The 69,859-nt window shown below is 47.3% G+C and overlaps 5 protein-coding genes and 1 pseudogene across 10 annotated transcripts in view; 3 read left to right on the forward strand and 3 right to left on the reverse strand.

The window, feature by feature from the left end:
- The first annotated feature begins 517 nt into the window (after positions 1-517).
- SEPHS2 (selenophosphate synthetase 2) lies at positions 518-2,618 on the forward strand. Its single transcript, XM_054714482.1, has one exon. The coding sequence runs from the start codon at positions 598-600 to the stop codon at positions 1,948-1,950; it is 1,353 nt and encodes a 450-aa protein (XP_054570457.1). The 5' UTR covers positions 518-597; the 3' UTR covers positions 1,951-2,618.
- A 13,482-nt stretch (positions 2,619-16,100) lies between these two features.
- Positions 16,101-20,216, forward strand: DCTPP1 (dCTP pyrophosphatase 1). Its single transcript, XM_008152824.3, has 3 exons — positions 16,101-16,269; positions 16,953-17,063; positions 19,726-20,216. Exons 1-3 carry the CDS (start codon positions 16,169-16,171, stop codon positions 20,024-20,026), a joined length of 513 nt encoding a protein of 170 aa, XP_008151046.1. The 5' UTR covers positions 16,101-16,168; the 3' UTR covers positions 20,027-20,216.
- A 2,939-nt stretch (positions 20,217-23,155) lies between these two features.
- Positions 23,156-38,057, reverse strand: LOC129148783 (zinc finger protein 771). 3 transcript variants are annotated; one of them, XM_054714484.1, is made up of 3 exons: positions 37,923-38,057; positions 37,133-37,288; positions 23,156-24,223 (listed from the first exon to the last, which is right to left on the reverse strand). In XM_054714484.1, exons 2-3 carry the CDS (start codon positions 37,277-37,279, stop codon positions 23,411-23,413), a joined length of 960 nt encoding a protein of 319 aa, XP_054570459.1. In that variant the 5' UTR covers positions 37,280-37,288; positions 37,923-38,057; the 3' UTR covers positions 23,156-23,410. The 3 variants fall into 3 exon arrangements, with proteins under 3 accessions (XP_054570459.1, XP_054570460.1, XP_054570458.1); XM_054714485.1 differs by lacking the exon at positions 37,923-38,057 and adding an exon at positions 37,644-37,902; XM_054714483.1 differs by lacking the exon at positions 37,923-38,057 and adding an exon at positions 37,446-37,608.
- A 5,204-nt stretch (positions 38,058-43,261) lies between these two features.
- On the reverse strand, positions 43,262-59,947 carry LOC103304692 (pyruvate dehydrogenase E1 component subunit alpha, somatic form, mitochondrial-like; annotated as a pseudogene).
- Positions 48,893-51,271, forward strand: LOC103305093 (selenide, water dikinase 2). The gene has a single exon (XM_008161788.3). It carries the CDS (start codon positions 49,245-49,247, stop codon positions 50,601-50,603), a length of 1,359 nt encoding a protein of 452 aa, XP_008160010.3. The 5' UTR covers positions 48,893-49,244; the 3' UTR covers positions 50,604-51,271.
- A 2,119-nt stretch (positions 59,948-62,066) lies between the features above and the next one.
- LOC103296326 (zinc finger protein 771) overlaps positions 62,067-69,859 on the reverse strand; it is a 9,316-nt gene continuing 1,523 nt past the window's right edge. For 2 of the 4 annotated variants that reach the window (XM_054714489.1, XM_054714487.1), the window contains one exon: positions 62,067-63,218. In XM_054714489.1, the coding sequence (XP_054570464.1) occupies positions 62,322-63,218 (897 nt within the window). In that variant the 3' untranslated portion in view covers positions 62,067-62,321. Of the gene's footprint in view, positions 63,222-66,779; positions 67,527-69,859 lie in introns of those variants that run through there. The other 2 variants (XM_054714486.1, XR_008555747.1) reach the window with 2 other exon arrangements.

Consider the following 69,859-nt stretch of genomic DNA (forward strand, 5'->3'; position numbering starts at 1 on the left):
CGGTGTCTGGAGTCCTCAAATTCGTTAAAGTCCTTTGAAACCTTGCATTATTCTTATGCAGCAGTTTGCCTGTCCGATTTCTTATCATTCTTTCCGATTTTTTCCACGGGTTATTTTTCCTACCCTGGATTGATCGTGTGCGCTGTCAAGCGACCCTTGGACCCTGAGTTTGCCAAGCTAGCGGCCTTCCCGGCGTCCACAGGCTGTACTTGGTACACCGCCTCCAGGGGGGCGAGTTCCGCCAGCCACGGGCGAGAGTTCATTCAAATCGCAGCGAGGGCAGCGAAGCAGGCTCCGCTCCGGAAAGCAGCCGCCACCAAGTTCGCAAGTTGGAGGTCGGTTTGTAATACGTCCGTCTTTCGGACCTAGGAGGCCCGCCGCTGGGTGCCACGGTGGTTATTGGAGGAAAGAGCTGTCAATCAGCAGAGCCCCGCCCGCAGGGAGGCGGACCGCGCGGCGGCGTGCTTGCAGTTCCGCGGCGCGAGTCGTGCCGGTTACAGTCGCCGCGGTCACAGCCGGCTGTTCGTCCACCGTCGCTGGAGTAGGAAATAAAGGCGACCTCTCCTGCTCCTCTCCGCTCCCGGCCGGGTAGGCGAGATGGCAGACCCCGCGGCGACGGGTGCCAGTGGGGAGGCGATGGCGGCGGCGGCGGCGGCAGGTTCGGCGGGTCTGGCGGGCTTGTCTCTGGGTCACGGCTTCCCGGGCTACCGGCCCTTCGAGCCCCAGGCGTTGGGGCTCAGCCCGAGCTGGCGGCTGACGGGCTTCTCCGGCATGAAGGGCTGAGGCTGCAAGGTCCCCCAGGAGACGCTGCTCAAACTCCTGGCGGGACTGACGCGGCCCGACGAGCGGCCCCCGCTGGGCCGGGGCCTGGGCGGAGGCCATGAAGAGGTGGCCCAGGAAGCCGGCCTGCAGGTCCTGGCGGAGCCCAGCCCAGCCTTCCCAGCCCTGGGCATTGGGATGGACTCCTGCGTCATCCCCCTGAGGCACGGAGGCCTGTCACTGGTGCAGACCACGGACTTCTTTTACCCCTTGGTGGAAGATCCCTACATGATGGGGCGCATAGCTTGTGCCAACGTGCTGAGCGACCTCTATGCCATGGGCATCACCGAATGCGACAACATGTTGATGTTACTCAGCGTCAGCCAGAGTATGACTGAGGAGGAACGAGAGAAGATAACCCCGCTCCTGGTCAAAGGCTTTCGGGATGCTGCCGAGGAAGGAGGGACTGCAGTGACTGGCGGACAGACCGTGGTAAACCCTTGGATAATCGTGGGTGGGGTTGCCACTGTGGTATGTCAGCCCAATGAATTCATCATGCCCGACAGTGCAGTGGTTGGCGATGTGCTGGTGCTAACCAAACCCTTAGGAACCCAAGTGGCTGTCAATGCCCACCAATGGCTGGACAACCCTGAGAGATGGAATAAGATCAAGATGGTGGTCTCCAAAGAAGAGGTAGAGCTGGCCTATCAGGAAGCCATGTTCAATATGGCTACCCTGAACAGAACTGCTGCTGGGCTAATGCACACATTTAATGCCCATGCGGCCACAGATATCACGGGCTTTGGCATCCTGGGGCACTCTCAGAATCTTGCCAAACAACAGAGAAATGAGGTGTCCTTTGTCATCCATAATCTGCCAATCATTGCCAAGATGGCCGCCATCAGCAAGGCCAGTGGGCGCTTTGGGCTCCTTCAAGGAACCTCAGCAGAAACTTCTGGGGGGTTACTGATCTGTTTGCCAAGAGAACAGGCTGCTCGCTTTTGTTCTGAAATAAAATCTTCCAAGTATGGAGAGGGTCACCAGGCATGGATCGTTGGCATTGTGGAAAAGGGGAACCGGACGGCCCGCATCATCGACAAGCCTCGGGTTATTGAGGTCCTACCTCGTGGGACCACTGCTACAGCTGTCCCTCCAGACCATTCCAATGCCTCTTCTGAACCTAGCTCTTGAGATGGAATAGCGGACGTTGTTTGGACCTTACAGCCTGTGGACACAATCATGGATGATTCTCAAGAGTTGACTTTAAGAACAGATTTCCAAAGAAGGCTGCCTGCATAGTAGTCCCACAGTTGCCCTTTCTAGGTGATTTGAATCAGCCCATCATAAGCTGCACACCCAAGGCCAGAAGTATCATTTTGGACTTTGGGGGAAGGTGGTTTTATTTTGGCTTGGAAGGGGAGCACAAAAACCTGTTTCCTCTTTCCAAGAGCAAAGTGAGCAAATTCCCATCTGAGAATTGGGGGGAAATGCATATACATATGCAACTAAATTTGGACCAATATGGTTGGTAAATATAAATTGTTAAGAAAGATCTTATAATGCAATGACAGGTTCTTTATTAGACTTTTCTGAAATACTGTCTCTTTCCTGCTCTGGACAAGAATTGAGCAGCTTGTCCAATGACTGGGAAAGGAAGACCTGCAACCATCTGACCTGGTCTCTGTTAATGATGTCTCTTCCTCTAAACCCCTTTAAGGACTGGGAGAGGCAGAGCAAGCCCCAGAGCCCAGGCCGTGGTGGTCATTAAGATGTTAAATTTTGTGCTGAAAATTTCTGATGGTTTCATCAGTAAAGTGATTTCTAGTGAATTAAATAAAAAGCATTTTGTTGAAAAGTCACTTGACTAATGTTTGAATCCTTGAAGTTCTGAATCTTTTACAGTGTTATCAAATGAATCAGTTAATACATTTAGAATCTGATCAAGTAGAGAGTTTTCTTATGTTTCCCTGATCCTGGACAGGGGATTTAACCCCCAGATTTAGGTTTGCATCGTCCCCCTGAGTTGACAGCAAAGGACAAAGCAGACATAAACCTCAAGGACTAGAAGGTGGGAGAGGAAATAGCAAAAGTGCCAACAGTCCTTGGAAAATGAAAAGTAGGTGGAAGAGGGGTAACTGACTTAGCAGAATAGAGGCAGCCAAAGTGAATGCCTTCCGAGTTGGGGAGTACTAACAGGAAGTGAGGAGATGTGCTCCAGAGGTCCTAAGGGACCTGGGGTCAAGGGTGGGGATAAAAACAGATTCTGGCCCTGGCTGCTTTGGCTCAGTGGATCAAGTGTCAGACTGTGGACTGAAGGGTCCCAGGTTCGATGCAGGTCAAGGGCACATGCCCGGGTTGCAGGCTTGGCCACATAGGGGGCCTGAGGTCGGCAGCCAATCAATGCTTCTCATCATGGATGTTTCTATTTCTCCCTCTCTGGAATCAATAAAAATGTCCTATATAGTAAAAGAGTAATATGCAAATCGACCAAACTATGGAACAACCCGTCACTCTGAGGCTCACTGACCACCAGGGGACAGATGCTCAACCACAGGGGGAGTGCTGCTGGGCTGGAAGGTGGTGGTGGGAGCCTCTCAGTGGGACATCCCCAGAGGGTTCCCGGACTGCGATAGGGTGCAGGCCTGGATGAGGGACCCCCGTGCCCCCCGAGTGCACCAATGCTGTGCACTGGGCCTCTAGTATTTAAAATAAAACAGATTAGGTGCTCTCCCCTCCCTCCTGGGAGCACACCCATGCCTTTGCCTTCCCCCTCTTCTTCCCCACAGGTGCATTACCTTCGCCTTTCTCTCTCCTAAGTTCCAAGGGCCTCTCTTTTGCTTCTATAACTTGTTTCCTGGACCTACGCAGCACAGCTGGCTCACTTCTTCTACCTCTGTAACTTTCTAAATCAACTTTCATAATTTGAAAAAAAAAAAAAGTATTCTTTAAAATATATCTACTTTATTTAGCAATCAATTTGGTAAATAAAAACAAAAAGTGTGTTTAATCACAAAAAAATTAATAAAAAAATAAAATAAAATAAAACAAGTTGAAAGTTTATTCAGGGTAATTAGATTTTTTTAATTCTCAAACTTCTCCCTGGTTCCCACAGCCAGAAGACTGCTCCTCAGCTTGGCAGATAAAGGGAAGTTTATTTCCTGGAAAATGCGAATTAAAAAATACTGCAAAATCAGGGACACCAGACACAGCACAGGACAGGGGACTTGACCAAAAACAGAAGAATAAAAAGTGCAAAATGAGGGCCCAAACCTCTTTCTCGGCTATTAGAAACACTGCGCAGGAAGCTTATATCGCTGCTCATGGAGAAAATGAATGTGCCCAGAAAAAAGATAATAGAATCATTTGAGGAGCCGCCAATTACAATCCCTGTATGGGCAAGTCTCCCAGTTGAACATCTTCACTCAGGCACATTCTTTTTTTTTTTTTTTTAATATAGTTTATTGATTTTTTTACAGAGAGGAAGAGAGAGGATAGAGAGTTAGAAACATCGATGAGAGAGAAACATCGATCAGCTGCCTCCTGCACACCCCCCTACTGGGGATGTGCCCGCAACCAAGGTACATGCCCTTGACCGGAATCGAACCTGGGACCCTTGAGTCCACAGGCCCACGCTCTATCCACTGAGCCAAACCGGTTTCGGCAGGCACATTCTTTTTAATGCTAAGTCTTAAATAGGAGCAGTCCACTGGAGGCAAGCCTCCAACTTTAAAGAAGTCAAAGCTAACAAATTCAGGAAAGGGACAATACAGGGAGTGGAAGAAAAAAAAATGGAGGCAAAGATAAAAGATAAAGTGTCCATGAAAAGATAAGAACAAAGCATGTAGAATATAAAAATATAGCTAAATTTTAAAATTCAGTAGAAGACTTGGAAGATAAACTTGAGCCCTGGCTGGGCTGCTCAGTCGGTTGGAGCATCGTCCACACACTGAGAGGTGGTGGGTCTGATTTCCAGCCCAGGCACATACCTAGGCTGGGGGCTGAGTGCCTGGTTGGAGCACAAACAAGAGGCAACCAATGAATGCTCTGTCCCTCCTTTCCGCCCTCCCTCCCGCTCTCCAAAATCAATAAACATAACCTTGGGTGAAGTTGTGTGGTTGTTTTTTTTTTTTTGTGTGTGTGTGTGTGTTTTAAAGAAAATACAGTTCAGGAAATTTTCCAGAAAGTAGAACAACAACAAAAAAAGATATACAATAGAAGGGGAAAAAAATGAAAATCAGAGGTGAGCCATGAGGTTCAACATCTAAGAGGAATTCCAGGACGAGGCAATAAAGCATATGGAAGAAAGAAAATTATCAAAGAGTAATACAAAAAAATTTTTTAACTTAAAAGTTGTGTCACATACCTCTTAATTCCCAGCATAGTGAATGAGAAAAGACATTAACTTTATTACGACCCTAACAATAATAATAATCACAAATGTTTATATAGTGCATACTCTTTGTCAGGCACTGTTCTAAGTGTTTTATCTGTATTAACTCATTTAAAATTCCAACAACCCCATTTGTTAATAAGGAAGCTGGGGCACCAAGAGATTAAGAAATTTGCCCAAGCCCGGCTGGCTTGGCTCAGTGGTTGAGCATCGACTAATGAACCAGGAGGTCACAGTTTCATTCCCAGGCAGGGCATATGCCTGGGTTTCAGGTTCGATCCTCAGTGTGGGGCATGCAGGAGGCAGCTGATCAATGATTCTCTCTCATCATTGATGTTTCTCTCCCTCCCTCCCTCTTTGAAATCAATAAAAATATATTAAAAAAATAAATTTGCCCAAGGTGACTCTGGAGTCCAAGCTTGAATTCACTATGCTCTCCTATAATCTTCTGGGGAGAGGGGAAGATCATGTACAAAGGTTCTGGGATAAGAATGGTATCAGGCCAGCCAGTGTGGCTCAAATGGTTGAGCATCAACCTATGAACCAGGAGGTCATGGGTTCAATTCCCGGTCAGGGCACATGCCGGGGTTGTAGGCTGGGTCCCCAGTAGGGGTCGTGCAGGAGGCAACCAACCAATGATTCTCTCTCATTGATGTTTCTCTCTCTCTCTCTTCCTCTCCCTTTCTCTCTGAAATCAATAAAAAATATTTTTTAAAAAAGAATGGTATTAGAGTTCTCAATAGCAAATTGGAAGCTAAAAGCCAATGAACGAATGCCTTCAAAATTCCAAGGGTAAATGATTTTCTAAAATGTATAATTTTACTTCTAGCCACATTTTTCAAAAATGTAGGATAAAGGTATTTTTAGACATGTTTAAGTATGAAAGGGGTTTCATCCCATGCACTCTTTCTCAAGAAACTACTGGAAGATGTGCTCCAGCAAAAGAGGGAGCAAACCAAGAAAGAAAAAAACATGGGGTTCAGGAAATCTAACCCAGCCAGGGAGAGAGGTGAAAGGGGCTATCAAGGTAGATGCCTGGAGAGCAAGTCCATGCTGGAACAGGAGCCTGGGAGGCTTTCAGAAAAAGGAGAGTGGAACAGATACGGTATTGATGCGTTTAATTTTGTGAAAAGTTGTATTGGAAGGATAATGGAAGATGTAAAAAGAATTAGTGATAATTATATATATTTAAAAAAACATACACACAAGTGGGTCCTAGAGCAAATTAGGCCTGAAACATTGCTGAAGATAAAAATGAAAAAATTGCAGGAGAAACCAAGATGGCGGCATAGGTAAACACCTAAATTGCTGCCTCGCACAACAATTTCAAAACTAAAACTAAAAGACAAAACGGACATCATCCAGAACCACAGGAAGGCTGGCTGAGTGGAAATTCTTCAACTAGAAGGGAAGAGAAAAGCACACTGAGACTCACAGGAGCTGCGGAAGGCAGAGGTACGGAGGCGCACGCGGGTGCGGAGAGGGCTGGCAACTGAGTACGCGGCTGGCTTTTTCAATGCGGCTGGCTTTTTCAATCCGCAGGGAGACACAAGCTCCCGACTGCTCTGAACTCCAGTTCCGGGCGAGACTCTGGGGACCCAGACTCATACGGGGAGAAACTGGACTGTCTGGCAGCAGGTGAAACTCAAGGGCGGCTTTCTCTCAGAGGTGCTTGCAGCGATTACCACGGGACACTGAGACTCGGGGAGTCTCTTAGGGCAGGGCTGACGGGAAGCCATTGCTGGTTGCTCCGCCCTGAGATCCCGCCCCATCCCTGAGTGCAGAGGCTTTTGCATAAGAATGGCCGGGTCCTTTGAATTCTAAACTTACCTATCAAACTGCAGCTGAGTCAGTGAGGCCCAGGACATCCAAAAGAAGGCCCAAGGCCCCACAGCAGCTTGCATTGCTTCACAGCTGGGCCTCATTTGGGCACCTCCAAAACCCAAACAAAGAAGAGGAATCTGCAGATCTCTCCGTAGCTCCTGCTGGGTGGCCTCAGGCAGAGGCTAAATTAGCACCTCCTTGGAGATCCAAGAGCCAGTGTACCCAGGGGTCAGAATAGGACCATCCAGATTACAACTCCTCAGATCCATAAGGGATACACTCAGGGGGCAGACTCAGTGAGCACCAAAGCCCCACTGAAGCAAGTCTTGCCTCATAAGGGTGTCTCAAGCACAGAAGTTCTCCCATCGTAGACACAGATGATCCTCACAGCCAATTGGCCTGGAGGTCAATTCCTCCCAGTGATACCAACAACAATCAAGGCTTAACAACAACAAGACTGTGCACACAGCCCACAAAGGGGTGCACCAAGAGTGTCTACCTCAGGTAACTGGGCAGGCTGAGCCACTGGGCCCTATAGGACACCTAGCACACAAAGCCACTCTATCAACTCAGGGAAGCAGCCAAAATGCAGAGACAAAGAAACAGGTCACAAATGAAATGAATGGAGGAAAGCAAATGACTGGATATAGAGTTCAAAACCACGGTTATAAGGTTTTCCAAGAATTTTCTAGAAAAGGCTGATAAATTTAGTTAGACCCTCGAGGATATGAAAAAGGACCAACTAGAAATTAAGCATACACTGACTGAAATAAAAAATAATATACAGAGATCCAACAGCAGACTAGAGGATCACAAGAATCAAGTCAAAGATTTGAAATACGAAGAGGCAAAAAACACCCAACTGGAAAAGCAAAAAGAATCCAAAAATAAAAAGATAGTGTAAGGAGCCTCTGGGACAACTTCAAGCATACCAACATCAGAATTATGGGGGTGACAGAAGAAGAGAGAGAGCAAGATACTGAAAACCTATTTGAAGAAATAATGACAGAAAACTTCCCCCACCTGGTGAAAGAAATAGACTTACGAGTCCAGGAAGTGCACAGAACCCCAAACAAAAGGAATCCAAAGAGGACCACACCAAGACACATCATAATTAAAATGCCAAGAGCAAAAGACAAAGAGAGAATCTTAAAAGCAGCAAGAGAAAAACAGTTAGTTACCTACAAGGGAGCACCCATACGATTGTCAGCTGATTTCTCAATAGAAACTAAGCAGGCCAGACGGGAGTGGCAAGAAATATTCAAAGTGATGAATAGCAAGAACCTACAACCAAGATTACTCTACCCAGCAAAGCTATCATTCAGAATTGAAGGTCAGGTAAAGAGCTTCACAGATAAGAAAAAGCTAAAGGAGTTCATCACCGCCAAACCAGTATTATATGAAATGTTGAAAGGTATTCTTTAAGAAGAGGAAGAAGAAGAAAAAGGTAAAGATAAAAATTATGAACAACAAATACATATCTATCAACAAGTGAATCTAAAAATCAAGTGAATAAAAAATCTGATGAACAGAATAATCTGGTGAATATAATAGAATCAGGGGTATAGAAAGGGAGTGGACTGACAATCCTCAGGGGGAAAGGGGTGTGGGGGTGCGGGAAGAGACTGAACAAAAATCATACACCTATGGATGAGGACAGTGGGGGGGTGGGTAAGGGCAGAGGGTGGGGTCGGAACTGGGTGGAGGGGAGCTATGGGGGGGAAAAAAGAGGAACAATTGTAGTAATCTGAACAATAAAGTTTCATTTTAAAAAAATGACAAAATTGAACCTGTCTTACTTCGGGCACATAAGGAGAAGGCAGGGTTCTTTGGAAAAGACAATAATGCTTGGGAAAATAGAAGGCAGCAGGAAAAGAGGAAGATCAAAGGTGAGCTGGATTGACTCCGTAAGAGAAGCCACATGAGTGGACAGGAGCTGAGTAGGGCTGTTGAGGACAGGACATTGTGGACATCACTCATTCAAGCCAGGAGTTTGAGCCCACTCAATGGTACTTAACAACAATATAGAAAACTGGCATAGGAAGAAAAGAATGAGGCCCATCAACTGGTCAAAAATAAAAGCTTGTATAACAAATAAAATGTAATCACATATAGTACTCAGCAATAAATTTTTACATAGCTAATAATGTTAATATTACCTAACAAAAATAAGTTAACTGATTGATTAAATCCCGTTTTCCCTGCTCAAAGGTCCTAATAGCTTTCCATAAAATTCCTGCTACATATCTCCAACTTTATCCCTGGCACTCTCCCTGCCTCTCTCACCACACACTAGGCCCGTGGTCGGCAAACTGCGGCTCTTTGGCCCCTTGAGTGTGGCTCTTCCACAAAATACCACAGCCTGGGCGAGTCTATTTTGAAGAAGTGGCATTAGAAGAAGTTTAAGTTTAAAAAATTTGGCTCTCAAAAGAAATTTCAATCGTTGTACTGTTGATATTTGGCTCTGTTGACTAATGAGTTTGCCGACCACTGCACTAGGCCATTAGCCCTTCCATGGTGCTTCCAACAAATCAAGATCCTTTGTGCTTTCAGTTCCCTCCATCTGGAACCTCACCGCAGGCTCTCTACCTGACTGGCTCACTCTCAGTCCTGGCTCAGCTCAAATAAAAACTCCTCATAAACGCCATCTCTGACCTTTGCCAACACCTAGTTATTCTCCCTATTTATTGGCTTCATACCTTTTATCCTAATTTGTACTTATCTTGAGAATGTATTAGTTTACTTTATAATTATCTGTCTCTGCTAGCATGTGGGCTCCAAGATGGCAGGGGATGTTCAGTATCCCCAGCACCTAGAACAGTGTCTGGTCCATAGTAAGTGTTCAGAATATATTGAATGAATGAATGAATGAATGAATGTACACATTGGGGACCCTAGCACCCTCTATTTTGACACTTTCCTTGCTCTTGTCTCCTAGCAGTGGAAGCTGATACCACCAATCTCTTTCAGAAGGCTTTGGAGAAGAAATTAAGACCTTGGTCCTGGTTATCCCTTTACACAACTCTCTAACTGGTTCATTTTCCAGCTTGGGGTGGGCCGTAGAAAGGGGATGAAAATGACTGGATGCCTCCTTGGCCTGGGCCTGCTTAGTTAACTTAGAAAGGATGAGGGGTTGAGAGTAAGGTAGGCATCCAACTTTTCCTTGGGGAGGGGTTGAGCATCAAAATGGAGGTAGCAGGTAGTGGAGGTGACAGGGCCTTGGGTACAAGCACAAGTAGGGAAGCCATGGAGGAAAAGGAAGAGGAAGAAAAGGAAAAGGGAGCCAAAAGGAGAGAAGGAAAAGGGAAGCTGAAGCTGGAGGAGGATGAAGAGAAGGGACAGAATGACAGATGGAAAGGCAGTGACTGGGTGACCTCAGCTCCCACCAAGCACCTGTGAGTGGCTTCCTTTACTTCTACTACTTTGTTCTCCAGCTGCCGCCACCTCTTCCACTCCAGGGTTTCCCAGGGGGTGGGAGACTTGTTCCACTTGCTGAGGAGCATTGAGGAGTGCTGGTGAGCTACAGCCTGTGCCTTTTGGGGTGATCTCAGACAAGTCGTGGGTCCCAGTTTTCTCATCCATAAAATAGGTGCAGCCACACCCACCTGTGGCAGGAAGTCAGGGAGGGGATCCCATGTGATGTGCTTGTATCAATTAGTATGTATTTGATCTACTCAAGTACCAGGCCCGGAGGAAACAAAAGCCTGACACTGCTTCTGTTCTCCAAGAGACCCAGTGCAGGACATCTAGAAAAGGGACACCAGTCACCCCAAATTAAGGTGAAAAGTGGTAAGTGCATGAGAGCTAGAGTGAATGAAGTGCTACAGAAAATAAAGTTCTGTCCTTTGGAGGAAGTTTTGGAAGGCTTACCAGAGGAGGTGACTTTGAAGCAGGGCTCTCCAGGGTGGGTGGAATTTGGATTTGGACATGCAGAGAAGTGAGCTGTGTGAACAAAGGCAGGAAGGGGGGGGGGGAATATCTAGCTGGACTTCAGCATGTGTGTAAGGGGGCAAGGCTGGGTAAGTAAGTTGGGGAAGAGCTTCTAAGAGTGTTGGCAACTCATCCTGAACGGGCTAAGCTAAAGATTCCTAAAAGCCCTTGTCATGACTCCCCCTAAAACATTTATTTTCTTAAATATATTTTATTGATTTCAGAGAGGAAGGGAGAGAGAGAGAGATAATAACACCAACGATGAGACAGAATCATTGACCAGTTGTCTCCTGCACACCCCCTATTGGGGATTGAGCCTGAAACCCAGGCATGTGCCCTTGACTGGAATCAAATCCAGGACCCTCAGTCCACAGGCCTTCACTCTATCCACTGAGCCAAACTGGCTAGGGCTCCCCCTGAAACATTTAATAAGAACAAACTTTTGTTTTAATCCTACCCAAGGATATGTCTTACTGATTTTAGAGAGGGGGGAAGGGGTGTGTGTGTGTGTGTGTGTGTGTGTGTGTGTGTGTGTGTGAAAGAGAGAGAGAGAGAGAGAGAGAGAGAGAGAGAGAGAGAGAGAGAGAGAAATATTGATGTATGAGACAAACATCAATTGGTTACCTCCTGTACCCACCCCCACCAGGGATCAAACCTGAACCCTGCCAGGGCAAGAACAAACATTTTTAATTATAGCAAAATGCTTTCTCCCATCTCCAAGTTCAAAACCAACAAGGCCTATGACTCTACCTCCAATAATAATAGCACTGTGATAGGTTGTGGATAAAACAATGAACAACCCTGGGATCTCAGACTGGCTCAGGTTCTCCCACCCCCATAACACCCACCCAGCTTATGGGCCTCTACTACTTTGTTCTCCCGCTGCTTCCGCCTCTTCCACTCCAGGGTTTCCCAAAGAGCCTTACTGGGAGCAGATGCACAGCTTGGCTCTAATAAGGAAGGTGGCCAAACTCTAATGAGTAGCAGAAGGGCATGTGTGTGCATGCTCATGTGTGCCTGTCCCAGCCCGTCCATCCTGTCATTAAACATTTGTCAGCCTGTGCTGGAGAAATACCTTTATTCGAAAAGACTATGCACCAGTCTTGGGAGGAGGTGGGGGAGGGAAAGGCTTAAAAAGGGCTCATCATAAGCGTGGACCAAAACACAAGACCAAGCACACTGTGACCCTGACAAAAGCAGGGAGGTGGGTTTGCCTAGATGTGTCTGAGGGGAATGGTGAAAACTGACTGCATGTGGGGGTGAGGGTGGAAAGAGCATGGGATGAGGAGCCCAGATGATAGGGCCAATCATATGTGCAGGTCTGTTCCCTCTCCCCCATGAGGGCCTCCCTATCCCCCAACTCCGTGCTGTGCTGGAGCTGGGTTTGGTTGGTCTTCAGAGGATGATGCTGTGGAGCAAAGAACTTGGATGGCCCTGCAGGTTCTTCACGAGAGCCTTACAGCTCAGCCAGGGATCTCCTGGGAAGAGGGCTGAGGCAGTCCCAGAGAATGCCTCTTCCTCCTTGTCAGTGTCCAAGGACCATCTGACCTGTGAGCTTTAGAACTCCTAGTCCTTGGCTATTCAAAAATCTGAGGTGCAGAAGACTCCTAAACACGTTGCTCTCCAAGTGTGTTCTATTTTCCAGTAGAAGTTTTTGGGTTCTTATTGGAGAAGCTTCGCAAACACCAAGGAAGGTGCTAGGGAAGGTAGTTGGCTCCTGAAACTTGCAGTTCACAGATCCACAAGGCAACTCAATGCTCTGAACTTCAGGCCTGTGCGTCTACCTGCCTGCAGGACACCATCTGGGTGTCCTGAGCCATCGTAGGCTCCCTGTTTCCCAAAATAAGTTTATTATCTTCCCTCCCGCCCAACATCCAGGTCTCTGTGTCCTCTTTCAACCAATGGCAAAGCTATCCATCCATTTTCTCAAGCTAGAAACCCAAGAAGTTTTCTCCCATCTCTGGTATCCAACGTCCATGTTGCCTAATCCAGTGGCAAATTCTGTGCTCTCAATTCACCCAGCAGCTCAGCAGCACCCAAATCAGATGTCCACTCAGTCTGGAGCACTCTCCGTTCTTGCCTCCATAACAGCACACCCTGCCAATTTCCCTTCTCCCTCACCTGCCTCTTCTCCTCTGCTGAACTGCTGAATGTTGGAGTACCTCAAGTCATGGTCTTGACTATGTAGACTCTTGTATTATTATGCCTCTCCAATTCCTCCTTTAAGTACGGTATAAGTGTCTGAGACTAACAAACCTGAATTTCTCCTCTAAAGCTTAGGCTCATAAATCCACCTGCTTAATTGACATATATCTTCAACTTGCTTTATCATAAATCAAACTCCTGAAGCCACATGTGTTAAATCCTGCACCTCATCTTTTTTGTCCCAGTAAGAATCATCCAGCCACCAAATTGTTCAACACTCACAGCCTAAAAGCCATGTTTGATTCTACCCTTTCCAGCTAGTTCAAAACCAACAAAGTCAATAGATCTACCTCAAAAATATGTCCCAAATTGTCCACTTCTCTCCATCTTCACCCACCATCAGCCTGGTCCACATCACCATCATCTCTTGCCTAGAGAACAGTAGTAACCTATCTTCCTGCTTCTTTTCTTGCCCTTCTCCAATTCATTCTTTTTTTTTTCCAACTCATTCTTAACGCAGCAGCCAGAAGGCTCATAAATACAAAGTATGATTATATGATTCTCCTACCTAAAAACCCTCCAAAGGGCTTCCATAATACTTAAAATCCCAAAGTACTATATACATATAATTCATATAAATTTAAAAATCATGGGTAATTGATATGATCTGGCCTCTAACACCATAACCAACAACTCTCTCCTTTGCTCACTACATTCCTACCATACTGGAATTCCTTTGTCTTTAGAACATGTTAAGTTTTTCCTGCCTTAAGCATCGGTGTTCCCTCTACCCAGAACTCTATTTCCCTTAATTTTTAATCAGCTTCAATGTCACCTTCTCAAAGACAAGTAACAGAAAAACTAAAAGTGGCTGACCAATAGAGATTTTTTAAACTTATATATCCAAAATCCTAAATTAGGGTTTTTCTGTAATTTGTAAAAATAAGTGGCCCAGCAATATCATCAAGGACCCAGGTCCTTTCCATCTTGCTAGCTACCAGTCTTAGCTGGTGGGCTACCTCTCCTCATTATCCAGCCTTCACATACTAATACCAAAGGTTAAAACTTACTATGTCTTGTCCTAGCCAGTTTGGCGCAGTGGATAGAACATAGGCCTGTGGACTGAAAGGTCCCAGGTTTGATTCTGGTCAAGGGCACATGCCCAGGTTGTGGGCTTGATCCCAGTGGGGGCATGCAGGAGGCAGCTGATCAATGATTCTCTCTCATCACTGATGTTTCTCTCTCTTTTCCACTCTAAAATCAATAAAAATATATATTTTTAAAAATAACTTACTATGGCCGAAACCGGTTTGGCTCAGTGGATAGAGTGTCGGTCTGCGGGCTGAAAGGTCCCAGGTTCGATTCCGGTCAAGTAAATGTACATTGGTTGCGGGCACATCCCCGGTGGGGGGTGTGCAGGAGGCAGCTGGTCGATGTTTCTCTCTCATCGATGTTTCTAGCTCTCTATCCCTCTCCCTTTCTCTCTGTGAAAAATCAATAAAATATATTAAAAATAAATAAAAATAACTTACTATGTCTTTTATTTTATTTTATTGATTTTTTACAGAGGAAGAGAGAGGGATAGAGAGTCAGAAACATCAATGAGAGAGAAACATCGATCAGCTGCCTCCTGCACACCTCCTATTGGGGATGTGCCTACAACCAAGGTACATGCCCTTGACCAGAATCGAACCTGGGACCTTTCAGTCCACAGGCTGACACTCTATCCACTGAGCCAAACCAGTTAGGGCTTACTATGTCTTTTTTTAAAAAAAGAATAAAGAACCTTTCCCAGAAGTCTCTACCACACTTCCTCTACCTCCTCATTGTAAAAAACTAGGCTACATGCTCACCCATAAACCGATCAATGGCAGGGCAATGGGGCCACATAATCAAGTAGAGAAGGATAGATCCAGAATAAAATTACTGTTCTGCCCCTAACTGGTTTGGCTCAGTGGATAGAGCATAGGCCTGTGGACTGAAAGGTCCCAGATTCAATTCCAGTCAAGGGCATGTACCTTGGTTGCGGGCACATCCCCAGTTAGGAGGTGTGCAGGAGGCAGCTGATTGATGTTTCTCTCCCATCAATGTTTCTAACTCTCTATCCTTCTCCCTTCCTCTCTGTAAAAACTCAATAAAATATATATTTTTTTAAAAATCACTGTTCTGCAAAAATGGAGGCATGAGGCCCTGGCCAGTATGGCTCAGTGGCTAGAACATCGGCCTGTGGACTGAAAGGTCCCAGGTTCGATTCCGGCCAAGGGCACATGTCTGGGTTGTGGGCTCCATCCCCGGTGGGGGGCATGCAGGGGGCGGCTGATCAATAATTCTCTCTCATCATTGATGTTTCTATCTCTCCCTCTTCCTTCCTCTCTGAAATCAATAAAGAAATATATATTTCTTAAAAATGGAGACATGAGTAAACAACAGTCCTTACCATATCTTCCCTGGATCACGCAATCTAAAGTTAAATGACTCAATGTCTGTTTCCTTATCTGTAAAACGAGGACGAGGAGGTGAAGGTGGAGGAGGAGGAGGACAATGATATTACCTACCTCATAGGTTGTTGTGAGGATTAAATGAGTTGCTGTAAGGGTTAAATATGTAAAATGCTTACAACAGCTACCTGGTTCCTGTTTATTCCTAGGGCCCAGCTGTATTCTGGAGATATTCTTGTATCGTAATAATAAATTCCCCGTTCTGACTTAAACTCGTCATTTCTGGGGTTCTCCGCTGAGCGTCCTTCCCGGTCGCAGCCCGTCATTTCGCTTTGGCGCCATCTGGCGCCGTAGGTAAGTGACGCGCCTGCGCTCTCCCCGCCCTCTGCCCTTTGTCTCTTAACCTGGTGGAATCTGGTACCCACACCTTTAAGACGCTTGGCCAACACCGAAGTATTCCGGGGCAGAGGCCTAGGAGCGCACGCCTGAAGCTTGCTCGTATTGGTCCAGTCCGGGTAAGGGGCGGGCTATCGCAAGCGCCACACAAGTAACTGGCCTTTCCTGAGGCTCCGCCCCCGGAAGCAATCGCTAACGCCTGTGATTGGTCAGAGCCTCTGGAGGTGGGCTCCGAGCTGAGCGCGGGGTTTTTCCGTGCAACCTGGGCAGCAGCTGGGTGGGCGACATGTCCACTGTGGGTGGGGAGAAGCCTGGGGTCGCGGGGGGCGAGAGCACCGAAACTGCCCGCCCCTTCAGCTTCAGCCCGGAGCCCACGCTCGAGGACATGTAAGCCGTCTTTCCCCAACCCGGGCTGGGGAAATCACCCCCCTCGCCCTTTTATGGGGCGGGTCCCTCCACGTGTCGGGAAGAAGTCTAGCCGCTGTGCTCGGGTCCCAGCTCTGCCGTCTGACCTCTGGCGAGCCTTCTAACCTCATATTCACAATGGGCTTAGCAGTGCACACCTGAGCAGGGGGGTGGTGACGTCTGGGGAGTAATGTTAAGGCCCGCCCTGAGGAAATACTCGGTCCGATGCTCTGCCCTCCAGGAATAGGAGAGAGAACATAGACAAATGCAGTGAGAGGGGGGAGGCATTATTTCTTGCTGGAGGAAACCAAGAAGGCTCCTTAGGGGAAGTCCCCGTGGACCTACAAGGTCTCTAAGATCATAGGATTTAGATATGCAGAGACAGGGATGTGCCAGGTGGAGGAAACTGCAGCAGCAGCCACAGGAGATGGAATGGTAAAGACGGTATTGTTGGGTTTCCATAGAGGTTAGGGTCTGTGTAGGGGCTGGTCCATTTCATAGTCCCCTAGAAAAGCCATGACTAAAGGCCATTCAAGGAGTTACTTGCAGAATCCTGTCGGCAACCCCTGCCCCCAATACAGATCAGAGATAGCTGCCTGGGCCCTGCATCTCCGCCCCCTGCCCTAACCCTGAGGCTGGGCTTCCACCCCTTTCTCCTATACCAGCCGCCGCCTCCATGCTGAGTTTGCTGCTGAAAGAGACTGGGACCAGTTCCACCAACCTCGGAACCTCCTCCTGGCCTTGGTGGGGGAAGTGGGGGAGCTGGCAGAGCTCTTGTGAGTAGATGAAAGGCCTCCTGGAAGAATCTTTATGTGGTGTGTGTGGGGGGGGGGGGGGGAGGGGGTGGTATTTGATCATCAAACATCCATGGGTTCAAGTTCCCCTTCTCACTGCCAGGCTCTGTTCCTGGTGCTGGGAATACGGATGACTTGACAGTCCCTGCCCTTGAGGGGTGCCCAGCCTCCTGGGAAAGAAACAGCAAGGCAGATCTTGGTCTAAGAAAGGGCCAGGGCAATCTTCCTTTACCTCTGCCTCTGGGATAGAAAGGAATATATTCTACTAGAGGCCTGGTGCACGAAATTCGTGCGGGGGGGGGGGGGGAAGGGTCCCTCAGCCCAGCCTGTACCCTGTCCAATCTGGGACCCCTTGAGGGATGTCTGACTGCCCATTTAGGCTCAATTCTGGTAAACGGGCAGTTGGACATCCCTCTCACAATCCAGGACTGCTGGCTCCCAACCGCTCACCTGCCTGCCTGTCTGATTGTCCCTAACTGCTTCTGCCTGCCAGCCTGATCGAAGCCTAACTGCTCCCCTGCTGGCCTATTGACCCTAACTACTCTCCCCTGCTGTCCTGGTCACCCCTAACTGCCCTCCCTTGCTGGCCTGGTCACCCCTAACTGCCCTCCCTTGCCAACCTGGTCGCCCCCACCTGCCCTCCCCTGCTGGCCTGGTCACCCCTAACTGCCCTCCCTTGCCAACCTGGTCGCCCCCAACTGCCCTCCCTTGCCAACCTGGTCGCCCCCAACTGCCCTTCCCTGGTGGCCATCTTGTGGTGGCCATCTTGTGTCCACATGGGGGTGGCCATCTTGTGTGTTGGAGTGATGGTCAATTTGCATATTACCTCTTTATTATATGGGATAGAAAACCTGCCTATGGCACTGCAGGCAGAGGCGAGACTACAAGTGCATACATAGGTGGTGACGTGGGAAAGGGCAAGTTAAGTTCAGGGAGAACCTGAGACTCTTCCAGTGAAAGCTTCTCAAGGAAGAGCACGGAGTTTGTATCTGCTTTGTTCTCTGGTGTGTTCCAAGTGCCTGGCCCACGACATTCAGTAGATATCTACTGAGTAAGCGATAGGGCTGTGGAGGAGAGGGGTGGGATATGAACCCAGAATGATAAAATTGGGGTTAGGAATTGATGGAGTTTGGACAGATCCATCAGCAGGGTGGATGGATCACCAAAAGAATTAGGGCAGAGAGACCAGTGAGGAGGCTGGTGCAGATTAGGCCAGAGGTCATGAGGCCTAAGCCAGTGAAGTCACAGGGGGGTGGAGAAGTTAGGGCATAGAGATGTGTGTGGGCAAGACATTCATTTATTATAGATTTATAAGCATCATCTGTGTGCTCGCTCTTCTAGAATCAAGAGATAGGGCCTTTAACAAGACAAACATTGCTCCCACCTTCACAGTGCAAGGAGACTGACAATAAATAAGCAAGCTTATTTTTTTTTAATGTATCTTTATTCTTTTCAGAGAGGGAGAGAAAGAAAGATCAATGATGAGAGAGTGTCATTGATCTGCCTCCTGCTCACCCCACACTGGAAATGGAACCTGCAACACAGGCATGTGCCCTGACCGGGAATCGAACCATGACCTCCTGGTTCATAGGGTGTTGCTCAACCATTGAGCCACACCAGCCAGGCTTATTTTAAGGGTGGTGTGATAAGTTCAACAATTGTGATAATTTGAACTTATCAACAATTGTGATAAGTTCTATAAATAAAGTAGCACCAGGTTGTGAGAAAGAAGGAAACGGAGGGAGAAGGCTTTTCTGAGGAGGTAACATCTGAGCTGAGACCTGGACAACAGGAAGGAGCCAGCCATGGGAAAGCTTGGGGGGAGCAGGGAGAAGACCATTCGAGGCAATGGGAGCAATAAGTGCAAAGGCCCTGGGACACTTTGACCTGTTTGCAAGTCAGAAAAGGCCAGGGTGACTTTTAGGTAGGGAGTTAGGGAAAGTAGTGGATTCTGACATTGGAAGAGGCAGGAGTCATTCAGCTCATGCAGGACCTGGAGGGCATGGATTTTATTCCAAGCACAGCTAGGGGAGTTTTAGCAGAGGGACAAAATGTAATGTGTAAATGTGTTTTAAAAGATGATGCTGGGCCCTAACCGGTTTGGCTCAGTGGATAGAACCTCGGCCTGTGGACTGAAGGATCCCAGGTTCGATTCTGGTCAAGGGCATGTTCCTTGGTTGCGGGCACATCCCTGGTGGGGGGTGTGCAGGAGGCAGCTGATCAATGTTTCTCATCGATGTTTCTAACTCTCTATCCCTCTCCCTTCCTCTCTGTAAAAAATCAATAAAATATATATAAAAGATGATGCTGGGCAAGAGTAGATGAGCTAGCAAGCTTCCCCGGTAGTCCAGGTCTGAGATTTAGTCTGGGGTGGCAGTGGCTAGGGCTGGAGAGAATTGCGTCTTGACAAGTGAAATGATCTCTTGCCAACTCTTTGGCTCAGGTGGGGACACAGAGGTCTGGGTGACTCATCTGTTGGAGGCTCTTCCTCTACCCAGGGCCCATAGGGGTTGAACTGTTCTTGGAGGAAGTTCCTAGGACGTGTGCATTCATTGCTGCAAGAACTGGGGTGCCCTGGGAGGCGGAACCCATTGTCCTAGCTAGCATCTCTGTGTGTGTGCCTATCTGTGTGTTCCATCCCCAGTCAGTGGAAGCCCGATGGGGAGCCTGGTCCCCAAGCCTGGCCCCCTAAGGAACGGGCAGCCCTTCAAGAGGAGCTTAGTGACGTCCTCATCTACCTGGTAGCGTTAGCAGCCCGCTGCCGTGTGGATCTTCCCCGAGCAGTGCTCTCCAAGATGGACACCAACCGGAGACGCTACCCAGCACATCTGTCCCGTGGCTCTTCTCGCAAGTATACAGACCTGCCCCGTGGGGCCACCTCTGAAGACCAGACTGTGGGGACTGCAGACCTTGCCTGTGAGTCCACAGGTCAGGCCTCAACCTAGAAACATGGAACCAAGATCTGCAGCTCAGCAGGACGTGTGAGGGAGACGGTGGCCTGCCCAGGGAACCTCATTCTAGTCCTTTCCTAACAGATCACAGACCTAGGGGCACGTCCTGAGGTCTGAGGCTCAAGAACCTCTGGAAGACAGCCTCTTGGTACTCTTCTCCCTCAATAAAAGTTCTGTTTAACCACCTCCAGATTCTTTCTGCGGTGGCTGGGGGGGCTCCGTCTCAGCAGGTGCTGAAGAGGGGCACCAGGGTTGCTTCTGGCCCAACTCCCATGTTTCTCTAGTGCAGCTCCACCTGCAGGGCAGAGATCTGATTTCTAGCGGGTTGCCTGTGAGATTCCAGCCAGTTTCCTTCCCCTTCGGGGCCTCTAACAGATTGGAGGCTATACATAGCTTTAGAGCCCAGATTTTTGAGCCAGGCCATCAGGGATCAAATGCCATCTTTCATACTTAGCTGATAGTGTTCATTGATTTCCTCATCTAAAATGAAATAATAGTGCCTACCTGATAAGGTTTTAAACTTAGGTGAGCCCAGCTGGTGTGGCTCAGTGGTTGAGCGTTGGCTTATGCACCTGGAGGTCACGGTTCAATTCCTAGCCAGGGCAGATGCCCGAGTCTCTGGCTCGATCCCCAGTAGGGGGCGTGCAGGAGGCAACCAATCAATGATTCTCGTCATTGATGTTTCTATCTCTCTGAAATCAATAAAAATGTAAAAACAAACAACTTAGGTGAGTTATTACTGTCAGTAGAGTGCTTAGGACAGTGCCTGGTACATGGGACTTTGTAAGTTTCCAGTTATTAACTTTCAACTCAAAACTTTCAATCACTAGAGCAGGAAATGTCAACAGTTGAGTTAGGCCGGGTCCAAGGCTAAGCCTCAGGACCCAGCACAAACCGGGATCAGATCTCTCATGTAGAGCAGAACAGGGGTTCCACTCCTCTTGGACTTGGGCCTCTTGCCCCTGCACTGCCATCTCCAGACCAATTTCTCATTCCACTTCCATCCCTAAAAATAGTGTTAGGTGTGTGATTTACCTGTTGTGTGACCTCAGACACATCATTTTTCCGAGATGCCCAAGGCCTGGGGAAATGCTGGAAAAAAGACCTTTAAATTACTTTTGCTGCCCTTGTCAACCTGTTTCCACATCAGTAAAATGAGGGTTCCCCTTTACTGGCCTCATTCCTCTCGGTGACCTTATCCCTCTCACCAGTGATCTCTTACGTCCAGGTCAAACTCCAGATTGGCACTGCTTCAGCTTCGTGTTCCCAAGCCCACCCTGCGCCCTACCAGTGATGGTGAGAGCCTTATCCTTACTGGTTTGATTTCATTACCTCTCCTTGATCAATTATCTCCCCTGAATATAATCAACTTCTCTTCCTTCCCATTACCCCTCACCAGAAGCACAAAAATTGACTCTCCTCCCTATAGACAAAACCAACAAACTCCCCAGCTACTGCCCTCATACTTCCCACAGCCACGCCTCTTGAGAAAGGTTGTTACACTCACCCCTTCTGCTTCCCCATCCTCCCATTTATATCCTAACCACCATCACTCCCCTGCAACTGCTCACCACTTCCCCAAACTCCTACAACCAGTGGGCACCAGAGCAAAATCTGACCACTTCCTCTGAAACACCTTTTTAAAAAAATGTATTTTTATTGATTTCAGAGAGGAAGGGATAGATAGAAACATCCACGATGAGAGAAGCATGGATCGGCTGCCTCTTACACGCCCCCCAGTGGGGACCGAACCTGTGACGCAGGCATGTGCCCTTGACCAGAATTGAACCCGGGACCCTTCGGTGCGCAGGCCAATGCTCTATCCACTAGGCCAAACTGGCCAGGGCTGAAACACTTCTTTAGATTTCCCAAAAGAGGCATTTTTGAATTTGTCTATCTCTGGCTGTTCTTTCACAGGTACTTCTTGGGTACCCTATTCTGGGTGAGGGGTCATGCACTTCAGACCCGATATCCCAAGGTGTTATTTTCAATCACCTCTCTGACCCCTCCACACTGACCTCAAATTGCACATGTCCAGATTGGGGGTAACAATTGCTGCCACTTCAACTATTCTACTCATCCTGTACCATCTGTGACACCACCTGTGGTCACCCAAGCTAAGAAATGAAGTCAGCCCCACCTCCCTTATCCCCAGAATTCTAGCTCCTTAATATCTCCTCCACCCCTCCCCTATCACTCAAGGCTTCTTTGCTGCCTTGGATACAGTCACTCGGCTTCTAAAATCCCTGGTGGTCTATCTCCTGCCAGTCTGCTTGCTCTTTGTCCCTATATTCCAGCTCTAACAAGTCTGGCAGGCACTTCCAGGGACTCTCCCTAGTTCCCACTCTCTTAGCCTTCACCACCAGCTTAAACATACCTCCAAGGACAATCTCTCTGAACTCCCAAGATTGCGTTAAAAACCTAACAACTCCCCCATCATAGGCAAATGACAATGGACTGCAAATGCCTGTATACTTGTCCGAGCTCTGCCATTCCGTCAGTACTTACTTATCTGCAGAAATGGAGATATGATCACCTAACTTGGATGCTGAGGATGAAAATGAGCTGATAATAATAAAGCACTTAATTCTTGCACATAGTGCTATAAAGTATTGTTTGACAGGCCTGGCTCAGTGCTTGATCGGGAACTATGAACCAGGAAATCATGGGTTTGATTCCCAGTCAGGACACATGCCCAGGTTCCAGGCTCCATCCCCAGTATGGGTGTGCAGGAAGCAGCCAATCAACGATTCTCTCCTATCATTGATGTTTCTATATTTCTCTCCTTCTCTCTGAAATAAAAAAAAAAAATGTATTTTTTAAAAGTATTGTCTCTTCACTATACTGAGCCCATGATGTTATGGCTGCTCACCAAAGCTCTGCAAAATTCGGTGCCTGTTTAAGCACGAATGTGCTGTATGTATGGACCCTTCCAGATCAGAGGTTATGAGGACATAACCAAGGGCTGAGTGTAGGATGATTCCACACACACACACACCCAGTTCCAGGAACCCTTTGGACTAATAGCCCCACTTGGTCCGAGACCATTCACTTAGGTCACCAAAGCCCATGGGAAACCCCAACTTTGCTCCTCTCCCCATTGACCTCATTCACAGGCACATGTGCGTGAATATATAATACTTTATTCACTAACACGGGTCGAGGATTTGTAGTGAGGGGGAAGAGGCCACGGTTTCCAAAAATCCCAGTAGGGGATTAACTATGTCTCCCAGGTCCCGGGCAGCCAGTTCTGCCATCCCACCCTTTCCCAGACCAGGGTCCCGGGGTCCCTGTCCAGGTTAGTCCAGCCCCTGGGGGTCGGGGCCCTGGCATGCTCCTCCTCAGCCAGACACTAGCAGCCCGCAGCGACAAGGGGGCTCATCTACTCTCACACTCCGGGCAGCGCTCAGTGACAGTGGTGGCCTTAGTGCCGGGGGGCAGCTTGAAGTCTCGGCCGCACACAGCGCAGATATAGAGACGCCGCATCATATGCGAACGGCGGTGGCGGACGAAGTTTGAGCTGAGGCGGAAGCGCTGTCCGCACTCGGTGCAGGGGTAGGGCCGCTCGCCTGTGTGCGTGCGGGTATGATCCGCCAGGTTGGACCGGTGGCGGAAACAGCGGCCACACACGGTACAGAGGTGCGGCTTCTCGCCCGTGTGTACACGCCGGTGCTTGGCCAGCGCCGAGCTCTGCGCGAAGCGCGTGCCGCAGTCGGCGCAAACGTACGGCCGCTCCCCCGTGTGCGTGCGTCGGTGGCGCACAAGGCACGAACTGCCGCCGAAGGCGCGTCCGCAGTCGGGGCAAGTGTACGGCTTCTCGCCCGTGTGCACGCGCAGGTGCTGCGCGTAGTTGGAGCTCTGTGCGAAGCGGCGCCCGCACTGCGTGCACGCGTAGGGCTTCTCGCCGGTGTGGCGCCGCCTGTGCTGCTGCAGGTTCGAGGCGGCCGAAAAGCGCTGGCCGCACTCGGGGCACTCGTAGGGCCGCTCGCCGGTGTGCGTGCGGCCGTGTTTGGTCAGCGCCGACTTCTGGGAAAAGCCCCGGCCACACTCGGGGCATTCGAAAGGCCGTTCACCCGTGTGCGTGCGCGAATGCTTGGCTAGCGTGGACCGGCGTGCAAAAGCACGACCACAGTCCGAGCACACGTGTGTACGAGCCGGGTCTGCAGAAGGCGCTGCTGCCTCCCTCGGGACCTGCAGGGAGAAAGGGGACAAGTCAGTCCTGACCCACAGGCCTGGGAGCAAGAGACCTGGGTCTCCGCAAGCTGCATGCTCAGTCCCGCTTATGGAAAACAGGGGAGCCAGGGTGCCTCCCTCATAGCACGGCTGCGCACGTTAAATTAGGTATTGCATTAGTGTACATAGCACATGCCCCGTGTCATTCTGCCTGTTCTTTAATAACTCAACAAGTATTTATTAAGGGCGTGCAATGTGCCAGACTGTGTTCTAGGCACTGGGGATTCAGTATTATATTTTTTAAATTCCTGCTACGGGAAAAATGGATGAGCGCTGGTATTGGGTGAATGCTGCAAATTTAAATAAGGTTAAAAAACTATCGATGTAACAAGAACAAAAACTAAGGAAGTGAGAAAGCTGGCTACAGAGGGCACAGCAAGACCCTGAGGCAGGGGTTTTGCCAGCGAAGACCCAGGAATGGCAAGAAAAAGTGCCTAGCGCAGAATGCATGGAGGGGAGTAATGGATGGGGTGCCCTGGAGGGGACCTCGTAGCCTAGGACCCTGTAATATGAAAGACATGGGAGGTGATGTCAGAGGAATGATGGCGTGAGGCTGCATCTTTTCCTCAACCCCTGAAATTTCAAAAAGTTAACCATGTATAATTCAACAAAGAAATCCCTGCTCAACACAGACGCACGCCTGAGAGACCTGCGCACTGAAACTTCTAAAGGTAGGCAACCAGGAATAAACGGGGAGACAAGAAGAGCGGAAAGCGTAGATGGCCCCCAGGTGCAGCCCTGTAGCCAGGAGCTCATAGCAAGAGGCAAGCAGTGAGAGAGTGAACAGTGTCTGAGTCAGCAGACGCCTGACGGAGCACAGGATTCTGCCCTGTACATGTGGCTCGGAGACAGACAGTGGTGTTTCAGACAAAGAAATGTACCACAGAGCCCTGCCACTGCTTGGACTCCCAAAACTTGCCTCCTGTTGCCCTTGAAGTCAAGTTCAGGAGCATATTATCGGTAAACCAAAAGCTACTGCAGTAGAATCCCTGTTTCCCTCTGTGACTGATCCCCAGGAGGGGCGTTGGGGGCGGGATCCCCGGAGGTCACCATTACGGTGAGGGTAAACAAACCCTATCAAGCAGCACAGCTATGCGGTCTTAGGGGAAGCAGCAGAGGTTCAAGACCGGGAGATCAGAGGTAAAAATCTTGTGATTCAGCACCATCTACTGGAAAACAGTAGAAAGACCTCTTCAGAGATAAATGCATAAGCAAAGGAAGACAGCAAATACCATGAAGAACCACAATGATGACGATGACCAGAAAGAAAATGAAAAATCCTCAGAAAGCAGGCTGGAACACATGGAAATATGTGATATGAGAGATTTTGCCCTAGCTGGTTTGGCTCAGTGGATAGAGTGTTGGCCCACAGACTGAAGGGTCCTGGGTTCAATTCCAGTAAAGGGCACATAACTCGGTTGCATGCTCGATCCCCAGCCCCAGTCGGGGCATATATGGGAGGCAACCAATCGATGTGTCTCTCTCACATCGATGTTTCCTTCTTTCTGTCTCTCGCCCTTCCTTCTACTCTCTCTAAACATCAATGGAAAAATTAAACATTTAAAAATAATAAATGACAGAGATTTCAAGATTGCAGTTCTGAAAATACTCAATGAGATGCAAGAAAATACTGACAGGCAATTCAGTGCACTTAGAAAATAAATCAATGAACAAAACGAGTACTTTACCAAGGAAATTAAAAACTTTAAAAAAGGACCAATAAGAAATCCTGGAAGTGAAGTATGCAATTAAGGAGATTAAGAGTAAACTACCCAGCACAGAAAACAGAACAAATGAAATAGAGGAAAGAACTAGTGATATCGAAGATAGGAATCAAGAAATAGTGCAGAGGGAAGAAGAGAGAGACCTGAGAATAAAGAAAAATGAAAGAGCTCTACGAGACCTATCTGATTCCATCAGAAAAAGCAATATTAGAATTACAGGCATTGCAGAAGAGGAAGAGAGGGAGCATGGAATGAAGAGTCTATTAAAACAAATAGTGGAATGCAAACTTTCCAAATCTATGGAAAGAACTAGATCCTGGAGTCCAAGAAGCAAACAGAACACCCGGTTACCTCAATGCAAAAAGGCCTTCTTCAAGGGCCTGTCACAAATAATGACAAAGAAGAAAATTCTGAAAGCAGCCAGGAAAAAAGTGACCTACAAAGGAAAATCCATCAGAATCATCCGACGTCTCAGCAGAAACTCTACAAGCTAGAAGAGAGTGGAAGCAAATAGTCAAACTCCTGAAAGAGAGAAATTACCAGCCACAAATAATATATCCAGCAAAATTATCCTTTAAATATTAAGGAGAAATAAAGACGTTCCCAGACATACAGAAGCTGAGGGATTTCATCACCAGAAAACCTTCATTGCAGGAAATACTCAATGGAGTTATTCTACCTGAAACAAAGAACATAAGGCCATAACACTACAAGTAGGTTCAACAACAAACTTACAGCATAAATAGGGATAATTTGTGACAACAAAAACATAAAAGGGGAGAGGGAAAGGTCTGAACTGGAAAAGGAAGATGAAGATCAGATTCACTCAAAAGCGAAAAAACTGCCCATCTGGCGTGGCTCAGTGGTTGAGTGTGGACCTATGAACCAGGAGGGGTCAGTTCGATTCCTGGTCAGGGCACCTGCCTGGGTTGTGGGCTTGATCCCCAGTATGGGGTGTGCAGGAGGCAGCCAATCAATGATTCTCATCACTGATGTTTCTACCTTTCTCTTCCTCTCCCTTCCTTTCTGAAATTAATAAAAATATATTTAAAAAAAAAAAAGAAAACATAACACTTCTTAATATATACCCACCCAACCAGGGAGCACCAAAATATATAAAACTACTCACAGAACTAAAGGGAAAAATAGACCATTGACAGCTCTAGACAGATCAACCAGACAGAAAATCATTAAAGAAATATTGGCCTTAAATGAAACACTAGACCAAATGGACATAATTAACATTTACAGAACCTTTCATCACAGAGCATCAGATTATACATTCTTCTCCAGTGCATAGCATTCTCAAAGATTAACCATATATTGGGTCACAAAACTAGCATCAACAAATTCGAGAAGGTTGAAAGTTTACCAAGCATGTTCTCTGACCACAATGCCTTGAAATTAGAAATCAAATGCAAAAATGAAGTAAAGAAACCCACAAATACATGCAGGTTAAACAACATACTATTAAAAAATGACTGGGTTAAAGAAATAAAAGTTGAGATCAAAAGATATAGAGAATCTAACCGGTTTGGCTCAGTGGATAGAGTGTCGGCCTGCAGACCAGAGAGTCCCGATTCCAGTCAAGGACGGGGATGTACCTCGGTTGCAGGCTCCTCCCCAGACCAGGCCCTGGTCGGGGCTCATGTAGGAGGCAACCAATCGATGTGTTTCTCACATTGATATTTCTGTCTTTCCCTCTCTCTTTCACTCTTCCACTCTCTCTAAAAAAATCAATGGAAAAATATCCCTGTTGAAGATTAAAACAAAAACAAAACAAATGCCCTAACTGGTTTGGCTCAGTGGATAGAGTGTCGGCCTGCGGAGTGAAGGGTCCCAGGTTCGATTCCGGTCAAGGGCATGTACCTTGGTTGCAGGCGCATACCCAGTGGGGAGTGTGCGGGAGGCAGCTGATCAATGTTTCTCTCATTGATGTTTCTAAACTCTCTATCCCTCTCCCTTCCTCTCTGTAAAAAATCAATAAAATATATTAAAAACAACAACAACAACAACAAAAACAAAAAAAAACTCCCAAAAAACAAAAGTCCAGGACCAGATGACCTCACCAGTGAATTCTACCAGACATTCAAAGATTTAAAACTATCCTTCTCAAAGCCTGGGAAAGATAACACAAAAAAAGAAAACTACAGACCAGTATCTCTGATGAATACAGATGCAAAAACCCTAAACAAAATACTAGCAAAATGAATACAATAGTACATCCAAAAAATAATACATCACCATCTAGTGGGGTTCATTCCAGGGGCACAAGAATGGTTCAATGTACACAATCAACGTAATACACCACATTAACAAAAGAAGGATCAAAACCATGTGATCTTACCAGTAGATGCAGAAAAAGCATTTGATAAGATACAACATCCATTTATGATTAAAACACTCAATAAAATAGGAATAGAAGGAAAGTACCTCAATATAATAAAGGCCATATATGCCTAGCTGGCAAGGCTCAGTGGTTGAGCATCAACCTATGAACCGGGAGGTCACAGTTCGATTCCCGGTCAGGGCACATGCCCAAGTTGTAGGTTCAATCCCCAGTGTGGGGCTTGCAGGAGGCAACTGATCAATGATTCTCTTATCATTGATGTTTCTATCTCTCTCCCCCTCTCCCTTCCTCTCTGAAGTCAATAAAAACATTAAAATAATAATAATAATAAAGGCCATGTATGATAAACCCTCAGCTAATATCATACTCAATAGTGAAAAACTGAATGCTTTTCCTCTAAGATCAGGAACAAGACAAGAATGTCCACTCTCACCATTCTTATTCAACATAATGCTGGAAGTCCTAGTCAGAGCAAGAAGGCAAGAGAAAGAAAGAAAAGGCATCTAAGTAGGAAAAGATGAAGTCAAACTGTCACTTTTTGCAGATGACATGATTCTGTATATAGAAAACCCAAAAGACTCCACCAAAAAAACTATTAGGAACAATAAACAAATATAGTCAGGTTGCACGATATAAAATCAATGTGCAAAAATGCAATGCCTTCCTGTATAATGATAAAACTTCAGAAAAAGAAATGGGAAAAAAAAACCAATTCCTTTTGCAGTTGCAACCAAAAGAATAAAATCCGTAGGAATAAACTTAACAAAGACATGAAAGACCTATATACTGAAAATTACAAAGCATTATTAAAAGAGATAGAAAAAGACACAACAAAATTGAAAAATATCCCATGTTCATGGGTTGGAATAATCAACATAGTTTAAATGGCCATATTACCCAAAGCAATGTACAGATTTAATACAATCCCCATCAAAATCCCAATTGCATTTTTTAAAGAAACAGAATGAGAAATCATCATTTATATGGAATCACAAAAGACCCCAAATAGCCAAAGCAATCCTGAGAAAAAAGAAAGAAGCTGGAGGTATCATGATACCTGACTTCAAATTATACTAGAGTTACGATGATCAAAACAGCATGGAATTGGCAGAGAAACCGACACACAGATCAATGGAACAGAATAGAGAGCCCCGCTATAAAACCACATGTATATGGACAGATAATTTTCGACAAAGGAGACAGAAACATATAATGTAGTAACCATAGTCTCTTCAGTAAGTGATGCTGGGAAAACGAGAAAGCCACATGCAAATTAATAAAAGTTGATTTGTCCCCATGCACAAAAATTAATTCAAAATGGATCAAAGACCTAAATATAAGACCGGAAACAATAAATTACATTGAAGAAAATATAGGCACCAAACTTATGGACCTTGGTCGTAGAGAACATCTTATGAACTTGACCCCAAAGGCAAGGGAAGTAAAGACAAAAATAAATGAATGGGACTATACCAAACAAAAACCTTCTGCACAGCAAAAGAAACTAACAACAAAACAAAGAGACAGCCAACCAGACGGGAGATGATATTTGCAAACAGTAACTCCAACAGAGGTTTAACTTCCAAAATATATGAAGAACTAATAAAACTCAACAACAATCAAACAAACTACCCAACCAAAAGTGGGCAGAGGACCTGAAAATACACTTGTCCGAAGAAGACATATGAACAGCAAATAGATATATGAAAAGTTGTTCATCCTCACTCACAATTAGGGAAATGCAAATCAAAACTACAATGAGATTCCACCTCACACCTGTTAGAATGACCATTATCAAAAAGACAAGCAATAACAAGTGTTGAAGAGGTTGTAGAAAAAAGGGAACCCTCATTCACTGCTGGTGGGAATGTAGACTGGTATCATCACTATGGAAAGCAGCGTGGCAATTCCTCACAAAATTAAAAATAGAGCTACCATACAACCCAGCAATCCCTCTCCTGGGTATACACCCAAAAAACTCGAAATCATGTATTCACAAAGATATATGCACCCCTATGTTAATTGCATTATTTACGGTGGCCAAGACATGGTAACAACCAGTGTCCCGCGATCGAGTACTAGATAAAGATGTGGTACATATACACAATGGAATACTACTCAGCCATAAGCAAGCATGAAATATTGCCATTTGCCACATGGATAGACCTTGAGAACATTATGCTAAGTGAAGTAAGACAATCAAAAAGCTAAGAACCATATGATTTCACTCATATGTGGAATATAAAACTGAAATTCATGAACACAAACAGCAGCTTGTGAGCTACCCAACGGAAGGAGGTGGTAGGAGTAGGGGGGTCCTAATATAAGGTGACAGATTTGACTTTCAGTGGTGGGTACATGGTGCAACATACAGATTTTGTAACATAGAAACCCACACCTGAAACCTATATGTTCATGTTGACCAATGTCACCCCAACCAATTTAATAAATATTTTTAAAAAAGAAAGATATGGAGAACCATTAGAGATGTCAGTGGTATTGAGTAGAGGAATGACTAGATCAGACTCATTTTAAAAGCCTCCATCGGGAAGCTGGGGCAGGAGGAGGCAGCAGGCAGAACAGCAGCCCAGGGAGGAGGCACTGCACTGCAGTCACCTGGCGAGAGAATACAGTGGCTCAGGCCCCAGTGACAGGTGGAAAGAGAAGCAGTGAAGGTGGCGAGAAGTGGTCTGCTTCTGAATATATTTTTGCCATTTGGGACAACAGATTTGATAAATAAGATCAGACATGAGATGTAAGGAAAAGGAGTCAAAATTACTCCAAGGATTTTGAATTTAGGTTCACACAGAAGTCGAGCTGCCATCTGCAGACATGAGGATGGTGGGAAGAGCAAGTTGAAGGGCGAGATCTGTTTCAGGTCACATCTCCAATTCTTGATAATCTGGAGCTCAGGAGACAGGCCTAGGCTAGAGATGTTAACCTTTTGCACTCGGATGTCGAGTGTGACTCGACAGTTAGCATCGGTAGCAGCTCGTATGTCGAGCCACACTCGACACGTAGTTTCACCGCGGGGGGGGGGAGGGGGATTTTTGTCTATTTTCCAGTATCTTTTCTTGTTTTCATTAGCATGAAAGGACAAGTAAAATGTAAATGCCGTCTCAACTGATGCCAAAAAAGAAAAAATGAAAAACCGATAACGCATGTGAAATTTATTAGGAAACTAGTACATGATCTTGTTGGAGAATTCAGAGATGGTACACTAACTTCGAGGGGAAGTTAGTGTACCATCTAACTTAGAGCAACGTTTAGATGGAAAGCTCCATATAATCACACCTCACCCTAACAAAAAACACAAAGATTGTGTTGTTTGTTCTAACAGAAAAATCAAAGGAGGAAGAAGAGAGACGATTTATATTTGCAAAACATGTGAATGTAAACCAGGTCTTCATGTGGGTGAATGTTTCAAAAAATATCACACCATGAAAAATTATAGAGATTAAAATTACTCTTTGAATGTATCAATAATTTGAAATATAAAAAAATCCAAATAAATAAGTTTGTATGAAAAGAAACTCCAGTTTATTATTCTACTGCCGCGCTTTGTAAAATCTGGGGTATTTAAAAAATTAAATCCCGAGTAGAATAAAGGAATCGAGAAAAAAGCAAGCGAGTGCAAAGGGTTAATAGTTAAAATACAACTTGATACTTTAAATCGAGAAACTCCCCATAGCTGATTTGGCAAAGACAACCAGAAGCAGCAAGATGAGCAGCAGCCAGTGAGGTAGGAGAGGATGGCGTCTTAGAAGCTAGTGAGGTAGAAGAGGATGGTATCTTAGAAGTGAGACCACAAACGAATCCAGGCTTTTGAATAAACTTTTAAGATACAGCACATAGCATTTTTTAAGCTGTGAAGAAGGAGGCAAGGGTAAAACCCAAATACAATTCTGAGGCCTGAAATGGAAATGAGCCAGTTTCACGAAGCCTGGGCTTCTAGAGATAAAATCAGAAAAAGGTTTCATAAAAGGCAGGTGAAGGGCACACACTGTATTAACAGTGTTAACATTGTATTGTGTTAACATTTTGTATTAACAGTAGAAGGAAGAGGACTATTGAGGGCATACTGCTCCCTTCTTAGGAAAGAGAGGGCTCATCCAGGCAAAGTGATGTTGAGTATGTACAGCGGGCGGGGCAGTTAGGTACATTAGTTAATGATTAAACGAAACACCTGACACATATTAAGGACAAGACAGTCTTACCTTCTCCCCATATTAGATCCCCACAAAGTAGTTACCACAGTCTTATTTCATAGATAAAGAAACTAGTTAAGAAAGGCTAAGTGACAGCATGCAAGTAGTTAAGGGCTTTACTTTCTTTTCTTTTTTCCAAAAAAAAAAAAAGAAAAGTTTCTTGATTTTAAAGAGAGAGGAAGGGAGAGGGAGAGAGACAGACATTGATGTGAGAGGGTAACGTAGATCGGCTGCCTCCTGCATGCCCCTGACGGTAGATGGGACTATACACCTATCCAACTGAGACACTGGCCAGGGCGAGGATTTTACTTTCTTAAGCTGCAAGGAGGAACTTCAAGGCCTTGAAGATCAGAATTCTGGTTTAAACAGTATATATAATAATAACAGTGATACCAACATTACAGTGTCAAGTTTCTACAATGCTATTGGATGTACATTATTGTATTAAATCTTCCTGTCACCCGCCTTGAGTCGGCTGTTATCCTTTGATATTTAGGAAAACGGGCTGAGGCAGATTAAATTCCCAGAGCCCGTGCGAGGCAGGACCCTTAACTAGCAGCTACACTGCGCTGCCCGGCGCTCGCACAGCCAAGATGTGACAGAGGCTGGACTCCAAGTCCTGGCACTTTCCCAGGGGGATTCAAAGTTAAAGTACAACCTGATACTTCAGATCAAGAAACTCCCCGTAGCTGATTTGGCACAGGGAGACTTCAAGGTCACACTTTCCATTGGTTTTGACACCTGTTGGGTTGATTGCAGCACGGCAGCCATTGTGGAGAGAACTTTTCTTATTACATCTACATTTTGTTCTGGCCCTTTTTTCTCTGGTTCCTTCTTTAAGATGACTAAAGCCTTCCTGAGGACGTCCTTATGCAGGGCCACTGACTCAGGAAAAAACTCTTCACACAAGCACTCTGGGCATCGGCAGCTCCAAGAGAAGGGGCTTGGATGCCCCAGGAAAAATCTAGGTAAGAGGGGCTGAGACTAACTCTTAAGACCGCAGGCAAGTCACTCCCTTCCCAGGCCCAGTGAACCCAGCAAGGCGAGGTCGGCAGGCCAGGTGAGATAAAAAGTGCCCAGCTGGAGGTAGGCACACATCACAGGATGCAAGAGGGTTCAAAGGCTTCTGCCGCGCACTCTTATCATTACAATCGTTATGTACCCATTTTCAAGGATATTAGGAAAAAGATGCATCACGTGAAACCCACAGTTTCATCAGTATTATCTTTTGGATAAAAATGGATTTAACAAAAACTGTGAACGGAGGAAAAGCACTAAGTAATGAGCACAGCAGGTGAGTGATAGACATGCAACTAAATGTGGGCAAATACCAGACTATGTGGTCAGTCAAGGCCCTTACATGTGTTACATTCCACAGCTATTAGATTGAAAAATGAGAATGGTATTTGCACTATAACAAGAAGGTCCAATGGGGATACAATGTACTATAGTAATATGATAACCCAAGTACATGAAGTGATTGTGCTTGTCTTCCTGTTGTAAGTTTTGTTTTGTTTTGTTTTGTTTTAACAGAGCAAAGTTCCCAATTTCCTCCTTAGCCGTTACTTTTCTAGTAATAACTACTACCTGGCCAATATGGCTCAGTTGTTGAACACTGACCTACAAACCAGGAGGTCACAGTTCGATACCCGGTCAGGGCACATGCCTGGGATGCGGGCTCGAACCCCAGTGTGGGGCGTACAGGAGGCAGCTGATCAATGATTCTGTCATCAGTGATGTTTCTCTCTCTCTCTCCCTCTCCCTTCCTCCTGAAATTAATAAAAGTTTATTTTAAAATAACAACAACTACCATGAATTGAGCTCTCTATGTGCCAGGGACTGTGCTAAGTGTTTTTCACCACGTTCTCGGTAAATTCTCACAGCCCTTTGGGTTAGGAGTCACTAGCTCCATGTTATAGATAAGAAAACAAGACTCAGAAGGAAAGTGACCACACAAGGCCCTACAGCCAATCAATGTCAGAACTGGGGTCTGAACTCCAAGTCTCATCATCCGAAACACCTGTTCTCTTAACCATGCTGCAGTTCTACCTCACTGACAAGCTTGAGGTCACCCCACACAGCTTGTCTGCCTGCCCTGGGCCCTTTTCAGAATCCCCCTTCCTGTTGGTAATACGATCCCTATCCTCTAGCTCCTTGCTACAGACCAGCCGTGTCAGCATCAGTGGGAACCTGTTAGAATCTCAAGTCCCACCACAGACCTACTGATCAAAATCTTCCCTTTCACAAGACTCCCAGGTGGTTTGTATGCTTGTTAAAATTAAGACGCTTTTCATCTAGAAGAGAGGACAGCTCCTGGAGAAAGCAGGTGGAAAGGTGCAGAGGGTTTTACAGGCTGAAGGACCACACAGGCACAGTCTTGGAGGTGAGAAAGGGCAGGTCTGTTTGAAGCTGGGATGTGGGATGGGTGTTGGGTCATGAAGTCAGGACATGAGGTCATGGGGTGTAGAGCTTTGAATGACAGACCTAGGAGCTGAGACTTTATCCTGAGGGAAACAGAAAAACACTCAAAGGTTTGAGCAGAGAGAGAGAGAGGATTAGATGTGCACAGAGCCCTTGGAGAAAATCTTTGTGTTAAGGAGAGGTTAGATTGTGATAGGCAGTGAGAGAATGCTGATAAATGGTGAAGTTGGGATTTGAACCGATGCTTTTAACCGCTACAGGTTCTGCCTAGAGTCTAGCCCTCCGTACGTTTCATGACCAGCCATGCCCAGCCTCCTCCATCCCATCCTTAGCTCTAGCCAGTCCAATCGAGGTTCGCAAATAGCCCCAGCTTTCTGTCTTGTCTCCACTGCTGTCACTGCCTGAGAGCAGGCCACCAGCCTTCCACGGCCTGTTCGCCCACAACCGCCAGTGGATCTTCTGGACAGAAAGCCAATGTGCCTCCTCTGATGGGAGCCTTCTGAGGGCACCGTGTCACCCCACGCGCTGTGCAAAATTCCTGTGCTGGCTTCCAACACCTGCAGCCCTCTGGCCCCATCTCCTCTGAGCCTTTGCTTTTGCTGTTTCCTCCTCCTGGAATGCCCCTCCTCTGCCCCCGTTTGCCAAATCCCCACTGAGCTTTGTCTGTGAACCTTCCCCACTGCCTGGAGTTGTCTGCCCTCAATCCTCTGTCTAGGCCTCCATGTTGGTTTCCCTTCCATACCCAGCCCCAGGATACAGCCCAAAAAGGCCTTTGATAAAAATGAGTTGACAATTCTCCAGGATGACCAAGACCAAGGTCCTAAACTTTAGGGGAAGAAGGAATAATAGCAGAATGAATATTTACATAGTGTTTATTATGTAAACAGTTCTCTTTAGTGTGTTAACTCATTTCATCCTCACAACACTAAGAAGTGTTGATGTGGGTATGATTTTCCTTTTACAAATGAGGAAAGTGAGGCACAAAGAGGTTAAGAAACTTGCCCAAGGTCTTTGAGCTGGTAAATGAGGGAGATAAAAGTCCACCCTGAGCCCTAACCGGTTTGGCTCAGTGAATAGAGTGTCGGCCTGTGGACTGAAAAGTCCCAGGTTCAATTCCGGTCAAGGGCATGTACCTTGGTTGTGGGCACATTCCCAGTAGGTGTGCAGGAGGCAGCTGATCGATGTTTCTAACTCTCTATCCCTCTCCCTTCCTCTCTGTAAAAAAATCAATAAAATATATACATATTTTTTAAAAGTCCATCCTGAGCTCTGGAGTCTGAGTTCTTAACTTACAGGTGGAATGGGGAGATCAGGAGAACCACAGGGGCCAGAAGAGGCAGACTGAGCTAGGATGATGGCCAAGGAGGCCTGAGAAAAACAGGCCTACAGAGTTCTTGTGACAGAGCAGAGGCCAAAGCAGCCAGCCCCCGCCCCCTAGGGCCCACCACACCCACTAGGGGGCAGCAGAACGTTCTTTCCCTGGCAACTGGCTCCCCTGCAGGGAGAAACCAGAGCCTGGGCCCAGAAACCTGGCCCAGCCAGAGTTCTCCAGGTACGAGCTGGGTGGCACTGGAAGCTGTGGCAGTTCGGGGCTGGAATGCGGAAACCTAACTCACGTTCTGATAGTGAAGCTCCTCCCTTTAAACCTGCATCACCCTCAGGAAACATCCCAAATGCCCGTTGGCCTGCCACACACCCTGCGCTCACCCACGCCTCTCCCAGTGCCCCACTCACCCCCTGAGCCACTGAAAGGCCCATTTCTTCTGCCCGGAGCAGTCACTCACCTCACCCCTCACTCGCACTGGTCTCAGACAAGCCATCTCTTTACTAACTTTGAGACCTTGGCCAGTCACCAAACTGTCAAGCTTCCTGGGCCTCAGTTTCCTCACCTGTAAAATGGAACAAATACTACCTATGTTATAGAATTGCGGTGCTTAAAACGGTGTCCGGAGAATAGTAAATGCTACCAAGAGTCAGGGGTTTCTGTTGCCTAACCTGGCCCCTCCCCCACCACGTCTGCATTAGGTTCCCAGCTCTGGGCTTCTCCCCCCTGGTGGCTGCTCTCATCACACAGGACAGTAGCCGCCGGGGGCAGGATCCATGGCTTCTGTCTGATGGAGGCTGAGCCGGAACCAGGTTAGGGATCAGGGTGTGGGACACGTACCTCCTTGTTGTCCACGGGGATCTTGAGTTTCACCACCTCATACTTCTCCTCACCCTCCTCCTCCTCATCCTTCACCAGCAGCACCATCTCCTCCTGCATCTCCTCCTCCTCCTCCTCCACCTTCAGTGTCTGCTGTTCGCCAGGCATCTTGGTGTCCTAGGGCGGGCAGCTGGGTCAGACGCTCAGGACCCACCCCGCACCCCGGCCCTGGCCCAGGCAAGGCGGTGCAGCCGTGGCTTCCCTGGCCCGACCTGGTCTCTGGGTCTGGCCCTCTCCCTCCCGCCCCAGCTCGGCCCTAGGCACCAGCACTTGCCCGCGACCAGCTCCGAAGACACTCGTTCACCCCACTCATCCCGGCATTCAAGGCCCAGAACAGTTCGAATCTCCAGTGCCAACGAGTCGCCACCCTCCCGCGCTGAGTCACTGCCGGGCGCCTGGGTCGGCGGCCCGGAACTCCAGGGCACGGGTTGGAGGCGGGATCGGGGCGGAGACCCTGAGGGTGCGCACTCACCAGCCGCGGGTTCAGAGCTCACGCAGCCCCAGGCCAGGGCTCCCGGCGGTTGGGCATTCGTGAAGCTTCGGGGGCGGGGCCTCGGGGCGTCCGGTCATTGGTCAGAACGGCTAACCCCGCCCCCTAGGGGGCGGGATCCGGAGGACCCGAGCGTCCGGTCCGGGCTGCCCCGGGAGGGTGGAGAGGCCAGAGCCTGTGGCTCCGCTGTTCCCCAGCTCCCAGGGCCCCGGTCCGCTCCACCCCGACTTTCAAGGTCCTCGCAGTCCGGTTCTGACCCACCTTCAAGGCGTTTTCCTGTGCCCGGCTCGGAGGTCTCCGCTGCGGCCGAGCACGTCCGCTCCGCCCAAGCAGGCCACGTGCGCCCCAGCCCGGGCCTGGGCCTCTCGCTGGCGCCCCGCCCGGAGGGCGGACCCAGTTTCCTCCTCACCTCTTCCCTTTTCCTGTTTCTCCCCCTTCGCCTTCTTTTCTCCTTTCCCAGCGACGCTTTTCCGGTCTCCCGGACTCTGGCATCGCTGGCTCCTGGAACACGCGCATTCCAAATCTACACCCACCGAAAAGCTGCCGCTGCCTGTCCTGTGCGGTGTGCCCACTGTGCGCTGGTGTTATGCTGCGCGTTTCACACAACTGATCTCTTTTAAAAAATTAAATGTATTGGGGTAAAATATCGCCGCCCAAAGTCTAGTCTCCGTCGGACACCGTATATTTGATCGCCTTTATCCACTTCCTTCTCCCCCCACTACCTTCCCTGGTGTTGCCTTGTATGAGTTTGTTGATCTCTTTTTATCTACACAAAGGTGGGTCATTTTACGAATGGGCTAATGGAAGTTCTGGGAATTAAACTGATTTTCCTAAATTATATAGTAAGGGTTCTCATATCAGAACCCTAACCCCACAACCCAGGAGCCTAAGTTGGAAATGGGAAGCTCACAGGCCAAATCCAGTGCACAGTAGTACCTTCTTTGACCCTCAGGGTGTTTCACATTTAAAAATTAGCTTTAAAAAAAAGGCTTTACAGTTTTTTATTTCTAACATTTCAGAATTTGGATATTTCATTTAAAGGTTCTGTATTTCCCATTTCTATTGAAAAAGATATCTAATTCTTCCATTTTATGGATGGGGCAACTAAGGGTCAAAATTGATGAAAGTGAAGAGAAATAAATCAGTAAATGTTTAACCCTTTGCACTCGTTTGCTTTTTTCTCGATTCCTTTATTCTAATGCTAACCGTGTCGAGTCGCACTCAACATCCGAGTGCAAAAGGTTAAAACCCTGTCTTGCCTCTTTACAACAGCTCTGTGTGGACCAGTATCTCCCTTTGACAAATGAGGGAACTAAAGGTTAGAGAACTTAAGTAATTAGTTCTAAGTCACACAGCTGGTAAGTAGCAGATTCCAAAGTTCATGTTCTTTCTATTGCTCCAAACTATCAGAAATGAGCTTACACAAGGAAATCGGTAGCAGAGCCAGGACTCAAACCTGAGCCTCAATCCGCAGAGCCCAGGGCATAATTTGGGTGTTGGGATTAAATCTGGTCGAATATTTGTGCCTCCCCTGAGGTAGGCAAAGGTGTTAAATGGCTGAATACTCACACCTAGGATCCCAAAGCCACTTTGTGTTCATTCTCTCAAGTATTCAGTGAGCCCTCTATGTGCCTGGCACCATTCGAGGTATTGGAGATGCAGTAGTGAACAAAGCAGACAAAAATCTTGACTACCAGGGTCCTTGTAAGGGTGTAAAAAATATGAACAATAATCAAGAGAGTTTCAGATCCTGATAGGTCCGAGAGGATGAGATGGGGAGTGGTGTGGTTGGGGCTTCTTGAATGGGCAGGGAAGGCATCTCTGAGGAAGTAATATCTGCGATGCCTTGGGTGATGAGAAAACGTTAGCCATTTGAAACTCTGGAGGAAGAGTGTCTAAAGGGAACTACGGCCTGGCTGACGTGGCTCAGTGGTTGAGCGTCAACCTATGAACCAGGTGGTCACGGTTCAATTCCGGGTCAAGGTACATGTCCGGGTTGGGGGCTCAATCCCCAGTGTGTGGTGTGCAGAAGGCAACCAATCAATGATTTTCTCTCATAATTGATGTTACTATCTCTCTCTCCCTCTCCTTTTCTCTCTGAAATCAATAATAATAATAAGCCCTAACCGGTTTGGCTCAGTGGATAGAGCGTAGGCCTGCGGACTCAAGGGTCCCAGGTTCGATTCCGGTCAAGGGCATGTACCTTGGTTGCGGGCACGTACCCAGTGGGGAGTGTGCAGGAGGCGGCTGATCGATGCTTCTCTCTCATTGATGTTTCTAACTCTCTATCCCTCTCCCTTCCTCTCTGTAAAAAATCAATAAAATATATTTTAAAATAATAATAATAAAAAGAGTGAGAGAGAGAACTACAGAGGCCTTAAGGTAGGAATGAGTTTGGCCTATCTGAGAAACAGAAAGAAGGCTTGTGTGGCTGGAGCCAAGTAAGTTAAGGAGGGAAAATGTAGTGTGGAAGATGGAAGTGGGTTAGGCAGGGACCCCGTTATGGCTGGAACCCCACCTCTAAAAAGGCAAGGCCTGCTTGCCCTGATTCAGAGAGTCAGTGAGAAGACTGGGCTGGGAGCACTGAAATTCCTTCTAGAAGGGCTTCTGCTATGGAAGGACTTCGGACCAGTCCTTTGAAAAGGACAAAGACTGCATCCATTTGCTCTGCAAACATGTACAAGTATCGACCTAGAATTGGAGCTAGTTCCTGTTCTTGAGAATCTCATAGTCTAGTAAAGAAGATTGTGATGAAAAATGCATAGGCTTATATATAAATTGATTACACATGAAAAGGAAACAATAGTTGTCTGGCAGAATAGTGGGTAAATGAATAACTGTTGTAGGGAGTGGGTATTGGGAACAGGCCTCACTGAGGAGACAAATGTGAAAGGACCTTCTAAGGTGAGTGGGAGTTTGCCAGATTAACAAAGAGGTAGCAGCTGGTGAGATGGTCCAAGGACACTTCACCGAAGTATTTAGTGAGGCCTACTGTGTGCCCGGCCCCTTTGAGGACCAGGAGGTAGAAAATTGAATTTGGAAAAGTCTTTATCTTCCTCATTACTCTGCATGTCACTACAGTATTTGTCTTCAAATTCACTAGAACTTCAGGTCTTTGGTTGTTTTTTTTTAATATATTTTTATTGATTTCAGAGAGGAAGGGAGGAGAGAGAGAGAAACATCAAAGAGGAGAGAATCATTGATCGGCTGCCTTCTGCATGCCCCCCACCGGGGATTGAGCCTGCAACTTGGGCATGTGCCCTCAACTGGATTCGAACCCCAGGACCCTTCATTCCGCAGGCTGTCACTCTATCCACTGAGCCAAACCAGCTAGGGCCCAAGTCATTCTTTACCTCTTCTTTGGAGAGGCCTTTGGATCACGCAGAATTCTCTGCTGCATGTGTGCTTCTAGCATAGTCCTTACCACACTTGAAATCACCTGTTCAATGGCAATCTGTGTAGAAACAGGGCAGAGACTTGGTCTTATTCATCCTTTTATCCCCAGTAACCAGCACACACTAGGTCTTGCTGTTGAGTGACTATCCTCAAGAAGCTCTAGATGTGTTCAGTGCTCAGATGAAGGGGATTCTAACTCAGGATGGAGGTGAAGGGAAGGATTCTGGGAGGAAGTAATGCTCCAGGTATTTGTGTGTGTGGTGGGGGTGGGGGTAGGGGTGGGGGTGGCGAGGGACATCAATAAAAGGAAACAACATTTAAGAGGCAAAGGGCTGAAACCACACAAGTTGAAGGCCTTGAATGTCAACTAAGGAGTTCTGTTTTATAGGAGACATGCAAAGATAGGCAGGGTTTTTAATTGCGGAATGACATAATCAGATGTAATTTTACAAATCACTGCAGGTGGGCTTCAGGGCCAATCTGCCAAGGAGGGAGACGAGGAAAACCAGCAAGGAGGACCTTCCAAAGCCCCAAAGGACCTCCAGTTAGGCCTATGGGTTTGTGTGCCAAAGCCTCCAAGAATCCCAGGCCTGAATGCACAACTCTAAGGTTTTGAGTGTGTATAACAACTTGGGGGGGGGGGGGGGCTTGCGGGGGGTGGGGGGGAGAGACGGCACTGTAACAATTTTTTATCAGTTTCTAGGCAAGCCTGTCCAACTATTGTGATCTCTGAAGAGCTTCTATCTGGGTACCACTCCCGCCTGCAGATTAGCAGAGGCAACCGACCAGTGAAGTGGTGAAAGTCTTGTACTTCATTTCCTAGGTGGGTGATCCGCCTTAGTCTTTTCTGTCCCTGGCCAGTCACATCAGTTCCTCTCACCCTTCCTCCCTATGGACACCCTCCTTGGGAAAAGCTAGGAATTGGAGTCAGCTCCTAACCCATGGGACGTTTGCCTTTTCCAGCAGATAAAGAGGTATCCCCTTTGGGACTTTCAGCCAAATGACCTATTTCTTGACAAATATAAAAAAAAGACTCAGGGAGGCCGGGTTTCCCAGTAGGCAGAGCATCAGTGATGGGCCTTCTATGTCTGTACTAGAGCGGCTGGCCACAATTCTCCCTTACTTGTGTTGAACTTTAGATAAATGGCATCATAGTTTATGTATTATTCTGTACCTTGCTTCTATTTTTTTTTTCCTTGCAAAACACCTCAAATTTTACTCACGGTACAAAAGTAATAAGTGCCACATCAGTACAGAAAACACACAGCCTATATATAGCTCATCCTTCAAAACCAGAACAGTCACGTGAAGAGTCATACAGATTCTCATTTTTACTTAAAAATCTAAGGTGCACACTTCAACATCAATTTCCTTTAATTCTTCAACACTGGCAAGACTGCTATTCACCACTCTATCCTTGAGAAGCATGATAGGGTCACTCTTACTTCTTCCTCAATTTCCTCTCGTGTATGAGAACTGACTCCAGGATCACTCATGCTGTGTCCATAGTAACAGTAAGTCTGCTGCTCCATTAGTACGGGCCCCTTTCCAGCCCTACCATGGGCAGCTGCAAACTTTGTTGCCTCCCAGACACATAGGCCATCCATTCCAACTACCCTCAGCCCAGGAATGAAGTCGCCTCTCTTATAGTAATCAGTGCTGGCTGCTGCTCTCTCAACAGACGTTCCCATCCCATAGCAGTTATTTTCACAGATGAAAATACTGTTGTATTATCAATCAGGGAGCTAGATACGAGATGCCTTAATGAGCCAATTAATTAGGAGTCATTTTTATTGCGCATGGGTTCAGAGCAGAATATCTCTGTCAAATTCTGAACAACCACAGGAAGGAGTATTCCCTTTTTATATTCTTCTAGGTCTTTGTGTAAGTTATTTTTGCAGACAGCTTATAACCTTGAGTATATATCATATCTAACAATCACCTTCATATCTATACAGACAACTTGTAACCTTGAGTACATATATCTATACAGACACCTGTAACCTTGGATACATAATGAACAAACACTTGGCATGAGAATATGGGAATTATTATCAGTATCAGGGTATCAGCCCCTTTAGGTGGCTAGCTTACAAGGTCAGACAGTTTATCTTTTCTATTATTCAAGCTAAAAAACAAAGTTACTGTTACAGAATAAGAGACCATCTAAAAATAACATAGTTGATTTACAGAGCAAGGGATTATCTAAAAATAGCAGAGAATTTCAAACAGCAGTTTCAAACAGCAGTTTTTCCAAAGGAGGGATCATTGCTATGCTTCAATACAAGGTAATTTCCACAAAGCTGCCATATTGTAAGCTTCAAATATCTGACCCTGGTTAGCAGCGCCATCATGATACAAAGTCAAACAAACCTCATCTTTTCCATTATACTTGCAGGCCAGAGCAATCCCAGCTCCCAGGGGTACCTGAGCTCCAATGATGCCATTGCCCCCACAGAAATTCTTGGCATACATGTGCATTGACTCTCCTTTTCCTCTAGCACAGCCTCCTCTTCATCCTGTAAGCGCTGCGAGAATTCTTGTACAGAAAGCCCACGAGTAAAGGTAAAGCCGTGAGCCCGATAGGCTGTGATCAGATGGTCTGTGGGATTTATGCCAGCTTCCATGCCCACACAACAAGCTTCCTGACCATCACACAAGTGACAGAAACCACGAAGAATTTTCTGTTTATACAGCTGATCTGCCTTTAACTCCAATTAGCAAACAGCCTGCATCATCCTGTAGTATCTGAGCCCATCCTCCCTGGTGAGCACTGTGGTGACAGGAGGGCCCTCTTCCAGCCGGTGAAGGTCACACTTCATTTCAAATGTAGCATCATTTGCAAAATTACGGGATGCCAGCAGGACTCAGCTTGCCTGCTTCTGGGCAGCGCCTGACAGCACGCAGGAGACAGCGGTGAGCATCTTCCTCATGGACTGAGGGTAGTGGCAGAGACACGACTCCCAACGACACAAGCAGGGCCACCCAGGTGTCTCCTAAGCAGCTGTTCTTCAATATTCTTTTCTACCAAAGAAATATATTCTTAAAAACAGGCCTGGCACGGCCAGCGTGGCTCAGTGGTTGAGCGTTGACCTATGAACTAGGAGGTCAGGGTTTGATTCTGGTCAAGGGCACATGCCTGAGTTGCAGGCTCAATCCCCAGTAGGGGGCGTGCAGGAGGCAGCCGATCAATGCTTCTCTCTCATCATTGATGTTTCTATCTCTCTTTCTCTCCCTTCTCCCTTCCCCTCTGAAATCAATAAAAATATATTTTTAAAAATAGGTATGTAGGTACGTGCATTCTCTTCTATATCTTCAAACTCCTGGTAGTACTTGTCCATGAAATTTCTCTGTAATAACTAGAACTCTCACCCATGATAATGTCCTCTAAACAGCCAACCACAGTATCCAATTCTGCATCAGAGGGGAAAGAGGAAGACAGTCCTAAACTCTCTTCCTCTAGCGTGTCCATCACTCTGACTGGTGGCTGCCGCATCCACCCCACTCCGGGCCCATCCACCTCCTACCCTTCCAGCAGCCCAGGCCCAACCTCCATTCTGCTCCGCAGAGCCCCAACCAAGCATCCGGGAGGCCTTGCCACCGGGGCCACCTGAGTCCTGGCTAGCCACACGCCGCCCAGGCCTCTGCCTGAACCTTTGCAACCTCTGCAGGGGCCTGGCGGCAATTACCCTGTACCTTGCTTCTTGTTACCAACATGTTTTTTATATTATCCATATGGGTTCTTAGACGTATAATTCATTTTCCCAGATAAATAATATTCTACTGTGTGATTATACCACGTTTATTTATGTATTCTCCTTTTTAAAAAATGTATATGTATATTTTTAAAATTGATTTCAGAGAGAAAGGGAGAGAGCAATAGGACCATCAATAATGAGAGAGAATCATTGATCAGCTGTCCCCCACAGGCCCCCCACAGGGGATAGAGCTTAAAACTGGGCATGTGCCGAAACCGGTTTGACTCAGTGGATAGAGCGTCGGCCTGCGGACTGAAGGGTCCCAGGTTCAATTCCGGTCAAGGGCATGTACCGTGGTTGTGGGCACATCCCCAGTGGGGGGTGTGCAGGAGGCAGCTGATCGATGTTTCTCTCTCATCGATGTTTCTGGCTCTCTATCCCTCTCCCTTCCTCTCTGTAAAAAATCAATAAAATATATTTTTTAAAAAAACTGGGCATGTGCCCTGACCAGGAATCCAACAGTGACCTCCTGGTTCATAGGTCCACACGCAACTACTGACCCACGCTGGCCAGGCATGTATTCTCCTTTTAACAGACACTTGGGTTATTTTCAGTGTTTTGCTCTTATAGTTATCCTTTTTTTAAGGACCTTAAATGGGTTTGCTTTTGTTGTTGTTATTTAATTTATTTTAGAGAGAGAGGAAAGGAGATGAAAGAGGGAGAGAGAGAAACATCCATGTGAGAGAGAAACATCTGCCAATTGCCTCCCTTACCCACCCACACCAGGGATTGAAACCATGACCTGTGAATGTCCCCTGACCAGAAATCCAACCCCGGCCCTCTCAGGTTAGGGGACACCGTTCCAACCAACTGAGCTAGACCCGCCAGGGCTGGATTTGTTTTTATAAAAAACTTTCCAAGTTCAGCCAGCATGGCTCAATGGTTGAGCATGGATCTATGAACCAGGAAGTCACAGTTTGATTTCCAGTCAGGCACATGACCAGGTTTCTGGCTCAATCCCCAGTGTGTGGGTGTGCAGGAGGCAGCCAATCAATGATACTACTCTTATCATTGATGATTCTATCTCTCTCTCCCTCTCCCTTCCTCTCTGAAATTAAAAATATATTTTAAAAACTTTCCAAGATGTTCTAAGTTTTATGAATTTAAATTGATAATAGGTTCTGTCATTTATTTTGAGTTTACCATCACCCAGGAATTATGTTAGATGCTTTACACACATTTAAAAATTTTATTTTCATAACATTCCTATCTAGTGTGTATTATCTTTAGGTGAAATGACTGTTTTTATAGGCAATAGAAACTGAGGTTCCTAGAGGTTAGACAATTAGCCCAAGGTCAATTCACCCAAGCCAAGATCATAACTCAATCTAATTCTAATGTTCAAGTTCACTCCAGGCCTTAATACTGTGTTGTGCACTGATAAAAAACAAGTGAAATGATGGTTTACTATAAGATTTATAAGTAGTTCCTATATAGTTTATATTTCCAATGATTGCAAAGTACACATAGCACAAAATTTGCCATCTTAACCATTTGTAACTGTCCAGTTCAGCAGTATTAAGTACATTCCCAGTACCGTGCAATCCACCTCCAGGGCTCTGACATTGTATCCTGGGGCACATGCGCCAGATTTCCTCTATGGGTAGAATCGCTGAGGCAGTCCACCTGTAGGTGCAATGCATGGGTTTGCATATGTTCAGCTTTATCAGTTAAGATGAAACTCTTTTCCAAAATGGTTGCACCAGTTTATACTCCCATCAACAATTACTTTTTATTTTTTTTAAATATATTTTATTGATTTTTTACAGAGAGGAAGAGAGAGGGATAGAGAGTTAGAAACATCGATGAGAGAGAAACATCGATCAGCTGCCTCCTGCACACCCCCCACTAGGGATGTGCCCGCAACCAAGGTACATGCCCTTGACCGGAATCGAACCTGGGACCCTTGAGTCCGCAGGTCGACGCTCTATCCCCTGAGCCAAACCGGTTTCGGCAACAATTACTTTTTAAAAAGTATGTAATATATTAAAATGTTTACAAATGTTCTTTATAAAGTTCCAAATGTTAAAGGAACAAAAAGGCAATACACTGCCCTAGCTAGTTTGGCTCGGTGGATAGAGCGTCAGCCTGAGGACTGGAGGGTCCCGGGTTTGATTCCGGGTCAGGGCACATGCCCAGGTTGTGGGCTCGATTCCCAGTAGGGGGCATGCAGGAGGCAGCAAATCAATGTTTCTCTCTCATCATTGATGTTTCTATCTCTTTCCCTCTCTCTTCCTCTCTGAAATCAATACAAATAAAAGATTTAAAAAAGGCAATACATGGAAAAATATCGTATCCCTAAGCATTTCATTCCTTTCCCAGAGGCAACCTATAGAACAGTTTCCAGTTGCATATACTAGTAGTTCCCCCTCTTACAACACATAGTGGTATTCTATGCATACAGTTCTGAAGCTTGCTTACTGCTCTTAACAAACATCACAGGCACATAACCTGGTGGTCTCTGGAGCAGATTGGATGCATATACTGCTCCTCTATACTGCCTGTAACATTCAATAGATCATTTAATCGCGTTGTGCTTTATATTCCTTATATATATGGTGTGGAAAGAATCCTAACTCAAAAGGTTTCATGAGAATTAAATAAGTTAATATAAATTAAACAAGTTAATAACATAGAACTGTGCCTATTAGAATTGTAAATATTAGCAATATAATTACATCAATGATTTCTCACCCTTTTTTACAGTTGTTTGGTAGCTTATTATATAACTACTAGAGGCCCAGTGCATGAAAATTCATGCACTGGAGGGGGGGGGTCCCTCAGCCCAGCCTGCCCCCTTTTACAGTCCGGGAGCCCTCAGGGGAGGGAGGCGATCAGGGGAAGGCAACGTCCCCATCACACCTCTGCTGCTGACACTGCTGGCAGAGCAAACCTTGGCCGGCCCTGGTTACCTGAGCCTCGTGCGGCCCTGGGCGACTGAGCCGCTGCCATCTGAGGCTTGTCTGCACCACAGGCCAGCCCTGGGTGGCTGGGCAGCTGCCATCCGAGGCTTGCCTGCTCCTCAGGCCGGCCCTGGGGGGCTGAGGGGACTTTGGGACTCCGGAGGCAGGCGCGCCGCCATCCTGTAGCTATGGGCACTGCCATCTTTGAGGGCATGGAAGTTAATTAGCATATTCCCTCATTGGCTGTGGGCGCCGCCATCTTTTAGGGCGTGGCAGTTAATTAGCGTATTCCCTCCTTATTGGCTGTGGGCGCTACCATCTTTGAGAGGGTGTGATGGTCAATTAGCATATTCCCTCTTTATTAGATAGGAGTAGAGGCCTGGTGCATGAAATTCGTGCAAGAGTGGGCCTTCCATCCCTGACTGCCATCACTGGCTTCCCCTTGAACCCGGGACCGGCAGCCCCCGCTTCCTCTGGAAGGATGTCGGGTCTAATTAGCATATTATGCTTTTATTATTATAGATATCACAATTTATTTTAATCATAATGGATAAACATTTAAGTTGTTTCCAGTATGTTGATATTATAAACAGCACAGCAATAAGGTATTATTTTCCATTCGGGCTGGTGACATCTGTAGGATCAAGTTCCAGAACTGGAACTGCTGGACCAAAGGTATTCTGTGCAGTTATCACTTTAATAGACACGGGAAAACGACCCTTCATGGCTACAGCATAGATTCTCGCATCTATTAACTTAGAGGATACAGAAACTTCAGAAGAGAAAAGTAGGTGAGCGGCTGTGTTGTCTGGATGAGTCAACTGATGCCGAGAGAGAGAGAGAGAGAGAGAGAGAGAGAGAGAGAGAGAGAGAGAGAGACAGAGAGACTCAAACAGAGTTGGTGGTGGAAAGGGCACCAGAACCCATGCCGGTGTCTGGAGTCCTCAAATTCGTTAAAGTCCTTTGAAACCTTGCGTTATTTTCATGCAGCAGTTGGCTTGTCTGATTTCTTATCATTCTTTCCGATTTTTTCCACGGGTTATTTTTCCTACCCTGGATTGATCGTGTGCGCTGTCAAGCGACCCTTGGACCCTGAGGTTTGCCAAGCTCGCGGCCTTCCCGGCGTCCACAGGCTGTACTTGGTACACCGCCTCCAGGGGAGCAAGTTCCGCCAGCCACGGGCGAGAGTTCATTCAAATCGCAGCGAGGGCAGAACCAGGCGCCGCTCCGGAAAGCAGCCGCCACCAAGTTCGCAAGTTGGAGGTCGGTTTGTAATACGTCCGTCTTTCAGACCTAGGAGGCCCGCCGCTGTGTGCCACGGTGGTTATTGGAGGAAAGGGCTGTCAATCAGCAGGGCCCCGCCCTCAGGGAGGCGGACCGCGCGGCGGCGTGCTTGCAGTTCCGCGGCGCGAGTCGTGCCGGTTACAGTCGCCGCGGTCACAGCCGGCTGTTGGTCCACCGTCGCTGGAGTAGGAAATAAAGGCGACCTCTCCCTGCTCCTCTGCCCTCCCGGCCGGGCAGGCGACATGGCAGACCCCGCGGCGACGGGTGCCAGTGGGGAGGCGATGGCGGCGGCGGCGGCGGCAGGTTCGGCGGGTCTGGCGGGCTTGTCTCTGGGTCACGGCTTCCCGGGCTACCGGCCCTTCGAGCCCCAGGCGTTGGGGCTCAGCCCGAGCTGGCGGCTGACGGGCTTCTCCGGCATGAAGGGCTGAGGCTGCAAGGTCCCCCAGGAGACGCTGCTCAAACTCCTGGCGGGACTGACGCGGCCCGACGAGCGGCCCCCGCTGGGCCGGGGCCGGGGCCTGGGCGGAGGCCATGAAGAGGTGGCCCAGGAAGCCGGCCTGCAGGTCCTGGCGGAGCCCAGCCCAGCCTTCCCAGCCCTGGGCATTGGGATGGACTCCTGCGTCATCCCCCTGAGGCACGGAGGCCTGTCACTGGTGCAGACCACGGACTTCTTTTACCCCTTGGTGGAAGATCCCTACATGATGGGGCGCATAGCTTGTGCCAACGTGCTGAGCGACCTCTATGCCATGGGCATCACTGAATGCGACAACATGTTGATGTTACTCAGCGTCAGCCAGAGTATGACTGAGGAGGAACGAGAGAAGATAACCCCGCTCCTGGTCAAAGGCTTTCGGGATGCTGCCGAGGAAGGAGGGACTGCAGTGACTGGCGGACAGACCGTGGTAAACCCTTGGATAATCGTGGGTGGGGTTGCCACTGTGGTATGTCAGCCCAATGAATTCATCATGCCCGACAGTGCAGTGGTTGGCGATGTGCTGGTGTTAACCAAACCCTTAGGAACCCAAGTGGCTGTCAATGCCCACCAATGGCTGGACAACCCTGAGAGATGGAATAAGATCAAGATGGTGGTCTCCAAAGAAGAGGTAGAGCTGGCCTATCAGGAAGCCATGTTCAATATGGCTACCCTGAACAGAACTGCTGCTGGGCTAATGCACACATTTAATGCCCATGCGGCCACAGATATCACGGGCTTTGGCATCCTGGGGCACTCTCAGAATCTTGCCAAACAACAGAGAAATGAGGTGTCCTTTGTCATCCATAATCTGCCAATCATTGCCAAGATGGCCGCCATCAGCAAGGCCAGTGGGCGCTTTGGGCTCCTTCAAGGAACCTCAGCAGAAACTTCTGGCGGGTTACTGATCTGTTTGCCGAGGGAACAGGCTGCTCGCTTTTGTTCTGAAATAAAATCTTCCAAGTATGGAGAGGGTCACCAGGCATGGATCGTTGGCATTGTGGAAAAGGGGAACCGGACGGCCCGCATCATCGACAAGCCTCGGGTTATTGAGGTCCTACCTCGTGGGACCACTGCTACAGCTGTCCCTCCAGACCATTCCAATGCCTCTTCTGAACCTAGCTCTTGAGATGGAATAGCGGACGTTGTTTGGACCTTACAGCCTGTGGACACAATCATGGATGATTCTCAAGAGTTGACTTTAAGAACAGATTTCCAAAGAAGGCTGCCTGCATAGTAGTCCCACAGTTGCCCTTTCTAGGTGATTTGAATCAGCCCATCATAAGCTGCACACCCAAGGCCAGAAGTATCATTTTGGACTTTGGGGGAAGGTGGTTTTATTTTGGCTTGGAAGGGGAGCACAAAAACCTGTTTCCTCTTTCCAAGAGCAAAGTGAGCAAATTCCCATCTGAGAATTGGGGGGAAATGCATATACATATGCAACTAAATTTGGACCAATACGGTTGGTAAATATAAATTGTTAAGAAAGATCTTATAATGCAATGACAGGTTCTTTATTAGACTTTTCTGAAATACTGTCTCTTTCCTGCTCTGGACAAGAATTGAGCAGCTTGTCCAATGACTGGGAAAGGAAGACCTGCAACCATCGGACCTGGTCTCTGTTAATGATGTCTCTTCCTCTAAACCCCTTTAAGGACTGGGAGAGGCAGAGCAAGCCCCAGAGCCCAGGCCGTGGTGGTCATTAAGATGTTAAATTTTGTGCTGAAAATTTCTGATGGTTTCATCAGTAAAGTGATTTCTAGTGAATTAAATAAAAAGCATTTTGTTGAAAAGTCACTTGACTAATGTTTGAATCCTTGAAGTTCTGAATCTTTTCCAGTGTTATCAAATGAATCAGTTAATACATTTAGAATCTGATCAAGTAGAGAGTTTTCTTATGTTTCCCTGATCCTGGACCAGGGGATTTAACCCCCAGATTTAGGTTTGCATCGTCCCCCTGAGTTGACAGCAAAGGACAAAGCAGACATAAACCTCAAGGACTAGAAGGTGGGAGAGGAAATAGCAAAAGTGCCAACAGTCCTTGGGAAATGAAAAGTAGGTGGAAGAGGGGTAACTGATTTAGCAGAATAGAGGCAGCCAAAGTGAATGCCTTCCGAGTTGGGGAATACTAACAGGAAGTGAGGAGATGTGCTCCAGAGGTCCTAAGGGACCTGGGGTCAAGGGTGGGGATAAAAACAGATTCTGGCCCTGGCTGCTTTGGCTCATTGGATCAAGTGTCAGACTGTGGACTGAAGGGTCCCAGGTTCGATGCAGGTCGAGGGCACATGCCCAGGTTGCAGGCTCAGTCCCCAATAGGGGGCTTGCGGACAGCAGCCAATCAATGATTCTCTTCATTGATGTTTCTATCTCTCGCTCTCTCTGAAATCAAAAACATTTAAAAAACAAAGATTCTAGTTGAAAGTTTATTCAGAGTAATTAGATTTTTAAATTTCTCAAACTTCTCCCTGGTTCCCACAGCCAGAAAACTGCTCAGCTTGGCAGATAAAGGGAAGTTTACTTTCTGGAAAATGTGAATTAAAAAATACTGCAAAGTCAGGGACACCAGACATAGCAGAGGACAGGGGACTTGACCAAAAACAGAAGAATGAAAAATGAGGGCCCAAACCTCTTTCTCGGCTATTAGAAACACTGCGCAGGAAGCTTATACCGCTGCTCATGGAGAAAATGAATGTGCCCAGAAAAAAGACAAATAGAAACATTTGAGGAGCCCCCAGTTACAATCCCTGTATGGGCAAGTCTCCCAGTTGAACATCTTCACTCAGGCACATTCTTTTTAATGCCTAAGTTTTAGATAGGAGCAGTCATTGGAGGCAAGCCTCCAACTTGAAAGAATTCAAAGCTAACAAATTCAGGAAAGGGACAATACAGGGAGTGGAAGAAAAAAGATGCAGGCAAAGATAAAAAGATAAAGTGTCCATGAGAAGATAAGAACAAAGCACTTAGAATATAAAAATATAGCTAAATTTTAAAATTCAGTAGAAGATTTAGAAGACAAAGTTGAATAAGTTTATCAGAAAGTAGAACACATACAAAAAGATATGCAATAGAAGAGAAAGATATATGAAAATCATAGGTGAGTCAGGAGGTTCAACATCTAAGAGAAATTCTAGGAAGAGGTAAAAAAGCGTATGGAAGAAAGAAAATTATCAAAGAGTAATATAAGAATGTTTTTTAAAACTTAGAAGTTATGTCATATACCTCTTAATTCCCACCATAGGGAGTGAAAAATGACACTAATTTTGATAATAATAGTCGAAAGTATTTATATAATGCATACTCTTTGCCAGGCACTGTTCTAAGTGTTTTATATGTGTTAACTAATTTAAAATTCCAACCCCATTTTGTCAATAAGGAAGCTGAGGTGCCGGGAGATAAAGAAATTTGCCCAGGCCTGGCCAGTGTGGCTCCGTGGTTGAGTGTTGAGCTGTGAACCAGGAAATCCCTGGTCGGGCATATGTCCAGGTTATGGGCTTGTTCCCCATTGTGGGGTGTGCAGGAGGCAGCCAACTAATGATTCTCATCATTGATGTTTCTCTTTCTCTCCCGCTCTGAAATCAATAAAAATATATTTTTGTCAGGAGCCAAGAGTTGGTCAAAGGATTAACTCTGACCTTCAGTAAGTTACTGAAACTAGACCCACTTCCTCTTGCCTGAGGACAAGCATTTCTTCTGTAGCCGCCTTTCAACCGCCACACCCTTTATCTATAGTTACGACTTTAGCCGATTATCTAGGTCAGCCCCCACCCCTCCTAGGCATCCACCCTTCTAGAAATCACATATAAAGAATGCTGTAAAAAATAAAGTTTTGAGGCTTGATCAGAATCCCTTTTGTCTTGCCTCCATTCTTTTCATCCCTTGTCTGTCTCTCATTCTCTTAGGTGCGCCGCCTCGGTACCCCCGTTAGAAGACCCCGCTGGCCGGGGCATATTTTAAAAAGAAAGAAATTTGCCCAAGGGTACCCAATCAGTATTCTAGACAGTGTGACTCCAGAGCCCATGCTTGTATTCACCATACTCTCCTAAAATCTTCTGGGGAGAGGGAAGATCATGTACAAAGGTTTGGGGATAAGACTGGTATCAGAGTTCTAGCCAGTTTCGCTCAGTGGATAGAGTGTCGACCTGTAGATGAAGGGTCCCAGGTTTGATTCCTGTCAAGGGCACATGCCCAGGCAACCATCCCCAGTAGGGGGCGTGCAGGAAGCAGCCAATCAATGATTTTCTTTCATCATTGATGTTTTTCTCTCTCCCTCTCCTTTCCTCTCTGAAATAAATAAAAATATATGTAAAGACCAAACCCCCCCAAAAATCAACAAAACACATATTGTCCTGGTCCTCCCAGCATATGCAGGAAGGGGCCTTCAAGGCCATCATTACATAAATAGGAAATTGAGGCTCAAAGAAGAGAAATAATCTTCTCAAGGGCATAGGTCCCAATAACCTGACTCCTAGTTTCGCATCACACACTCTTGTCTCTGGGATCTCAGACTGGCTCAGGTTCTCCCACCCCCATAACACCCACCCAGCTTATGGGCCTCTACTACTTTGTTCTCCCGCTGCTTCCGCCTCTTCCACTCCAGGGTTTCCCAAAGAGCCTTACTGGGAGCAGATGCACAGCTTGGCTCTAATAAGGAAGGTGGCCAAACTCTAATGAGTAGCAGAAGGGCATGTGTGTGCATGCTCATGTGTGCCTGTCCCAGCCCGTCCATCCTGTCATTAAACATTTGTCAGCCTGTGCTGGAGAAATACCTTAGGTTTTTGGTCTGTTTGTTTGTTTGAAATATATATATTTTTATTGATTTCAGATAGGAAGAGAGAGGGAGAGAGAGATAGAAACATCAATGATGAGAGAGAGAATCATTGATTGGCTGCCTCCTGCATGTACCACACTGGGGATCGAGCCTGCAACCTGGGCATATGGCCTGACAAGACCAGAAATCAGACCATGACCTCCTGGTTCATAGGTAGATGCTCAACCACTGAGCCATACCAGCTGGGCCAGAAACACATTAGTTTTGAAAAGACTAGGTGACCCAACACCAGAGGGGCGTGGGCATAGGTTTCTAAAGGGTTAATCACAAATGTGGACCAAAACACAAGACCAAGCATACTGTGACCCTGACAAGCAGGGAGGTGGGTTTGCCTAGATGTGTCTGAGGGGAATGGTGAAAACTGACTGCATGTGGGGGTGCGGGTGGAAAGAGCATGGGATGAGGAGTCCAGATGATAGGGCCAATCATATGTGCAGGTCTGTTTCCTCTCCCCCATGAAGGCCTCCCTTATCCCCCAACTCCGTGCTGTGCTGGAGCTGGGTTTGGTTGGTCTTCAGAGGGTGATGCTGTGGAGCAAAGAACTTGGATGGCCCTGCAGGTTCTTCAGGAGAGCCTTACAGCTCAGCCAGGGATCTCCTGGGAAGAGGGCTGAGGCAGTCCCAGAGAATGCCTCTTCCTCCTTGTCAGTGTCCAAGGACATCTGACCTGTGAGCTCTAGAACTCCTAATCCTTGGCTATTCAAAACTCTGAGATGCAGAAGACTCCTAAACACGTTGCTCTCCAAGTGTGTTCTATTTTCCAGTAGAAGTTTTTGGGTTCTTATTGGAGAAGCTTCGCAAACACCACGGAAGGTGCTAGGGAAGGTAGTTGGCTCCTGAAACTTGCAGTTCACAGATCCGCAAGGCAACTCAATGCTCTGAACTTCAGGCCTGTGCGTCTACCTGCCTGCAGGACACCATCTGGGTGTCCTGAGCCATCGTAGGCTTCCTGTTTCCCAAAATAAATTTATTATCTTCCCTCCCACCCAACATCCAGGTTTCTGTGTCCTCTTTCAACCAATGGCAAAGCTATCCATCCATTTTCTCAAGCTAGAAACCCAAGAAGTTTTCTCCCATCTCTGGTATCCAACTTCCATGTTGCCTAATCCAGTGGCAAATTCTGTGCTCTCAATTCACCCAGCAGCTCAGCAGCACCCAAATCCGATGTCCACTCAATCTGGAGCACTCTCCGTTCTTGCCTCCATAACAGCACACCCTGCCAATTTCCCTTCTCCCTCACCTGCCTCTTCTCCTCTGCTGAACTGCTGAATGTTGGAGTACCTCAAGTCATGGTCTTGACTACCTAGATTCTTGTATTAGTTATGCTTCTCCAATTCCATGACTTTAAGTACTCTCTAAATGTATGAGACTACCAAATCTGAATCTCTCTTGAGCTCTCCTCTAAAGCTTAGGCTAATAAATCCACTTGTCAACTTTACATGTATCTTCAACTCTTTTTGTCATAAATCAAACTCCTGAAGCCACATGTGTTAAATCCTTCACCTCATCTTCAATGTCACCTTCTCAAAGACAAGTTACAGAAAAACCAACTGAAAATGGCTTGACCAATAAAGGATTTTTTAACTTATATATCCAGAATCCTAAATTAGAGCTTTTCTGGAATTTGTAAAAGTAATTTGCCCAGCAATTATCAAAGATCCAGGTCCTGCTTGGCCAGTGTGGCCCAGGGAATTGAACATCTTCCCATGCACCAAGAAGTCACTGGTTCGATTCCTGGTCAGGGGGTGTGCAGAAGACAGTGGACACATTTATTTCATTGATATTTCTATCTCTCTCTCCACCTTTCTATCTCTCTCTAAAATCCATTTAAAAAGATATTTTAAAAACCCTGGCTGGTGTTGCTCGTTGGTTGGAGCATCAGTCTGTGCACCCAAGGGTCTTGGGTTCGATTCCTTGTCAAGGACACATACCTGGCTGGGTTGCAGGTTCGATCCCCACCCAGGTCTGGGCGCATGGGGGAGGCAACCAATCGATATGTGTCTCTCACATTGATGTTTCTCTTTCTCTCTCTCTCTCTCTCCGTGCTGTGCTCTAAGGATTAAATATGTAGAATGCTTAAAACAGCTACATGGTTCCAGTTCATTCGTACCTGGTTCCAGTTCATCCCCCTCACTTCCACTCTCTTTAGGGATCAATGGAAAAAATATCCTATGGTGAGGATTAACAAACAGCAACAAAAATACCCCGAAACATATATATATTTTTAAAAATAAATGGATTCAGGTCCCTTCTATCTTGTTATCTACCAGTCTCAGCTGGTGGGCTAGCTCTCCTCATAATCCAATCCTCACATACCAACATCAAAGGTAGAAACTTTATATATATATATATATATATATATATATTATATATATTATTGATTTTTTACAGAGAGGAAGGGAGAGAGATAGAGATTAGAAACATCGATGAGAGGAACATAGATCAGCTGCCTCCTGCACGCCCCCTCCTGGGGATGTGCCAGCAACCAAGGTACATGCCCTTGACCGGAATCGAACCTGGGACCATTCAATCCACAGGCCAACGCTCTATCCACTGAGCCAAACCGGTTAGGGCCAAAGGTAGAAACTTACTATGTCTTTTTCAAAAAAGAACTAAGAACCTTTCCTAGGAGTCTCTAATAGACTTCCTTTATCGCTCCCCTCCTTGTCAAGAACTAGGCCACATGTTCACCCATAAGCCAATCAATGAGTAGGGCAATGGGGCTGTTGCAAGCAGTTAGACAGACATGAGCAGAGAACGGAGGATGCACCAAGTACAGAAGGTCACCCGTGGGAGCCTCAGGTGCCCAGCAGGGACCAATCAATTGTAGGGCGAGACTTTGCCCCAGGGTGACCTTTCCTCCCTAGCATATCGCTGGTCATGAGGTTTGGACCCAATGACCTTTCCTCCCCTAGAGATAATATCTACACCTCAGTTGTATTTCCTTTTTTTTTTTTTTTAATATACTTTTATTAGTTTCAGAGAGGAAGGGAGAGGGGAGAGAGATAGAAACATCAATGATGAGAGATAATCATTGATCGGCTGCCTCCTGAACGCCCCCTACTGGGGACCAAGACCACAACCTGGGCATATGCCCTTGATTAGAATCGATCCCGGGACCCTTACCGTCTACAGGCTGACGCTCTATCCACTGAACCAAACCAGCTAGGGCCTCAGTTGTATTTCTTCAGGCCCACATAAGCAACAAAACCAACCTCAGGACCAGCTGCATTGAATATGACCCCTTGCCCTGGCAGTGGAGACCACAACCCTGAAAGGACACACCTGGAAAAATGATGACTATTCTATTGAAATCTTCCTCTGGGACCTCCCCTAAAATCTCCACACTTAAAACCCTCAGGACGGAAGATCCAGTGTGCTCTCCCTCCCAGGATCATGTCCTTGCCTTTCCCCACCCCACCCCACCCCATCTCACCCTACCCCACCCCACCCCACCCCACCCCACCTCACCCTACCCCACCCCACCCCACCCCAGGCACATTACCATTAGCTTCCTAGCTGGCAACCTCCAAGGGCCCTTCTTTACCTCTATAACCTGTTTCCCATTTCTTTTAGGAATCATCTTTTCTACCACTATGATTTACCAAATAAATATCCTCTTACAGTTTGAGTCTTGGCTCTGAATTTCTTCCTAGCCAGAACTCAAGTACTGAGATTGCTGAACCCAGATTTGATCAGACCCCACTTGTCAGACACCTGGTGCGGTTCCTGCCGCCTACAACAGACCCACATAATCAAGTAGAGAGGGTGGGCCCCAGAATAGAATCACTGTTCTGAAAAGATGAAGGTGTGAAAAGGGCAGTTGTATAGGTAAACAACAGTCCTTAACACATCTTCCCTGGGCCATGCAATCTAAAGTTGCCCCCACTTTTCATAATGTTTAAATACATTTAAAATTTGTTTTCGTAGTACTTACCATTTGACCCAATATAGTATAGGCCCAGGCCAAACTGCCTGGAGTTGAAACCTGGCTACCACTTTACAGACTGTTGAGTTAAATGACTCACTATCTCTGTTCCTTATCTGTAAAATGAGGAGGATGATACTACCTACCTCATAGGTTGTTGTGAGGATTAAATGAGTTGCTAGAAGGATTAAATATGTAGAATGCTTAAAACCTGGTTCCAGTTCATTCCAGCTGTATTCTGGACATTTTTATTATTATTATTGTTAGAGAGAGCGGAAGAGAGAGAGAGAGAAACATTGATGTGAGAGCAAACATCAAACATCAGTGGGCTGAACAATATAAACTGATGAACAAAACTAGATCCAGAGACAAAGAAACACGGAACAGGCCATCCAACCTCAGAGGGAAGGCAGGGGAGGGTGGTGGGAGGATAAGAGATCAACCAAAGGACTAGTATGCATGCATATTAGCATAATCAATGGAAACGGACCCTGGGGCAGTGGGGGCTTGTCCTGGAGGGTGGGAGTGACTGGGAGGAGTTAATGGGGGGGGGGGGGGGAGGGGAGAAGGAGATATATGTAATACTTTAAACAATTTTTTAAAAAAAATCAATGGACTGCCTCCTGCAAGCCCCCTAGTGGGCATGTGCCCTGACCAGAAATCAAATGGGCAAGTGTTCGGTGCACAGGAGGACACCCAACCAACTGAGCCACACAGCCAGGTCTCTGGAGATATCCTTGTATCCTTATAACAAATTCCCCTTTTTCCTTAAACCGTCCGTTTCTGGGGTTCCTAACCAAGTGCCCTTCCCTTCTCCCTGCCCCGTCATTGCCCTTTCCCGCCATCGGGTGCCCATAGGGAAGTGACGTGTCTGCACTCTCCCAGCCCTCTGTGCTTTGCCTCTTCCACTGGTGGAATCTGGCACCTACAAATTGCCCCCCTCTTACAGTTTTTATTTGCTTCAAGATTGGGGTTCTGAATGTTGGAAATTGCCTTACCAAGCTAAAAATATGAAAGAGAAGTGGGATTGACTGGCGTTAATGCAAAAATCTGAGTAAGAAAGCAATAACACAAGGCCTACTAGGTAAATGCTTAGGTTTCCTAATCAGCGAAATGGTCATCATGCTAATGGTACTGACCTAGGATTGTTATTTGGATTACAGTACTGAGTGTGGGACTACCGTGAGCCATAGTAAGACTCAAGTTGATTTTAAAGGTGAGGCATACAACTGCTTAAGTATTGCCAAAGTTTGTACATTTGGTTTGCCTTGTTATCAGAGGGACATCTTATCAGATGGGATTGACCGTTCCTTAGCCTGAGTCTCACAGTAGGGCCTTAGCAATAGTTTAGTGACCCATTCCTGAGTTAGGCACCTAAGGTTTCTTGATATTCCTATCGGCAAGCATCATATTGGTGTAATTGGCCCAGGTTTTTCATTACCTCTCTAAGAGAGGTATTATTATTATTACTAGGGGCCCAGTGCACAAATTTGTGCACCTTGAAAGGAACTGTAGGCTAAGAGGCTGCGGTAGGCACAGGGGCAGGTCTCAGCCCATCCTCTGTGCCCCTGCCCAGCCCCGCCCTCCATGCCCCCCCCTCCCCTGTCTGCTGGCTCACCCTGATGACAGTGACCCACGCTCTGCCTTGGTCTGGCACCTCCGCTCACCTGCTCCACCATCGCCCCGGGCCGACACCTGCCATGTTTCGCACTCTGCTGCCAATGCCCGCAGCCCCTGGTGGTCAGCGCATGTCATAATGACCAGTTGTTCCGTTGTTCTGCTGTTCAGTCTATTTGCATATTAGGGTCTTATATATATCAATTATATAGGATTATTGTACAAAAGCAAGCAAGAATTTATTGAGGCACAGCAGAAACATACTTAGGACAGTGAAACAAGGAAGGGCATAGAAGCAACAAGAGAGCCTAGGCTGGGCTGCTTGGCTCACTGGGAAGTCAGAGAAAAGGGGGCCCAGGAAGACAGGTTCAGGGGGTTAGCCCGGGAGGAGCTGCCACTGCCCATTGCTCCCCTGGTTGCAAGTCTCATGGGGTCCCTTAGAGGTTAGGAGACATGCGCCTGTGGGGGAATGGCACGGGCATGCTCCCTGGAGGGAGAGAGCAATAATGGAGATATTATTGATGAGCTCTTCTAGATAGAATGATCAGTGATTTGCTGAAATCCATCCACACTGAGCATTTTTCTGGCTTTAATTTTAGCATTTGGTCTGAAAGATATATTAATCACTTAATAGGACATCTCAAATAGTTTGGTATCCACATCTTTAAGATTGTTGGCCAACACTGAAGCATTCCAGGACAGAGGCCTGAAGCTTGCTCGTATTGGTCCAGTCCGGGTAAGGGGCGGGCTATAGCAAGCTCCACACAAGTAACTGGCCTTTCCTGCGGCTCCGCCCCCGGAAGCAATCGCTAACGCCTGTGATTGGTCAGAGCCTCTGGAGGCGGGCTCCGAGCTGAGCTGGGGGCTTCTTAGTGCAATCTGGGCAGCAGCTCGGTGGGCGACATGTCCACTGTGGGTGGGGAGAAGCCTGGGGATGCGGGGTGGGGGCAAGAACACTGATACTGTCGGCCCCTTCAGCTCAGCCTGGAGGACGTATAAGCGGTCTTTCCCCAACCCGGGCTGGGGAAATCACCCCCCTCGCCCTTTTATGGGGCGGGTCCCTCCACGTGTCGGGAAGAAGTCTAGCCGCTGTGCTCGGGTCCCAGCTCTGCTGTCTGACCTCTGGCGAGCCTTCTAACCTCATATTCACAATGGGCTTAGCAGTGCACACCTGAGCAGGGGGTGATGACGTCTGGCGAGTAATGTTAAGGCCCGCCCTGAGGAAATACTCGGTCGATGCTCTGCCCTCCAGGAATGGGAGAGAGAACATAGACAAATGCAGTGAGAGGGGGAGGCATTATTTCCTGCTGGAGGAAACCAAGAAGGCTCCTTAGGGGAAGTCCCTATAAGGTCTCTGTAAGATCATAGGACATATAAGCGGTCTTTCCCCAGCTCAGCTCGGAGCCCGCCTCCAGAGGCTCTGACCAAAGAGGGCATTATTGGGTTTCCATAGAGGTTAGGGTCTGTGTAGGGGCTGGTCCATTTCATAGTCCCCTAGAAAAGACACCACTAAAGGCCATTCAAGGAGTTACTTTCAGGTCTGAGGCTCAAGAACCTCTGGAAGACAGCCTCTTGGTACTCTTCTCCCTCAATAAAAGTTCTGTTTAACCACCTCGATTCTTCCTGCGGTGGCTGGGGGGGCTCCGTCTCAGCAGGTGCTGAAGAGGGAGGGGCACCAGGGTTGCTTCTGGCCCAACTCCCATGTTTCTCTAGTGCAGCTCCACCTGCAGGGCAGAGATCTGATTTCTAGCGGGTTGCCTGTGAGATTCCAGCCAGTTTCCTTCCCCTTCGGGGCCTCTAACAGGTTGGAGGCTATACATAGCTTTAGAGCCCAGATTTTTGAGCCAGGCCATCAGGGATCAAATGCCATCTTTCATAATTTAGCTGATGTGCATCGGGTTCCTCATCTAAAATGAAATAATAGTGCCTACCTGATGGGGTTGTAAAGTTTAGGTGTCGATAGAGTGTTTAGGACAATGCCCGGCACATAGTAGAAATTTGTAACGAATGTGCTGTATGTATGGACCCTTCCAGATCAGAGGTTATGAGGACATAACCAAGGGCTGAGTGGAGGATGACTCCACACACACACACCCAGTTCCAGGAACCCTTTGGACTAATAGCCCCACTTGGTTCCGTGACGATTCACTCAGGTCACCAAAGCCCATGGGAAACCCCAACTTTGCTCCTCTCCCCATTGACCTCATTCACAGGCACATGTGCGTGAATATATAATACTTTATTCACTAACACGGGTCGAGGATTTGTAGTGAGGGGGAAGAGGCCACGGTTTCCAAAAATCCCAGCAGGGGATTTGCCATGTCTTCCAGGTCCCGGGCAGCCAGTTCTGCCATCCCACCCTTTCCCAGACCAGGGTCCCGGGGTCCCTGTCCAGGTTAGTCCAGCCCCTGGGGGTCGGGGCCCTGGCATGCTCCTCCTCAGCCAGACACTAGCAGCCCGCAGCGACAAGGGGGCTCATCTGCTCTCACACTCCGGGCAGCGCTCAGAGACAGTGGCGGCCGTGGCGCCAGGGGGCAGCTGGAAGTCCTGGCCGCACACGGTGCAGATATAGAGACGGCTTAGCAGGTGGGAACGGCGGTGGCGGACGAAGTGTGAGCTGAGGCGGAAGCGCCGGCCGCACTCGGTGCAGGGGTAGGGCCGCTCGCCTGTGTGCGTGCGCGAATGCTCCGCCAGGTTGGACCGGTGGCCGAAACGGCGGCCACACACGGTACAGCGGTGCGGCTTCTCGCCCGTGTGTACACGCCGGTGCTTGGCCAGCGCCGAGCTCTGCGCGAAGCGCGTGCCGCAGTCGGCGCAAACGTACGGCCGCTCCCCCGTGTGCGTGCGTCGGTGGCGCGCCAAGCACGAGCTGCCGCCGAAGGCGCGTCCGCAGTCGGGGCAGGCGTAGGGCTTCTCGCCCGTGTGCACGCGCAGGTGCTGCGCGTAGTTGGAGCTCTGTGCGAAGCGGCGCCCGCACTGCGTGCACGCGTAGGGCTTCTCGCCGGTGTGGCGCCGCCTGTGTTGCTGCAGGTTCGAGGCGGCGGAGAAGCTCTTGTCACACTCCGGGCACTTGTAGGGCCGCTCGCCCGTGTGCATGCGGCCATGTTTGGTCAGCGCCGACTTCTGGGAAAAGCGCTGGCCGCACTCGGTGCAAACGAAGGGCCGCTCGCCGGTGTGCGTGCGGCCGTGTTTGGTCAGCGCCGACTTCTGCGAGAAGCCCCGGCCGCACTCGGGGCATTCGAAAGGCCGTTCACCCGTGTGCGTGCGCGAGTGCTTGGCTAGCGTGGACCGGCGCGCAAAAGCGCGGCCACAGTCCGGGCATGCGTGTGGGCGCGCCGGGTCGGCGGACTGCGCTGAGGCCTTGCTCGGGATCTGCTGGGAAAGAGGAGATAGGTCAGTCCTGACCCACAGGCCCGGGAGCAAGAGACCTGGGTCTCCGCAAGCTGCATGCTCAGTCCCGCTTATGGAAAACAGGGGAGCCAGGGTGCCTCCCTCATAGCACGGCTGCGCACGTTAAATTAGGTACTGCATTAGTGTACATAGCACATGCCCGGTGTCATTCTGCCTGTTCTTTAATAACTCAACAAGTATTTATTAAGGGCGTGCAATGTGCCAGACTGTATTCTAGGCACTGGAGATTCAGTATTATATTTTTTAAATTCCTGCTTACAGGAAAAATGGATGAGCGCTGATATTGGGTGAATGTTTCAAATTTAAATAAGGTTAAAAAATGACCCAGCTATATGTTGTCTAAAGAAACCAATTTTAAAAAACTGATGTAACAAGAGCAAAAACTAAGGAAGTGAGAAAGCTGGCTACAGAGGGCACAGCAAGACCCTGAGGCAGGGGTTTTGCCAGTGAAGCCCCAAGAATGACAAGAAAAGGTGCCTAGCGCAGAATGCACGGAGGGGAGAGTAATGGATGGGGTGCCCTGGAGGGGATCTGGTAGCCTAGGACCCTGTAATATGAAAGGGATGGAGAACCATTAGAGATGTTAGACGGTACTTCGCAGGGACATGACTAGATCAAGCTCATTTTATTTTTGTTTTTTTTTTTAAATATGTTTTATTTTTTTACAGAGAGGAAGGGAGAGGGATAGAGAGAAACGTTGATTAGAGAGAAACATCAACCAGCTGCCTCCTGCACACCCCCTACAGGGGATGTACCCGCAACCAAGGTACATGCCCTTGACCAGAATTGAACCTTCAGTCAGCAGGCTGACACTCTATCCACTGATCAAAACCGGTTTGGGCTAGATCAGACTCATTTTAAAAGCCTCCATCGGGAAGCTGGGGCAGGAGGAGGCAGCAGGCAGAACAGCAGCCCAGGGAGGAGGCACTGCACTGCAGTCACCTGGCGAGAGAATACAGTGGCTCAGGCCCCGGTGACAGGTGGAAAGAGAAGCAGTGAAGGTGGCGAGAAGTGGTCTGCTTCTGAATATATTTTTGCCATTTGGGACAACAGATTTGATAAATAAGATCAGACATGAGATGTAAGGAAAAGGAGTCAAAATTACTCCAAGGACTTTGAATTTAGGTTCACACAGAAGTCGAGCTGCCATCTGCAGACATGAGGATGGTGGGAAGAGCAAGTTGAAGGGCGAGATCTGTTTCAGGTCACATCTCCAATTCTTGATAATCTGGAGCTCAGGAGACAGGCCTAGGCCAGAGATATTAATTGGGAAGCCGCCAGCCTGTAGATGGTTTTAAAGCTTGAGGCTGAATGAGATGACCCAAGGGATGGGCAGAGAGAACCAAGGGCAGCAAGATGAGCAGCAGCCAGTGAGGTAGGAGAGGATGGCGACTTAGAAGCTAGTGAGGTAGAAGAGGATGGTGTCTTAGAAGTGAGGCCAAAAACGAATCCAGGCTTTTGAATAAACTTTTAAGATACAGCACATAGCATTTTTTAAGCTGTGAAGAAGGAGGCAAGGGTAAAAGCCAAATACAATTCTGAGGCCTGAAATGGAAATGAGCCAGTTTCACGAAGCCTGGGCTTCTAGAGATAAAATCAGAAAAAGGTTTCATAAAAGGCAGGTGAAGGGCACACGTTGTATTAACAGTGTTAACATTATATTGTGTTAATATTTTGTATTAACAGTAGAAGGAAGAGGACTGTTGAGGGCATACTGCTCCCTTCTTAGGAAAGAGAGGGCTCATCCAGGCAAAGTGATGTTGAGTATGTACAGCGGGCGGGGCAGTTAGGTACATTAGTTAATGGTTAAACGAAACACCTGACACATATTAAGGACAAGACAGTCTTACCTTCTCCCCACAAAGCAGTTACCACAGTCTTATTTTATAGATAAGAAATGGTTAAGAGAGGGTGACAGCTTGTGAGCAGTTCAGGCCTTTACTTTCTTAAGCGGCAAGGAGGAACTTCAAGGCCTTGAAGATCAGAATTCTGGTTTAAACAGTATATATAATAATAACAGTGATACCAACATTACAGTGTCAAGTTTCTACAATGCTATTGGATGTACATTATTGTATTAAATCTTCCTGCCACCCGCCTTGAGTCGGCTGTTATCCTTTGATATTTAGGAAAACGGGCTGAGGCAGATTAAATTCCCAGAGCCCGTGGGAGGCAGGACCCTTAACTAGCAGCTACACTGCGCTGCCCGGCGCTCGCACAGCCAAGATGTGACAGAGGCTGGACTCCAAGTCCTGGCACTTTCCCAGGGGGATTCAAAGTTAAAGTACAACCTGATACTTTAGATCAAGAAACTCCCCGTAGCTGATTTGGCACAGGGAGACTTCAAGGTCACACTTTCCAGTCTTGCCCTGGTTTTGACATCTATTACCCCAGGGAAGTCACTCCCTTCCCAGTGAACCCGCCTGCCTCAGTGAACCCAGCAAGGCGAGGTGGGCAGGCCAGGTGAGATAAAAACTGCCCAGCTTGAGGTAGGCACACATCACAGGATGCAAGAGGATTTTAAGTCTTCTGTCAGCGCACTCTTATCATTACGATCGTTATGTACCTATTTTCATGGATATTAGAAAATCTATGCATCACATGAAACCCACAGTTTCATCAGTATTATTTTTTTGGATGAACATGGATTTTGAATCTCTCTGAAGAAAAGCATTAAATAAATGAGCACAGGAGCGAGCTGGAGGGGGCAAATGGGGGAAAAAGAGGGACATAGTAATACTTTCAACAATAAAGATTTAAATAATAATAATAATAATAGAGAAATAAATGAGCACAGACCCACTGGTGTGGCTCAGTGGTTGAGCGTCATCCCATGAACCAGGAGATCAAGGTTGAATTCCTAGTCAGGGCACATGCCCGGTTTCAGACACCATCCCCAGTAGGAGTCCTGCAGGAGGCAGCCCAACAATGATTCTCTCGCTTCATTGATGTTTCTATCTCCCTCTCCCTTCCTCTCTGAAGTCAATAAGAAAAAAAAATATTTTAAATAATAAATAAATAAATCAGCACAGCAGTGAGCGCTATACATGCGACTAAAGCTGGGCAAATACCAAACTAGGTGGTCAGTCAAGGCCCTTACATGTGTTAAATTCTACAGCTATTAGATTTAAAAATAAGAATAAATAGTATTTGCACTATACTAAGAGGGTCCAATGGGGATACAATGTAGTATAGTAAGATATATAAACTTGAAGTTTTTTTAAAAATATATTTTATTGATTTTTTACAGAGAGGAAGGGAGAGGGATAGAGAGTTAGAAACATCGATGAGAGAGAAACATCGATCAGCTGCCTCCTGCACACTCCCTACTGAGGATGTGCCTGCAACCAAGGTACATGCCCCTGACTGGAATGGAACCTGGGACCCTTCAGTCCGCAGGCCGACACTCTATCCACCGAGCCAAACCAGTTAGGGCTAAACTTGAAGTTTTTGAGTTTGTCTTCCTGTTTATGGTTTTCTTTTTCTTCCTTCTTTCTCTTTTTTTTTTTTTGACTAGAGCAAAGTTCCCAGTTTCCTCCTCAGCCATTACTTGTCCAATTAATAACAACAACTACCATGAATTGAGCTCTCTATGTGCCAGGGACTGTGCTAAGTGTTTTTCACCACGTTCTCGGTAAATTCTCACAGCCCTTTGGGTTAGGAGTCATTAGCTCCATTTTATAGATAAGAAAACAAGACTCAGAAGGAAAGTGACCACACCAGGCCCTACAGCCAATCAATGTCAGAACTGGGGTCTGAACTCCAAGTCTCATCATCCGAAACACCTGTTCTCTTAACCCTGCTGCAGTTCTACCTCACTGACAAGCTTGAGGTCACCCCACACAGCTTGTCTGCCTGCCCTGGGCCCTTTTCAGAATCCCCCTTCCTGTTGGTAATACGATCCCTAACCTCTAGCTCCTTGCTACAGACCAGCCGTGTCAGCATCAGTGGGAACCTGTTAGAATCTCAAGTCCCACCACAGACCTACTGATCAAAATCTTCACTGTCACAAGATTCCCAGGTGGTTTGTATGCTTGTTAAAATTAAGACGCTTTTCATCTAGAAGAGAGGACAGCTCCTGGAGAAAGCAGGTGGAAAGGTGCAGAGGGTTTTACAGGCTGAAGGACCACACAGGCACAGTCTTGGAGGTGAGAAAGGGCAGGTCTGTTTGAAGCTGGGATGTGGGATGGGTGTTGGGTCATGAAGTCAGGACATGAGGTCATGGGGTGTAGAGCTTTGAATGACAGACCTAGGAGCTGAGACTTTATCCTGAGGGAAACAGAAAAACACTCAAAGGTTTGAGCAGAGAGAGAGAGAGAGAGAGAGAGAGAGAGAGAGAGAGAGAGAGAGGATTAGATGTGCACAGAGCCCTTGGAGAAAATCTTTGTGTTCATTAAGGAGAGGTTGGATTTTAAATTTTTTAATATATATATTTTTTTTATTGATTTTAGAGAGGAAGGGAGAGGGAGGGATAGATAGAAATATCAATGATAAGAAAGAATCATTGCGGCTGCCTCCTGTACGCCACACACTGTGGATCAAGCCCGCAACCCAGGCATGTGCCCTTGACTGGAATCAAACCTGGGACCCTTCAGTCTGCAGGTCGACACTCTATCCACTGAGCCAAACCAGCTAGGACCGGAGAAGTTGGATTTTGATAGGCAGTGAGAGAATGCTTCGGCGCCTGCGTGCAGCATGGTTCAGGCCTGTTCTGGACAACAACTGGCCTTGGGACTGCGTGATGATAGCTAAGAGATACAGGATGTCAGCACTGGAGAGAGCTTGGGAGATGACAATTTTCATAGAAACTGAGACTCAGGGAGACCACACAGCGAGCTCATGAGCCATCTGTGGGCAGAGGGCCGTGCCAAATGTTGATGGGATGTGTGTGAGTAATCCTCACTTCCACCCTCCTCCTCCAAATCCAGTCACCCAGAGGATACTCAGTCTGGCTTTCAAAAATCTTACTTTCATTATCTCGTTTTACAGATGAGAAAGCCAAGGCAAAGCTGATAAATGGTGAAGTTGGGATTTGAACCGATGCTTTTAACCGCTACAGGTTCTGCCTAGAGTCTAGCCCTCCGTACGTTTCATGACCAGCCATGCCCAGCCTCCTCCATCCCATCCTTAGCTCTCGCCAGTCCAATCAAGGTTCGCAAATAGCCCCAGCTTTCTGTCTTGTCTCCACTGCTGTCACTGCCTGAGAGCAGGCCACCAGCCTTCCACGGCCTGTTCGCCCACAACCGCCAGTGGATCTTCTGGACAGAAAGCCAATGTGCCTCCTCTGATGGGAGCCTTCTGAGGGCACCGTGTCACCCCACGCGCTGTGCAAAATTCCTGTGCTGGCTTCCAACACCTGCAGCCCTCTGGCCCCATCTCCTCTGAGCCTTTGCTTTTGCTGTTTCCTCCTCCTGGAATGCCCCTCCTCTGCCCCCGTTTGCCAAATCCCCACTGAGCTTTGTCTGTGAACCTTCCCCACTGCCTGGAGTTGTCTGCCCTCAATCCTCTGTCTAGGCCTCCATGTTGGTTTCCCTTCCATACCCAGCCCCAGGATACAGCCCAAAAAGGCCTTTGATAAAAATGAGTTGAAAATTCTCCAGAAGGCCCTAGCTGGTTTGTTCAGTGGGTAGAGAGTCAGCCTGGGGGCTGAAGGGTCCCGGGTTGTATTGTGGTCAAGGGCACATGCCTGGGTTGCAGGTTTGTTCACCACTAGGGGGCGTGCAGGAGGCAGCAAATCAATGATTCTTTTTCATCATTGGTGTTTCTATCTCTCCCACTCCCTTCCTCTCTGAAATCAATTAAAAATATATATATTAAAAACAATCCTCCAGAAGGATGATATAGTCCAAGGCCTTAGAGTTTAAGAAGAAGATGAATAATATTTACCTAGTATTTAGGATGTGCCATACACAGTTCTTGCTCTTTACATGTATTAACTCATTTCATCCTCACAACCCTAAGAAGTAGGTGCGGGTATGACTTTCCTTTTACAAATGAGGAAAGTGAGGCACAAAAAGGATAAAATTAAGACACTTAATCCAGAAGAGATTGCCCAAGGTGATACAGCTGGTAACTGATGGAGATGGAAGTCCATCCTGAGCTCTAGAGTCTGAGTTCTCTTTTTTATTTTTTAAAAAATATATTTATATTGCCCAAACCGGTTTGGCTCAGTGGATAGAGGTCAGCCTGCGGACTGAAAGGTCCCAGGTTCAATTCCGGTCAAGGGCATGTACCTTGGTTGTGGGCACATCCCAGTAGGAGGTGTGCAGGAGGCAGCTGATCGATGTTTCTCTCTCATTGATGTTTCTAACTTTCTATCCCTCTCCCTTCCTCTCTGTAAAAAAATCAATAAAATATATTTAAAAAAAAATAAAAAAATATATATATATATATTTATATATGATTTCAGAGAGGAAGGGAGAGGGAGAGATAGAAACATCAATGAAGAGGGAGAATCACTGATTGGCTGCCTCCTGCACACCCCCCACTGGGAATCAAGCCTGCAACCTGGGCATGTGCCCTGACCAGGAATCAAACTGGGACCTCCAGGTTCATAGGTTGAGGTTCAACCACTGAGCCAAACCGGCCAGGCTGGAGTCCGA

Source organism: Eptesicus fuscus, chromosome 4, assembly GCF_027574615.1.
Source record: "Eptesicus fuscus isolate TK198812 chromosome 4, DD_ASM_mEF_20220401, whole genome shotgun sequence".
NCBI classification, from domain to species: Eukaryota; Metazoa; Chordata; class Mammalia; order Chiroptera; family Vespertilionidae; genus Eptesicus; species Eptesicus fuscus.

Coding starts and splice junctions, on each gene's coding strand:
- DCTPP1 (XM_008152824.3), top strand. CDS start 16,169: ATGTCCACTGTGGGTGGGGAGAAGCCTGGGGTCGCGGGGGGCGAGAGC. Junction 16,270..16,952: donor GAGCCCACGCTCGAGGACAT/GTAAGCCGTCTT, acceptor CTCCTATACCAG/CCGCCGCCTCCATGCTGAGT. Junction 17,064..19,725: donor GGGGAGCTGGCAGAGCTCTT/GTGAGTAGATGA, acceptor TTCCATCCCCAG/TCAGTGGAAGCCCGATGGGG.
- LOC129148783 (XM_054714483.1), bottom strand. CDS start 37,484: ATGAGTGGGGTGAACGAGTGTCTTCGGAGCTGGTCGCGG. Junction 37,289..37,445: donor GTCTTCGGAGCTGGTCGCGG/GCAAGTGCTGGT, acceptor TGCCCGCCCTAG/GACACCAAGATGCCTGGCGA. Junction 24,224..37,132: donor TCCCCGTGGACAACAAGGAG/GTACGTGTCCCA, acceptor TTCTCCCTGCAG/GTCCCGAGGGAGGCAGCAGC.